At 39.5% G+C, this 72,089-nt stretch overlaps 1 pseudogene; it reads left to right on the top strand.

The window, feature by feature from the left end:
* Positions 1–38,594: 38,594 nt before the first annotated feature.
* LOC110147461 (centrosomal protein 20 pseudogene) lies at positions 38,595–53,868 on the top strand (annotated as a pseudogene).
* The last annotated feature ends 18,221 nt before the right edge of the window (positions 53,869–72,089 follow it).

Below are 72,089 nucleotides of genomic sequence, written 5' to 3'. Positions count from 1 at the left end.
AAAAAAGAAAAAAGATCAGCAATTCAATAAACATAGAGACGAATACATTTCACAGAAGAAATACAAATAACCAATAAATACATGCAGCTCTTTAGTTAACTAATATATGCAAATTACAAACCCAAAGCTATATTATTTAGAGCCATCAGATTGTCCAAAATTAAAGTCAGTATCTTGAGGGCAAGGATATAGAACAAATTTGTTTGTGATGTCAGCTACAAACTGGCACCTACCAAGAACATTGCCAACAACAAAGGCATTTGCCATCTGCCTCTAGGGAGATTGAAGCCCACGCTGCCTTAGCGGCTGATTTTCAGCACCCCCTTTCAGGGTGCAGTGAGGCACTGTGTGCTCCAGGGAATCTGGTGGGACAGGTCTTTAGGTAGTTGGGTGTTTTTAAGAACAGATTTTATGATCTCAATCCTTGCATCTCCTCTAGAGAAGCACTAAATCCCTTCATGGTGACATCAGATCCTCATGTCTGATGAGTAAAATTTGTGCTTTTGTCAAATGAGTGCTTGATGGTATTGAACTCCCCCTTCACCAAAACCTTATATATTGACTTTCCCCCACTGCCACTTTGGAGCAGTCTCTCAGAGCTGGCTGAGACGCTGCCTCCCGGGCCGCAGTCCTCATTTTGCCCCAAACAAAACTTAACTCACAACTCTCAAGTTGTACATCTTTTTTTAGTCTTCAGTGATTAGTACTTATTTCCTTAATTTCAATAGAAACTACTGAAACATTGAAAGGTTACATAGACTTACATAGACTCTTTGTGACTCCATGGACTGTAGCCTGCCAGGTTCCTCTGTCCATGGGATTTCCCAGGCAGTAATAATGAAGTGGTTGCCATTTCCTTCTCCAGGGGATCTTCCCAGCCCAGGGATTGAACCCAGATCTCCCACATTGCAGGCAGACTCTTTACCATCCGAGCTACCAAGGAATCCCTTACATAGACTTATACTTGAAATTAAAAGACACTTACTCCTTGGAAGGAAAGTCATGACCAACATTGACAGCATATTAAAAAGCAGAGACATTACTTTGCCAACAAAGGTCCATCTAGTCAAGGCTATGGTTTTTTCCAGTGGTCATGTATGGATGTGAGAGTTAGGCTATAAAGAAAGCTGAGCACCAAAGAATTGATGCTTTTGAACTATGGTGTTGGAGAAGACTCTTGAGAGTCCCTTGGACTGCAAGGAGATCCAACCAGCCCATCCTAAAGAAGATCACTCCTGAGTGCTCATTGGAAGGACTGATTTGAAGCTGAAACTCCAATACTTTGGCCACCTGATGTGAAGAGCTGACACATTGGAAAAGACCCTGATGCTGGGAGGGATTGGGGGCAGGAGGAGAAGGGGACGACAGAGGATGAGATGGTTGGATGGCATCACCAACTCAATGGACATGGGTTTGGGTAAATTCTGGGAGTTGGTGATGGACTTGGAGGCCTGGCTTGCTGCGGTTCATGGGGTCGCAAAGAGCTGGACACGACTGAGCGACTGAACTGACTGAAAGATACTTGAAATAAATAGCTTTGTAATCATACTGTTTCTGAGATACATTAATCACAAGACTGTTTTTGTCACAAGAACAAGACGCAGGTCTATTTTATGTTTGTTTTTACTATTTTTTCCTTAGCGTCTGATACAATCTCTACCCACAGTGAGTGCTCAATAAATCTTTGTTGAATTATAATGAACAAAAATTAACTTCACATGAAGGAGGCCCAACTTCATATATTTTGAGTGAGAATGTATCATTTCTGTGAAGGCATTTTTAATGAATTTGTGTTTTTCCATTCTTCTTTGAACATGGTAAGAACTTAAAAAGTGGAAAATTCCAAATCTTCAGAGACAGCATTTTAAAAAACTACTTACTTAATAAAATTGTGTGCTTTTAACAGTCTCAAAGATTTATTACTACTGACATGCTCTAGTAGTTCTTACTTTATAAGTAATGAAGGAAAATTTAAAGCTCAGCATAACATAGTGATTGTGGAAAGAAAATGATATCAATGAAGCTCTACATAATCTTTCCTTCTTGCAATATTTTGATTTTTTCAGTTTGGCATGGTCGATCATAAATATCATGGTAGATCATATCACTGAATCATATCTCTTTTGCCCCTGCCACCAACTCCTGCGTAACTGTTTACTTAACTTCTCTGGGTCTTTGTTTTTCGGGTTTTTTTTGTAACCTTTCAAATCTCTGCAAATGCAAGAATTAGTTTATCTACAAGGTTGTGTGGGTGGAAGAAAACTTGTTTATTATATTAACTGAATTGGATTGGGATTTTTCTTTTTGAGGTCTTTAAGATACCATCGCAATAATCAAAGATGTCCCAAATCATAATTTAAATAGGAAAAATTTTTGTTAATTTTATCATTAATTTTATTGTTAGTATATCCCATTCCTTCTCTTAATTGCTTCTCTGAGTTTCTATTTTGTTTCAGATCATTTGGGGCCATTGGAGAGGCATTTGAGAGATTTTTCTTTCCTAACTCTTCTTGGAGGTTAAAAAAAATATCTGTAATAAAAATCTTCCTAGGGACCTCCCTGGCTCTCCAGTGGGTAAGAAAGACTCTGTGCAGACAGGAGGCGTGGGTTAGATCCCTGGCCAGGGACTTAGGATCCCACATGCAATGTGGCCAAAAATATTAAAAAAAAAATTCTTACTAGAGTTACAGTGTAAATTTCCAGTTTATTTATTGGGCTACGATACTTCAATGATACATTTACCTGACATTACCCAGTAAACTTTCTCCCTACTACCAACTATTCCAAATCTATTCATTCTTTAAAATTCAACTAAATGTCACATTATTCTAAAACGCTGTCTCCTTTTGCTTTCTTATTTCCACTCTGCCGTTCTTCCACATGGTGTCTTTCTTGTCATCTGAGTGTCAGCGTTGGCTGGACTGTTAATCTCAAGTGGGCAGATGCAGTAACTTGTTCACTATTCAATCCTCATATCAAATGACATTCAATAAAAGCAATAAAAATATTGACTGTATGAATAAATTAATGAATTAAACAGTCAACTTTAATCTTTATTGTTTGAAGATGCTTTTCTTTGGTACCCCTGCCCCCCTTTCGAGATACTTACCTAATGTTCCCTTTATTCCTACTAGTCTCTATACCTACTGGGAAGACAATTCTGCTAAAATTGAAAGGTAATATTTATGCTCCAGCCCAGGCATTTATTGAATGAATGAATGAGAGAATGATGAAACAATCAATCAAGTCTTCCCCTAGATATTTAGAGGAAGACTTTTAAATTTCTTCTGTACTCTACTTGTATTTCTTTTATTCAATTACATATACAAGCAAATGATGCTGAGATTAATATGGTCTGCTCTAAGTACAATGAGAGTTATGAATTTGTAGTTTAAATGCTCTGAACTTAAGGGGGAGCTCAGGGAAACATGAACCTCTAAGTCTGAAGTTTTGAAGGGTAGGTAGTAAGGGAATTAGAAAGAGAAGTGAGTTGAGGGTCTTTTGTCCAAGTCTTTCATTGCACTTCTGTCTCATGAAATTCTCATGGAATTGCAGGCAGTCAGGGAGTAGGTTCCTATTAAAAGAGTCATGATTCTTGTTTGTTTTTGAAAAACTAGGAAGGAAGAGAGGAGAGGCCAAGAGAAATACTGTGTAGACGTGAGATAGTCTAGGTTAAATGGGACTAGACTACATTAGGGTAGCTTGAAATTGGGGCTTGGATCCAGGACTAGAGCTAAAAACACAGTAGAGAACTTGGCTGGCGGTCCAGTGGTTGAGGATCCGCCTGCCGGTGCAGAGGACATGGGTTTGAGTCTTCCTCTGGGAAGATTCCACCTGCTGCTGGGCAACTAAGTCCCTGCGCCACAACTGCCGAGCCCACGCGCTGCAGCTACCGAAGCCCGCATGCCCTAGAGCGTGTGCTCTACAACAAGAGAAGCCAAGCCCCAGTACAACCAAAGATAAATAACAGAGTGGAATACATTTTGTTGGTCTGTATTCTGTATTTCTCAGGTATTTAGCAAATGCCTAGTCCAGAATTAGTGGCTTGATTCTTAATTACCTCTCCCAGGAGATAAAACTAATAATAGGGGGCCTTAGGAATTCCCTGGTGGGCCAGTGGTTAGGACTGTGCATCCTCACTGCCAAGAGTCTGGTTCAGTCCCTGGTCAGGAAACTGAAATCCCACAAGCTGTGTGATGCCTCCAAAAAACAAAACAGGAGGCCTTGATATTTGTTTTGGATTAAAGAATGATGTGATTAAAACAGTATGCTCTAAGATTAGTCTTGGAAGCAGTGTTCAGTTCATGGACAATTGAAAGAGGATAATACTAGAACTGGAAAATCAACCAAGAAGTTGTTCTGTTCATGCAGAATGTGCTCATGAGGAATCAAACCAGTGAGTTCATGGGAATAAAGTTGAGAGAAATTAAAGAGGGCACTGTGATTGTGAGAACACACGGAAGATGAAGATTACTTGATGTAATTTACTAGTTTCGCAACAAACTAAATTCCAGGCAAAAAATTCACTTTCAGCTTAAGAAAAAGTCTGAAGGAATTTCAAAACATATGCTATTTCTAAATCAATGGCACAACACACATTTTCTTAGTTTACTCTGTTTCTTAATTTTAGTTCTTCTAAAATTTAGTTCTTTATTTCTTAATTCTCTTACTAAATTTTAAAGTAAAAATTCATGTCAATTTCATAAGAATTTTCAATCAGCCATTAGTGTAGCTTTGTAATTGACAAATGTTATTTCACCTCATGCTTCGTGCCTTTTTTTTTAAAGGGTCACAACCTTTTTTATATATAAATCTTTTTTTTTTTGAAGATCTATCTAGTTATTTTTATTTTTTGGCTGTGCTGGATCTTGGTGGCTGCACGTGGGGTTTCTCTGGGTGTGGTGAGCTGGGCTGTGCTTTGCTTCTGTGCAGGGGCTTCTCTTTCTCTTATAGCAGAGCATGGACTCTGGGTGTGAGGGTTCACTAGTTGTTGTCCTTAGGCTCTAGAGTGCTGGCTCAGTAGTTGTAGCGCGCAGTCTTTGGTACTCCAGGCATGTGGGATCTTCCAAGAGCAGGGATTGAACCTGTGTGCCCTGCACTGGTAGATGGATTCTTAACCACTGCACCACCAGGGAAGCCCCTATAAAAATCTTTTTAAAAATGAATTGATTTTGGACTGCCCTGCTCTTCATCACTGTACGAGGGCTTTCTCTCCAATTGCGGTGCGTGGACTTCTCCATGCCGAAGAGTACAGGCTTCAGTAGCTGTGGTGCATGGGTTTAGTTGCCCCATGGCATATGAAATCTTCCTTGCTTAGGGATCAAACACATGTCTTCTGCATTGGCAGGCAGATTCTTAACCACTGGGCCCTGCTTTGTGCCTTTTAAAGGCATTATTAAATTGGGACTTGTATGCCTCCACTTGGACTAAGATTTCAAGCAATAGGGACCAGTTAATCCCTAATTCCTCCTTGAGGAATATTTGAAAAATATTTCTAAAGTGACTCTTTGGGTGAAGAACAGCCGTGCATTATTAGCTGAAGAGTGAAATCTGAATCAAAGGCAGGTGCAACATTATAAGTCTACTAGAGTGCTCAAGAGGAAAAAAGACCATTTGTAACTCTGGAATCAGACAGAAGAAACTAATAGTAGATTATATTGGTGTCAGTTGAGTAAGATTTTTCCTATCTCTTCCTTCTGGTTTACATCCATCCTTTCTTCAACTTTGGAGGAATCAGGGGCAGTCTACTGAATAAAAAAGGAACAACAAACATTTTGGGAGGAATTTGCACTTTTAGGAATAATGGAGTAGGAAATTGAACCAACTCACTCATCAAGAACAACAAAAAATCATGGCCAAAACACTTTTAAATGACAAATGGCATGAGAAAGCTAACAAAACATTAAAAATATGTAGGGCAAGCATTTGGGACAAGAAATCACAGAAAAATGATTCCAGCATTTGAGGCTTCTCTTAGGTCTACCAAGAAGAGGTGACTCAGAGAAAATAAGATGAAAAATAAATTTGGACAATCTATCAGGAAGATCTAGATCTAGTTACAAATAATGTCATTAAGTGGATAGTAGTTAAAAGGTTTGAATCTATAAGGGCAGACTGCCTGTGTTCTAATCCCAGTTCTGCCATTTACTCTGGGTGTGATCTTCGGCAAATTTCTTAAACTCACTGTGATTCCAAATTTAAAATGAGATAATAACAACAGGATTTGGTTAAAGATTTTAAATAAGATAATATACAGAAAATGCTGCTGTATACTAAGCACTCAGCAATTAGTTATTATTAGTATTTGCTACTTACCTTGAGGAAATCCCTCTAAACCAATTTGTATAGTTCTCAATCATTATTTTCCATGGCTACATAATAGACCATTGTATAGATATACCATTTTGTGGAATACCCTCAACTGATGAAAATTTTCTATTATTTTCAATGAAAAACACACTGATCATGAAATGAGTTGCTGTGACTCATATACTGAATCATAGAGATGTGTTCTGTCATGTAGTTATTGCAATGATTTAGAATAATTTTAGTATGAATGTATTCCATGCAAGAAAAAGGAGATTTATGATAGCCCCTCCCAACCACACCTTCAGCAGCATCCTTTGGGTGATTAGTGATGGCCACCATGTAGTTGTCTACTGCTTTGTAGGATAAAAAGGCAAGGGGAGGGTGGGTGATAAGAGAAATTGTGTATCTTTAATGTCTATTTGCAAAGTGGAAAAATGAAGTGTTTTTGGCATTAAACCCTACTTGTTTTATTTGATTGAATTTCGAGGGATTTTTGTTCTTCTTCCCTTGTAATTTATTTTCTATTGTCTAGACTCAAAATTCTATTACTTAGTATTCAGATAATCAATTCTTTGTCTCATGCCTCTCTTCCAAATCTTCTATCATATATTATGCTCTTGTCATCCTGGAATATTTCATCTTTTCCCACCATGCTCTTTTCTCAGGTTGGGATATCCTTTCATCTGCCTCCATTCAACATCAAGTTCACAGGCATCTTCTTCAAAGCCTTCTCTCTTTCTTGCTCCATTTCAGTACAGATCTCCTCTCCTCTCAATTCATATCATACACTAAATTTCTGTCATGACTTCTAGCATTTTCTATTTGATTTTGTGGCAATGTGGTTGCATGACTTGTGGCCTCCGTTAAAATACAAGCTTGTTGAATATAAAGCATATCTTATTTCCAATGTTAGCATACTGTCTTGCATATATTTTATGCTTAGTAATATTTTTAAAACAAATGAATGAGGATTATAAGCTAAAAAAGTTGTAAGTCACTTGTACTTTTAGGTAAATAATTAACAGGAATAGGAGGAACATTATCACCTTACCTAACTAATTGTTAATGCGTAGCTAATTAGCTTTGGTTACCAGTAAGCACAGAAAATGTGAATGGCTATTTGAATTTCAGAAGCACAAAAAAACACTCAATAATGAGTTCACATAGAATATAAGACATAAAACTAAATGTATTTTGTTTAGATGAACAAATTCATTGAAATACTCCTTTATATTTAACGTATTTTAGAAAACATTTCAATTAATAGACTAGAGTGTTAAGACCGTGTGCAGTTGCTTTTTAGCTTGAGGTCTGCCAAGACCAGTCATCTAATATTTTCTTTGCTTGCATATTTAAACTGTTCATTAGGCATCTTATATGTAAGTGATTTGTTTTGTGTCTAAAATAATTCATGTGTATCATCCCCAGTGTATTCCTTTTCAGAAATGGAATGCAAATGTCTTTCAATAACTGAAAGACATTGAAAGAACAACACACCCTTTTTTAAGATCCACATTCCACTTTTGCTTTTTCTTCTTTTATCTTCATTTTAGTAATGAAAAGAACAGAAGTTTCTGAGAATTTTGCTAATTAAGTTCAGAGCAATAGATCATTTAAGAAGAAATTATTAATTAAATGGCTACTGTCCAGTTAAAATCATTCGTAACTGGACTGTGAGGTGCTGGACTGACTTGTGAATTGCTTGAAGACAAAGTTTATGGCCACAATTGTCTGAATTCCTGGTTCCTGATGAAAAATTGGTGTTCTAATTTGAACACCAATTCAAATTGGTGTTGAATCAAAACATGAATGAATAAGTGAATGAATGAATGCTGTGCTTCCTGCAGTTTTAGAGTTGAAAGTGGCATACTTGGCAGCAGAACAGACCGATAAGTGTCTTCTCCAATTGTTAGACTAAAATTAAATTCAAAAACGAAAGGGCTGACATCAGTGAACTTCCCAATGACATTTAATGAAGTATTAGTTTTATACACAGGGAGGAATTTTACTTGTGTGTTTCATCCATCCTTCACTCCCACTTATCCAACTTGTTTAAAGGTTTTAGTTTATATTTGGTCATAATTTGACTTTTGGTCATTGATGATTCAGATGGGCATCCTTAAGTGACTCAGAGATGTGCTGCACCCAGGTGACCTATCACTTTTGGAATACCTTTTCCAGTTCTGACACTGCACAATTTTATCTAGAATGCAAATCTCATTCAGTCACAGGAGTTATGGCTACTGGCCAGCAGAAAGTTATTTACTGCACATGTAAAATTGATTTGTAAAATACTAACCCTTTATGTGGGCAATCCCGTGAAAGTGAAAGTCACTCAGTGAGTGTCCGACTCTTTGCGACCCCGTGGACTATGCAGTCCATGGATTTCTCCAGGCCAGGATACTGGAGTGGGCAGCCTTTCCCTTCTCCAGGGGATCTTCCCAACCCAGGGATCCAACCCAGGTCTCCCGCATTTCAGGCTGATGCTTTACCAGCTAAGCCACCAGGGCAGTCCAGAATGGTTGTTAAAAAATATGAAGGTCAGGATATTCCCTGGCAGTCCCATGGTTAGGACTTGGCGCTTCCACTGCAGAGGGCACGGGTTCACATATATGAATAATGCATTCGTTCCTGCATTATAAAGAAGGGTTATAAAATTTGCCATATTTTTGCTCTAAGACCATTATTATTACCATCACTCATCAGTGATCCTTACTGGCCATTCACTAGTTACATAGTCCAGTATTAGGAACTGAAAAAAAGAAATCCTACATTTGAGGGGATTAAAATCTAATCAGGAACACACAACACAATACAAAAAACTGAAAATGACAAAGCATTTATCTTTAATATTAAGTTCTAAATGAACATGTCTAAAGACATCTCTCATGGGAAATAGATGGGGAGACAGTGGAAACAGTGTCAGACTTTATTTTTTTGGGCTCCAAGATCACTGAGGATGGTGACTGCAGCCATGAAATTAAAAGACACTTACTCCTTGGAAGGAAAGTTATGACCAACCTAGACAGCATATTAAAAAGCAGTGACATTACTTTGCCAACAAAGGTCTGTCTGGTCAAGGTTATGGTTTTTCCAGTGGTTATGTATGGATTTGAGAGTTGGACTGTGAAGAAAGCTGAGCACCCCAAAATTAATGCTTTTGAACTGTGGTGTTGGAGAAGACTCTTGAGAGTCCCTTGGACTGCAAGGAGATCCAACCAGTCCATCCTAAAGGAGATCAGTCCTGGGTGTTCATTGGATGGACTAATGCTGAAGCTGAAACTCCAATACTTTGGCCACCTGATGTGAAGAGCTGACACATTGGAAAAGACCCTGATGCTGGGAGGGATTAGGGGCAGGAGGAGAAGGGGACGACAGAGGATGAGATGGCTGGATGGCATCACCGACTCGATGGGCATGAGTTTGAATAAACTCTGGGAGTTGGTGATGGACAGGGAGGCCTGGGGTGCTGCGATTCATGGGGTTGCAAAGAGTCGGACAGGACTGAGCTGAATTGAATTGAATTGAATTGAAAGACTTATCTGTGATAAGGCAAGTGAAATTTGAGATGTTACATTCTACTGGAATCAGTCTTTTATCAGTGCTGTGGGCATTTTTTTTGTTTTGTTTTGTTTTCTGGCTGAGTGGCTTTCCAGCTCTTAGTTCCTTGATTAGAGATGCAACCTGGACCCTCCAGGAACAGAGTCCTAAATACTGGCCTGCCATGGAATTTGCCTGTGGGTGTTTTCCATGAGCAGTCTTAATAGGCTTCCACAGCATTTATTTACTTACTTCTGCACTAAGTCTCCGAAAACTCTTGCCACCTTAAAAACTACCACTTGGATGCAAGCATAGTCATTAAATAGGAGCCACTCCAAAGTCCTAATGTTATATTTACAAATTTTCTTTGTTTTTAAAAAAGTATTTATTCATTTGGCTGTGCTGTATCTTAGTTTCAGGATCTTTGATCTTCATTGCAGCATTTGGGACCTTTAGTTGTGGCATGTGAAATCTAGTTCCCTGACTAGGGATTGAACCTGGGCCCCTGCATTAGGAGCTCAGTCTTAATCACTGGAGCACCAGGGAGTGGTGGTCCCTACAAATTTTCTTAAGCCTACATATTTATTCCTTTTTTCCTTCATGTCAATGGCAGAGTAACTACTTGACATTTAACTTCCGCCGCCTATACTTTAGATCCCAGTCTCCTTTGCAAGAAGCTCATTTCTCCTGCTTCCTTCTCTGTTCCTTCCTATCACCTTTTAGGTATACTCAAGTCAATTTCTCACCCATCAAAATAAGAAAATTCCTCTGAACTTCTTAGCCGAAATATCTACTGCCCCTTTCCCTTTTAGGCTCCACTTCAAAGAACAGTTTTATCTTCTTTATAGTCTCATCATTCATAAACTCCAATCTGGTCTACACCCAAATTCTTTTGCAAAGGTCACCAATGAAAGGTCCTTCTCATTTAATCCAATTAACACTTTTAAAGTCTTACCTAACCTCATCATAACATTTCATCATAACATAATTTTTGAATATTCCAGACTTCCCTGATGTGTGGTGGATAAGACTCTGCCTGCCAATGCAGGGGACACAGCTTCGATCCCTGATCCCAGAAGATTCCACGTGCCTTGGAGCAACTAAGTTAAACCTGGGCTCTAGAGCCTGTGGTCTGAAATGAGTGATAAGATGACAGTGAGAAGCCCACACACCACAACAAAGAGTAGTCCCTGACTGTGGCAACTGGAGAAAGTCCACAGCAATGCAGACTCAGGGCAACCAAAAAAATAAAATAAAAAATGTTTGAATATTCCCTTCTTTTTAAAGCACAGTCTTCCCTAGTTTTCCATAATGATAGTGTCTCCTCAACACCTACCTCTTCTTTTTCGACAGGACCTGAATTTTTTCTCAAATATCTGCTGATGCTGTATTTAAGCAGTCTTCCCATTTTCTACTACCAGTGATTGATTTAGGAGAGTACAGATGACTTAATTATAGCTCACAAGGTATAAGAACTCTGGTAGAGGGCTATTGGTAAGCCCTCTCAGCCCTTGAAGGAGTTGAAGTGAGGTCTAAAGTTGTGACAGTCATCTTAGGTAAAAAGGAGAGGCAGTATAACAGTGATTGAGAGCATGAACTCTGGAGTCTGCCATTCAAATTCCAGCTCCCCAAGATGCTATTTTATAAACTGGGTAAGATACTTAATCTCTCTGTGCTGATCTTTTCCCATCTGTAAATTGGGAATGGAACTGCCTAAGAGAAATAAAGTGAGGCTTAAGTAAGTTATTTTTTATGAAACAATGGGACTGGTACTGAAACTGTGTAACTCGAATTGGGACCTGAACTCAGCCTAAAAACAGATTGGAACTTGACAGTCTTTTAACTGAGATCAGACATCTGATCTCAGGACTTAATTAAGCTCAGGTTCTTGATGTCTCATCACAGAAAGAATTCAATGAGAGACAAAGTGATAGGTAAGAAGTGAATTTATTTAGAGAGAAACACATTCCACAGAGAAACACACTCCATGGAGAAACACACTCCACGGAATGTGGGCCATCTCAGAAGGCAAAAGGCCTCAGGGTATGGGAAGTTGTCAATTTTTAGAGGGGTGGATAATTTCATAGGCTAGTGAGTGAGAGGAGTATTCCAGCTGTTTTGGGGAAGGGGTGGAGATTTCCAGGAACTGAACCATTACCCACTTTTTCACCATTTACGGTCAGTCTTGGACCAGTTATGGCACCTGTGGGTATGCCGTTTAGCTAATGCATTAATATGAGCATATGCTGATGCTTGAGGTCTACTAGAAGTGGAATCTTCTGCCATCTTGGATCTAGTTGGGCTTAACCTGTTTATGGCGTGTCCAATGGCTATGTCATTCTTTTGAAGGTTGTGTCCTGCCTCCTTCCCTCCAGTTTCAGTACAGAGTATTTGTTTAAAGAAAAATAAAAAAGACCTGAGGACAAAAGCCAATAGAGTGGAGAGTAGGCAGAGTGAGTATGGATTCTGGAGGCTTCACGAGCCACTGAATTGCCCACTTCCAGATAAGTTGTCTTGGTAAATAAATCCCTACCTTTAAAGCTATGTTTGGTAGGATATTCTGTATCCTAAATGACACCTCTCACTCTCCTAGTTTTCTTTTATTGTATATTTAGTTTCTCCCCTTTGTTGTATTTGAAAGTGCCTCAAGCATTGCCTATCCCTCGGCTTATAGCGGATTCGTAACCATTCCATTGCTAGGCCTGCTCCCTAGTTATCTCAGCAGGTTTCATGGCCCCAATTACTATATAGTAATGACCTCAAAATAGAAATGTATGACACAGATCTCTCTTCTGAGCTCAACTCTTATGCAAAATTATTATTGTATCATTATTGTATCTCCATAGGTATCTCCAAAATCCATAGGTGTCTCCAAAATCACTGTAGATGGTGACTGCAGCCATGAAATTAAAAGATTCTTGCTCCTTGGAAGGAAAGTTATGACCAAACTAAGCAGCATATTAAAAAGCAGTGACATTACTTTGCCAACAAAAGTCTGTCTAGTCAAAGCTATGGTTTTTCTAGTAGTCATGTATGGATGTGAGAGTTGGACTATAAAGAAAGTTGAGTGCCAAAGAATTGATGCTTTTGAACTGTGGTGTTGGAGAAGACTCTTGAGAGTCCCTTGGACTGCCAGGAGATCCAACCAGTCCATCCTAAAGGAAATCAGTCCTGAATATTCATTGGAAGGACTGATGCTGAAGCTGAAACTCCAATACTTTGGCCACCTGATGCAAAGAGCTGACTCATTGGAAAAGACCCTGATGCTGGGAAAGATTGAGGACCAGAGGAGAAGGGGGTGACAGAGGATGAGATGGTTGGATGGCATCACTGACTCAATGGACATGAGTTTGGGTAAGCTCTGGGAGTTGGTGATGGACAGGGAGGCCTGGTGTGCTGCAGTTCATTGTGTTGCAAAGAGTAGGACACAACTGAGCAACTGAACTGAACTGAACTGATAGGTATCTCAGGGCAACTAAAATTCAGCATTTTCAAAAAGGGCTCATTCTCTCTCTTCCCATCAACTCAAAAGCCAGCCTTCCATCCATGTTCCTTCCCTTCCTTACTGAATGCAACACTATATCCTTAGAGACCCAACCCACAAATTCAAGTCTTATCCTTAATTCCTTCTCTCCTTCAACCATCCAACATCCAAATCAACCATTAGGTCTTATCAAGAAATTCCATAGCTGGACCAGAGTGGGAGAGAGCAAAAGGGAGAGCTGAGGTGGAAATAAATTCAGAGATAAGGACCATACGGCAAAGGCCCCTTGATTAAATGGGAGACCACAGGAAAGGCAGCAGGTCTTAAACGAAGGCATAAAATGTGATCTGCTTTCTTTTAAAATAATAGGCTGAAGGGGGCCAAGGACAAAAGCAGGCAAATTAAGAAGTTATTAAAATAGTGCAGATGAGCAATAGAGGTAGCTTTGCCTAGGATTGCTGTAATGATGTTGGTAATAAATGACTCCATTGTGGATGTATGTTTAAGGAAGAATCCATTTGATTTGTTAACAGATTTAAGTAAGGTTGAAAGAGAAAGGGATTAAAGATTGCATCAAGGTTATGGTCCTGGGTAACTTAAGTAACTTAATCTTTGACCCCTGGATCAGAAAGATCCTCTGGAGAAGGAAATGACAACCCATTCCAGTATTCTTGCCTGGAAAATTCCATAGATAGAGGAGCCTGCCAGATTACAGTCAATGGGGTAGCGTGCGCACACACACACAAGTGTAGTGTTAGCATTAAGTGACACAGGGGAAGATTACATAAAGAACAGCTTTGGGGAGTGCTAGTGAGATGTCTGTTTTTAATATGGTAAGTTCAGGATGTCCTGTTGTTGCTTAGTTGCTAAGTCCTGCCTGACTCTTTGCTACCCCAAGGACTGCAGCACGCCAGGCTCCCCTGTTCCTCCACTATCTCCCAGAGTTTGCTCAAATTCATCTCCACTGAGTCAGTGATGCTGTCTAACTATCTCATCCTCCACTGCCCCTTTCTCCTTTTGCTTTCAATTCTTCCCAGCCACAGGGTCTTTTTCAATGAGTTGCCTCTTCACATCAGGTGGCCAAAATATTGGAGCTTCAGCATCAGTCCTTCCAAAGAAGTATTCAGGGTTGATTTCCTTTAGGATTGCCTGCTTTGATTTCCTTGCTGTCCAAGGGACTCTCAAGAGTCTTCGTGTAGCATTTAAGTATACTGTTCAAGATACAAGTCTGGATTCAGATGAAACTGGATATATAATCAAGAAATTTAGTGATGAGATAAAAGTCTGAGGACTGAGCCTTGGAGCACCAATGTTCCTCAGAGCGTCTAAGGAACAAAGGAGATGACTCAGTAAGATAAGATAGGAGGAAAGCCAGGAGAACAGGATGTAAAAGTGAAGTGAACAAAGCTTTAGAAAGATAGGGAAGCAAGGTTACTGATAGGCCAAGTAAGATTAAGAATGAAAACTAGTACCTTCAGCTTTAGCACCATGGAGGACAATGGCAGTCAGTTCAGTCTCTCAGTTGTGTCCGACTCTTTGTGACCCCATGGACTGCAGCACGCCAGGCTTCCCTGTCCATCACCAGCTCTTGGAGCTTGCTCAAACTCATGTCTATCAAGTCGGTGATGCCATCCAACCATCTCATCCTCTGTCGTCCCCTTCTCCTCCCACCTTCAACCTTTCCCAGCATCAGGGCCTTTTCCAATGAGTCAGTTCTTTGCATCAGGTGCCCAAAGGATTGGAGTTTCAGCTTCAGCAAAGTATCGGAGCTTCAGGACAATGGCGATCCTGACTAACTTCTACTTACTTTCAGGTTTCAGTTTAGACTTTACCTGGGGGAGTCTTCCATGACCCTGCAAAACTGGATTAAGGATCGCTAATGTATGCTATATCACACCCGTAATTTTACACTTAACGTTTTGAAGTTGCCCTTTTATTTATCGATCTTTGTCTCTAAACCACGTGTGCCTCAAAGGCAAAATCTTGTGATCACTGCTGTGCCTTGCACAATAACTGGCAAGGAGTAGGGACAACACTTGCCAAATGAAATTTTAAAAAAATGTTTATTTACTTATTTTTGGCTCTGCTGGGACTTCGCTGCTGTGTGTGGGCTTCCTCTAGTTGGGACAAGTGGGGGCTACAGTTGGTTGCCGTACTTGGGCTGCTAATTTTGGTGGCTTCTCTTATTGGGGAGCAGGGCTCTTGGGTACTCCTGCTTCAGTAGCTGGAGCGCGGGCTTAGCTGCCCTGCGGCACATGGAATCTTCCCAGCCTGGTGATTGAACCCATGTCTCCTGCACTGGCAGGTGTATTCTTTACCACTGTACCACCAGGGAATCCTGGACCACCAGGGAAGCCCTGCCCAGTGAAATTTAATTGAATTGCCAGAAGGCCAGGTGAGGAAAAAAAAAAAAAGGGGGAGGCTATAATAGGGAGTAGCCAGATATAGCATGCACGAGTGACACATCCCTGGATGACAAAGATCCTCATTTAGTTTACTTCCGATTCAGAGAAGCTTGTTAGGACAATACAAAATGAGCTTCTAGTAGAATATTTAGGTGTGTCGGTTACCTGAAGGCAGAAGAACAGCCCAAAGCCAGCTAAGCAAATTAGTGAGTAGCTGTCATTAGTCAGCCATGCCCACTTCAACAATACCTTATCAATGGATAGCTTGTAATTCTCCTAAAGTTTTCATGAACAAGGCAATGAGATGTGTACAGTTCAATTCTACACATCTACTAACTGAAAAGTTGGCCAAGGCTTCACTGAAACCAAATTTTTTTTTTTTTTTTTTTTGGAATCAAGAAGTATGAATCAGTCTCCTTACCCTTTTTAAAAATACAATTTGTTCCCATATTTCCTTTTAGGGTGGTAATATTTCTAAAACTAAGTTGTAGGACTACAGTAAATTAATTAAATTAACAATAACATAGTGTGTGTGTGTACACGCACACGCAAGTGTGCCCTCAGTTGCTCAGTTGTGTCCGACTCTGTGACCCCACTGACTGCAGCCCACCAGGCTCCTCTGTCCATGGAATTTTCTAGGTGAGAATACTGGGGCAGGTAGCCATTTCCTAATCCAGGCAATCTTCCTGACCCAGGGATCAAATCCACATCTCTTGTGTCTCCTGCATTAGCAGGTAGATTCTTTACCGCTGCACCACTTGGGAAACCCAATTACAAAGTAATATGATTCATAATTACAAGCTTAAATGGTCATTATAGTAGGTCACTTCAATTTTAAGAGAACAAATGGTATATAGTAATAATGAAAATGATTCTAACCCTACATGTCTTGTTTATAGGATTTATGTAAAATTGGTTAAGTTAAATTTATTTCTATAGGCAAAAACAGACCTTTAATTTTGAATTTTATATACAAAGTCAATTTTTAACAGACTGTCTTTACTAAATTACCAAGTCACTCTCTTAAGAAGCATCTTCAACATATTAAAGTTTAATTACATATCTGTGCAATTATATCAATATCTCTCAGATTATCTATCTATCTATCTATCTATCTATATATATATATATCCTATGTATTTGACAAGACAACCTATATAATTCTCTTTGGAGTAGAAATGGCAAATTTAATATATATAAATTTTGTATCTATAAAATAATTTTGTATATATAAATTAAAGGCATAAGAACTCTTTCTAGATTGAACAAAACCATTTAGTATGACATAAATAAAATACAAAAGCAAAGGTCTCCAATTTTTTCTTGCCTCAGGATCTTAGTTCCCTGACCAGGGATTGAATACTGGTCTCAGCAGTGAAAACATCAAGTCCTAACCACTGGGCAGCCAGGGAATTCCCCCAAATTTCCTAGCAGTGGTTATAAAAGAATATTATGAAGAGTGACTACAAAGTAAGATGACTCATTTTAAAATATCAAATTATCAGACATCATTCACCTGAATGCATATCAGTCCCTTCAAAGAAGTAAATTTGGTGGTTATCAGCACTGAGCTCTGAATTGATTTATCCAACGCTTGTTCACATTTTTCTGTCCTCTTTGGGAATTTTGAGTAGTACAGTATAATTTCAGTAAATGTTTTATATGCTGAGGGGATCAAAGTACCAGAAAATATTCATTTGGATGCATTGGTACTAGTGTTAAAAATCCTTTTACCTCTATACGGTTATGTAGACTTCTTTAAATATCTGTAGTGGTGTCCTGGTTTGAGAACATAATCTGATCATTTCATTTGAGAAACCTTGTAACAAAAGTCGTTTTCAGATCCATCCTGCTTGCATTGCTTTTTTCTACTTCTCTCCCCTCTTTTCTAGAACTTGTGCCACAGCATAGTGAAGTGGAAAAGACTGACAATATCTGAAAATCAAAACACCAGCACAAACGATACAGGCTGTGATCATATTATCAGAATCTAAATCGCTCAACATAAAGTAGCCTCTCCCTGCACCATTTCTGCTTTATCATCTCTGGAGTTCTTTTTCAGACTTATCTCCATCACATTAGCTCATTTATTTGCTTGCTTGTTTATTGTCTCTCTCTGTGGTCCTCCTACTTTTCTTTTGCGAAGCATTGTTGCTTCTTGAAAGCGACAACTTTTTATAAAGATGTGACTCCTTGTTTACGCGTGTATGCTCTGTGCCCAGAAGAATGCGTAATATACATTGAGTGTTCAGTAAATATGAGTTGAATGGATAAGAATGAATACTCAAATGTTACATAAAATAAAATGCTGCATACATCATTGTTTCTTTCAAAATGCTATTGGCTTCTGAAACAGTACTAGAGAGCAATCAGGTTTATAGTTATGTAGTAATCTGAAGAATTTTTTTACTTTTCCCTATCTTCTTTCCCAAACGCATCTCCAATTCCATTTGAAACACACTCCCTAATAAAAGCATCTTCAGGATACTGAGGCGTGCATGGCATAGCTGTAAATTAGGCCAATATTTCAGTTTTCTTTCCCTCTTTCTCTTTGCTTTCTCCCTTCCTTCCGTGTTTACCTCTTTTCGAATCAATCCATCTCTCTTCAAAATCAGGTAGCAAATAAATGTTTTATCAGAATAGAGGAAGAGAATTCAAACTTCTTAATTAGAGATAAAGATTAGTAACTTAGTTTCTATTGCCTGTGCTTGCTACAGAAAAATTAGACAAATATATCTGGATAAGTTTTTCAAAAAAGTGCTGAATCCACCCACCCCTACCTTTCTCCTTGAGTGTGAGCTGCACTTAGAGACTTACTTCTGAAGAATAGAATAGGGGAATGGGGAGAAGTAACTTTAGAGTGTAAAAAATTCACAGACACTATCTTTTGTACCACACTGCTTGCATGGGTTCCCTGACTGTGTTCAAACCTGGGTCCAGGTAGTCAAAGCACAGAATCCTAACCACTGGACCACTAGGGAATTCCCTATGAACTTGTGTTCTTAAAGGAATATTTTTTAATGTTGATTTTTAAATTGATTAACTAATTAATTGACTGAATCAAGTGTTAGTTGCAGCACCCGGGATCTTCTATCTTCCTTATGGCACGTGGGTCCTTAGTTATGGCATGCAGGATCTTTAGTTGTGGCATGTGGGATAGAATTCCCTGATCAGGGATTGAATCTGAGCCCCCTATGTTGGAAGCATGGAGTCTTAGCCAATGAACCACTAGGGAAGTCCTGGAATATTTTTAATTCAGAAAAATAATAAATAAATAATAAACAATAAAAAATTATTATAGAAATATCAATCCAGACAAAATTTGTCGATCATCAATGAACACAATCTTATTGATGAACATTTTACTATAGTCTATTTTTTAGGAAATTGTATAAGGAATAAATATTGTATGTGGAAAAGAACCATTTAAAAGTTGCATTTATAAAGCTCTATCTGTGAATTAATTGAAGAGCTTTATAGTGTCCTGGGATGGTACAAGCTAGAAAGATTTGAAACTTCAGTTTTGACCTTAAGTTAATAAGTAATATTTTTGCCATGTTATTTTTTATTTAAATTTTTTCCATTAGAAGGAGCTTTCAGAGTAACAATTATTTATGGTTTTGAAAATTGCTGGTTTGCTACTATCTGTATTCATTAACTACTAAACACTCAAGGAATATGCGCCTCAGGGAATTGGGGTAATTGTCCATGCTAACCAAGTACAGTGATAAAATGTTTAACAAATAAAATTTTCCACTTCTACTTCTCTTGTAGGAAGTTTATTAGCATTTACAATCACTATGATATTAGGAACCAACACTTATTAAAAACCGCTTTGCGTAGAAAAACTGCCAACTTCATGCTAACTCTTGAAGCTGAAGGGACCCATTGCACTAAGCATGAATGGGCTTTGCTCTCAGCTGGAGTTACCCAGACTTTAATTCAGGAGTGACTATAGCAATTGCTAGTTCTTGAGAGAGCTAAAGGCAGCCAGTATCTTCTAAACATTTCAGGAATGTTTGACATCTTGGTGAAAGGCTTTTCTTGCTGCAAGGTATTTCAGAAAGAAAGTGAGAGGTATTGACTATATAATAAAGCGAACAGGCTTTGACCTGAAGACAGACAGTATTGTGTTTCTTATAACAGAGAAATTAAAATATGGTGCCTTATCTGTTACAAAGCTGTTGTGTAATTATAAATATAAACAATTGTCATTTAGTTTGAAGATCGTGAAAATTTGGGAAAGTCATTGAAGCTTCCTGAATCTCATTTACTTACCTCTAATAAATGGGGAAAAATACAAATAAACAATGTTTATTAAAATGCCTTTGAAAATGTAAAGCACAAGTTGGGTCTTCTTCCTTATTACCTGATAGATACAGAAGGATGAAGAAATTGGCTTTTCATCTTCTGTTTGATTATTGCCACCTAACCCATCTGAGTACAATACCAAAAAAAAGATTGTTGAATTGTATTAATTATGAACAAAACCATCCATGTTAATATCTTTCAAGAAACCCAAAACAAATGACTCAGTAGAAATCTCTATATTTTCAATATTTGGTATTCAATTGCTCTGCTATTTAAAAACTGGAGGTTTGCAAAGACACAGGATTCTAAATATTAACAAGGTATTTAAATTAGTACTTCCATTCAAACACTTCTGTATAACTAGTGCCAAACTGGAATTTTTATTACATATTCACTTCTTCATTTGGATCTCAGAACATAAACCAAAACGTCTCTTTTGGATGTGTTTGTGCATGTCTGTGTTTGTCTGTGTGGGTTTGAGTGTTTTACAAATATTTGGTACTTAGCAGAATTTTTTCCAAGCAGATGTTCATCAACCCCTTCCAAGAATTTGTGCTTATCACGATTAAACTAACTTGAAGAACAACATTTATTAATGGAAAACAGGTATCTTTACTATAAAAAGAAATGTCTCACTGAATTTGTCTTGAAAAGACAAAATTTCTTTGGTTTTGGTGAGAACTTTCAGATACTGTAGAAGTTTATGAAAGTCACCATTTCTTGTGACTTTATTTAACAAGAGTTTCAGGTAAATAAAGTTTTTGAATGCAGAAATTAACTCAGAGTTTGCATCTGCTTTATGCATTTCTAAATGTGATTTTTTTCCCCTCAAGAGTCAGATACTGTTCGTTCATCGTAGACGGACCAAATCCCCATATTAATTTTATCTGCTTTTTGCCTCTCCAATACAGATGAGGCACGTACATTTTTGCTAGTTGAGAAACCACATATTTGTTATATATTTATTTCTAAATTTAAAAATAGACAAAAGAAATTTCAAAACAGGAGAGTCCTACAAAATATAGAGCTGAAATATCTATATAAAATCCTGCACTGAAACGGTTCACAGACATTAATAGATGTATATCCATTAACTGCTAAGTTACCAAATTCATACCACTCAGTCACAGAGTAATGCTGACTAATAAAAAAATCAGCATTTTTAATAAGCGTTATGGTATTCTCTGATTTGGTCATGAACATAATCAGGTGTTCACATGCCCAAGGTGAGTGCTAGAAGGTGCCTCCCAAATTCTTACACCACCTCTACTTCCCCTGGGAAAATATGAGTTAAGAGTTAGAAATACCAAGGACAGCAATGTAACTTGAATTTTGAATCTCTTTGCCTTGCTCCTTCATAAACTGAAATCAATCTATTGATCCTTGTTTGATAACTTGAATGAAGGCCTTTCAAGGAGCTGTCCATCAGTGTGGCGTCAGACTCAAATTATAGTTTAAATCAAAACTGCTTATAAACTAGGGACAAATTGTGAAAATTAATTGGTAAGTACAGCACAATGGAAATGTCAAGCAATTTATTGATCGCCTAAGATCTACTGAGTAGTCTGTGGCAGGCTTGGCTTATGAAGCATGATATTCCCACATAAAATCCCCATATATCTGCCTTTTGTCACCAAGTATTAGAATTCAGGTTTAGCACCTTTCTTATATCTCCCAGGAAAGCAACGCTATACAAAGCGTGAGCGAAGTGAAAGTGAAAGTCACTCAGTCGTGTCTGACTCTTTGCGACCCCCTCACTGTACAGCCCATGGAATTCTCCAGGCCAGAATACTGGAGTGGGTAGCCTTTCCCTTCTCCAGGGGATCTTTCCAACCCAGGGATCAAACCCAGGTTTCCCGCATTGCAGGCAGATTCTTTACCAGCTGAGCCACAAGAGAAGCCCACAAAGCATGAGAAGATGCCCTCAAGTGCTAGCTTCAAAATGCAAATGTCAATATGAATGCATCAAGAAGAATGAAGATGGAAATGTATTTTTCTGTTAAAAACCAGAATTTAAGAGATTGAAAGATACACGTGACAGAGTATCAGATAAAGTTTCCTGAAAAAGTTAGATTTTAAAGAGGGTCCTAAAGAGTGAGTAAATCTTAGTCAGTGATTCTCAACCCTGGCTGTGCATTCAAATTGCCTAAGGATTTTGAAAAAACTCCCTGTGCCCCACCTTCAGAAATCCTGAGTTAATTGGCCTGGGGTGGGGCCCAGGATAGTTTGACAAAGCTCTCAGGTGATTTTAATGTGCAGGTAGGGTTGAGAACAGTTGTAGTAAGACAATGAAGAAGAATAATGGAAGAGAGAAAGTAACAGTTTAAGAGCATGTGCCAATTCATTCACCCATTTACTCATTCCATAAAAACCTTTATTGAGTGTCTACTGGATGCTAGTCATTGAACTAGCTGGTGGGTCAAATTAAAATGATTGAGAAATCATGCTTGGAGTTTTCCATCTAAAGAGACTTATGTGTAAACAAGCTATGACAAAGCAATATGAAACATACATACATGTATAGAGCACATTACAGGACAATGATGATCATTTTCTGTTCACAAACCTGTATGCAAACTGGAATCACTGAGAAGCATTATGAATTATGGCTTTCTGGGTCCCACACCCAGAGATTCCAATATGATTGGTTTTGGAGCCAGAATTTAAAACAAAACAAAAACAAAATTTAAAAAAACCCAAACACCTCTGGAGGTTACTTCAGTTCACAGTGTCAGACTAATGAGAGTGTGGTCTGATGAAGAGGTACATTTAGAAGTCAGGTTGAATTGTCAAGCAAAAGAAGGCTCAGTGAAGCCTTGAGTTCTGGGATTGCAACAATGAAAGGTTCTCTGTCATCCAATGAAAGGGAAAATTTTAGAAGTATTTTTGGCAATGAAATGCAAAATGGAGTATGGGAGAGGATGCTTGAGGGGATTTATCACTAGACACAGTGCTTAGGGTCCCAAGAAAATGTTTCAATTTGCTCTAAAATCAGAAGATAAAAATGAACTTTTAGAAAAAAAAATGTTTTAATGTGTAATATTAATATCTGGATCATTTTACCAGCACTGTTGCAAAATATTATTTTTAGTACTTTTTTAATGGAAGAAGGAATCCACAGAGGCAAGTGCTTAGGACTAACAGAAGTCATAATACAGCCCTGGGTAGGAGCACCCAATCTCAACTGATTTTTCTCTTAGATAAATGGCGTGCAACAAGCAAATATTTATTTGCTTTCCTACTCCCTAGAGTTGTTTCCATCTTGATCTTGCAGAACTGGAATGCAAGGACCAAGTATTTTATCTTATCAGAATACCTAGTTCCAAACTGGGGAGAGCCAGTTGAGTGAATCAAGAAGTTTGATTCCAAAGAACCCTCTGCTTTCATAGGATGCATGGTTTCCCTCCATCTGAAACGTTCTTAGCCCCTTTATCCAACTGGAGAGCTCTGAGTTATCCTTGAAAACTTACCTATTTTATGTGTAACTTTCTCTAGTCTCCCCTGCCTCTGCCTAAAGTAATCACTGTGATATAATGATCCATTTTCTTCATCCCTTGATACTGCACATTCACTGTGCATTGCTTTCTGCAGTTATAGTGTGGCTAGGTCTCTTCCAACATGACCTCTACATCCTGGATTATCCAATCCTGTGTTCTTAGATTCTAGAATCATTCCTAATCATAATAGGTGCTACCAAAGATATGGCCATTAGTGTACTAGATCAATATATTAATAAATACAATCTTTCACAAATTTGGACTATGCTTTGGAAAAGAGTCTAGCCAAAGAGTTAAAGTTCAAGATAACAACACTGTTTTAACAAAATGAAGTTAAATTACTTCTCAAGGAATTCACACTTTGCCTGAGCTAAGACACAAATAGGTGAAGATTGTTAATTAAAACCTTATAGTTCTTGATGGAACCTGAAGAATTTTTCTTAACAGCCATCAGTGCGGGTTCCAAAATAGAAAGGCTTCAGCAAGAAACCATCATTTTTTGAACTTTTATTTTGAACAAAATTTTTCATGTTACAGCACATGCTGCACTTATTTTTCTGCCAGTTAGAGTAACCTAGCATTGGCCACACATCTAAAGAAACTTGAAAAATGTAAACTAATCATTCTAAAATCTTTGATAGCCTTTGTTCATGAATATTTTGTTAACAGAGCCATCTGTTCACATTTAAATATGCTTCCTTTATCTCAAGTATGATCAGACTGAGGATATGTTCATTTGTGTTTTCCAGGAAGCATCAAGTTTTCCAAAGCACTGTTTCAGCTGGGGCTCTTGTGTAAAGACTGATCCTAATAAAGAAAGAGATGTATTTGAGTTATTTTAATCAATGAGTTAGTTATTTTTAGTCTCATCCCTAAAGAGCATTTGCATTCATTGTAAAATGACCCGCCACAGTTGAATCTTATGGTCAGTCATACTAGTTTCACCTCTCCAGAAATTATGCTATTGCTCTCTACAATGTATGAATAGTTATGGGTCAAAGATGACCACCTCAAAAAATCAGTTGCTCCATCGAGACTGAGAAGGAAGGAGCATTTGCTTAGCTGAGTGGAGAGTCTTACAGGTTGCAGTAGAAAGGTTTGGAGGAGGAAATAAGGGAAGAATGGAACAGGTGAAAAGACATTAGAAAAGGAAGAGATCAAGTAAACAGGAAAAATTTGGATATTCCAAAATGACTACATCTGGACACTGACTAAGTATCACAGACATCTGTGTCATCATGGAATGAGTAGACCTTTAAGTTACAGTGGAAATTTGGTATCATGTCAACTCTAGCTCTGAGAATGGTAAGGTTTTTAGGAAGAGTTGAGGTAAGTGCCTAAGGACATTTCCACAGTGAGTTTCGGAGAAGATAAACAGCTCATGACCCCAGAAATTCGCAATTTAGGACACCCCTGGTAGCACAGTGGTTAAGAATCTGCCTGCCAATCCAAGAGGACAGGTTTGATTCCTGGTCTGAGAAGATTCCACATGCAGTAGGACCATAAAGCCTGTGTGAAACCCTCCTAAGCTGTGCTCTAGAAATCATGAGCTGCACCAACTGAAGCCAGCACCCTAGGGCCCATGCTCCACAATAAGAGACGCCACCTCAGTGAGAAGCCTGCACACCACAACTAGAGAGCAGCCCCTGATTACCACAACTGGAGAAAGCCTGTGTGCAACAGCGAAGACCCAGCATGGCCAAAAGAATGAAAGAAGTAAAGAGAGAAACAAAGGGATTCGCCATCTAGTAGTAGTAAGTTCAAGTGCAAATTACCACAATGTGAAGGATGACCTCAACGGAGGTAGGGAAAGAGTGGAGGCCCAAAACACTCATTGGCACTGTATGGTGTGTTGGTGATCTGAGAAGTTAATGTTGATTTTAAAGAGAAATTATCAACCTTCTGTGGAGGGAATGAAACAGATTCAGAGGCACAGAAAATTCAAGCTAAAAGAGACTTTGGAAGATCAGTAACACCAACCATCGCCCTGTTTAGGAGAAAAAAAACAGCCTGGGGCAGTGGTTATGAACACAAACTCTAGTGTCAGATTAGTGAAGTCGCTCAGTTGTGTCCATCTCTTTGCGACCCCGTGGGTCGTAGCCTACCAGGCTCCGCTCTCCATGGGATTCTCCAGGCAAGAATACTGGAGTGGGTTGCCATTTCCTTCTCCAGGGGATCTTCCCGACCCAGGGATCAAACCCGGGTCTCCTGCATTACAGGCAGGTTCTTTACCATTTGAACATGATTATTTACAGTTGTAGAAATTGAATCAGCACTAGCAAATTTCTAATGCTTTCCCAATCTGGCCTTGTTGCATTTGTCCATTACTTTTAGTCATATTTCTGCTTTTTAACTGCTTTGGTTTTGGCTGTTTTCCGGTCACTTGCGTAATTTTACTAACTTATTTAATGATTAAAATTTTGTTCAATATTAACTTTATTCTAAAGAAGATGATAGGAGCTATTATATTTGTATCAGCAGTAAGACTGACCAAAGTGGATCAATGCACTGAATTCCATCGATATTGGAAGGCTTTGACTACTCAGCTTTATTCCTTTGAGTCCTCCTGGCAACTGGCAGCAGTGGGCCTCCCTGCAAGGGAAGCTTGGGATCAAAAACCCTCTTCAGAGGCACAAACTAACAAAGTCCAGCTGACCTGCCAGCTCCCACCTCTTGGGCTCAATTTCTTGTGCTTTAGGAGATGAAGCAGCTGAATAGTGACTTCAGGCCCATGGCTGCCCAAACGCACACACTCTCAAATACATATATACATGCCTGTGAGCTAAACTGTGTGTAGGAATTGTTGTTAAGGACACAAAACTGTAATTTGCCTATCAGGTCGATCACAGTAAGAAAAGATTACCAATAAAAGTAAATGACTGAAGGAGAGTCTAATAAAGGGATCATTTATAAACACATGAGCAATATTCCAGAAAAGCAAAAAGATTAGTGTGGTATTGTGGGGAGTCGTTCCATCTTTAGACCTGAAGGGAGGGGTAAGAGATGGAAGGAATTATTAGGACCCTGAGAGGGTTATGCACAGAAGACCATGCGAGAAGCTTGGCCCTCTTTAAAGATGAAAGCAGACACCTTGAGGCAGCTTAGCATGGAGGAAACCCAAAAGAAAACTATTCTAGGTTCACTTTTCTCACACCCTTTGGATCTCTGCCAGTGCTTCCCAAGGGCTCCACCCAGCCAGTCCTTATGAGTCAGGTTCCTTGACCAAGACGTAAGATACAAGTTGTATCTCAAGAGATCCATTCCAGCCCTTTTTGTTGCTCATAATCAATTCATGTCTGGGTAAAAAGAAAATTGCAATCTTGACATTTAGAATAGAGAAATCTATTATTATTTCACCATGGGAGGATAGCTATTTTGTCATATTCTCATCCCAAACCTAAATATTAGCCATATCAGTGCTATTCAAGCAAAGTAGCTCAAAAAAGTGGAGGGGAATGAAAAAACAACATAAAAGACAGCAGCTACTGTTGCTTTTGTAGCTAACTAAATGATTTGAGTTTATTAATTATTGCTTCTTTCTCCACCATTTATTCCTGCTACCAGGGTCTCAGTTGGTCAGGTATTTCACCTGATGGGGTACCCAATAGGATCTGAGATACTAGTGGTCCCATCTTTGTTGGGGTGCTGCCAATGCAGGAGACGTGGGTTCTATCCCTGGGTTGGGAAGCTCCTCTGAGAAGGAAATGGCAACCCACTCCAGTATTCTTGCCTGAGAAATCTCATGGACAGAAGAGACTGGTGGGCTACAGTCCATGGGGTCACAAAAGAGTCGGACACAACTTAGCAGCTAAACAACATCAAAATAAATAAATAAGTGGAAAGATTTACCATGTTTATGAAATGAAAAGACTCAACATTGTTAAGATGTCAATTCTACCTAAATGATCTAGAGATTTAATGTGGTACCAATTAAATTTCATCAGGCAGCTCCCCTGCATCTCCTCGGGCTGTTGGAGTCTTGTGACCATATAGTCCTGAGCAAGAACCTCTTCACCACTGCCCATTCTAGCCAGAGAGTGCCACATAAATACAGACAGAAAATGTGTTTAGGGTTCTAGAGAGTTGTCTGCTTGCCTTAACATGTTTACTTTTGTGAAACCGTGCCATGTAGACTATTGATGAGATGCTTGAGAAGTTGTCATGAACTGAGCATCAGGGCTAGAGTTTACTACTCCCCTTCCCAAGTCAGTTCCCCCACAGGCAATGCTAATCATGTGCTCAGTGTAGCTCACAGATGGGCGATCAAAAACCCGCTACAAACTGTGATTGGTGTGAATTCTCTTAGCTCCTCCCAGGAATGTCAGCCCTGCCTAGACATTGTGACTCTTCCCAAATGCAGAGTCATTCACTGTAGATCTCCTACAGAAAAGTAAAAATAAAAAGAAGAAAGTTAGAAGAGTGACAGCACTTGGTTTCAGTAATTACGCTAAAGCTACAGTAATCAAGACAATGTGGTCTGAGGGAAAGGAGAGACATCTAAATCAATGCCACAGCCTAGATTCCACCTATGCATATAGAATCATTTCTCTTTAGGCAGAAATGCAAAATATGTTCAATAGGGAAAACAATTTCTTAACAAATGGTGCTGAATCAACTGGATATGTGTATGAAAAAAAATCTACTTTTATCTTATTTCCGTACAAAAAATTTAACTCAAAATAAATTCTAAACCTAAGTGTAAAATCTGTAACTATAAAACAAAAAGCAAACAACACCCCCCTCCAAAACACACACACACACACACACACACACACACACACACACACAACTGAATGACCTGGAAGCAAACAAGGCAGCAGGAGCAAGATCATTTTTTAAAAAAGAGAGATAAATTTGAATTTAGCAAAATTAAAAATGTTGCCTCTTCAAAAAGTACTATTAAAAATAAAAAGAAAGAAAAGAAAGGCCACAGGTTGGGAAGAAGGAAATGGGCCAACCAAAGACAATAAATGTCAAATTTACAAAAAAAAAAAAAAACATTTGCAACTGAAAAACAAAACATCCCGATTATTAATAAGAAATTAGCAAAAGATTAAAGAGATACCTCACCAAAAAAAGATACACCAATAGTCATCAAGCACAAGAAAAGATGTGCTTGATGTTCATCAATCAAATGAGAATTTCTTTTCTTCCTGGCCTCACAGCTCTCTCAACTTAATGGTAGTAATCCATAGGACATCAAATTTGGGGAAAAGGCCAAACTCTTAGATTTTCCTTATTTTGTTTGTTTTTAAGCAAGACTTAATTTTACTATATCTTTGTAGCATGAGAAGTTCCCACTGCTTGGGTCTTGAAACATCTAGTTTTCCAACACTTTGAAACCCCATCAAATTGTATTCTATTCCTCTTTATGGGCTTCCCTTGTGGCTTAGCAGGTAAAGAATCCACCTTTAATGTGGGAGACCTGGGTTCGATTCCTGGGTTAGAAAGATCCCCTGGAGAAGGGAAAGGTTACCCACTTCAGTATGCTGGCCTGGTGAATTCCATGGCCTACAGTCCATGGGGTGGCAAAGAGTCGGACATGACTGAGTGACTTTCACTTTTATTCCTCTTTATGCCCTGCGGGCTAAAGAGCCACTTCTTGCCCAAGTTTGTTTTTCTTTTAGTAACAGGCTCACATGGCCATTAATGATCAACACATTTTTAGCTTTTCATTATCCAACTTCCTCCACTAGAGCTAGAAGACTACTTTACAACTTATCATAGACCACTGTTTTAACAAATGTTTAGATGCCCAACCTCTCACCTATGCCCCTCATGCTAATAAGAATTTCTCTATGGTTTAATGATGCTAAAGGCTATTTAAGATAAACCCTCAGATCCCATAGATTTCATGAGTAGTTTGTTTCTTGTTCATGTTGAGACTGGTCTTTGGAAGGGGAAGGATTCTGCTCCATACTGTCCTCCCTGTCCCAAGTCTATGGTGCTTTGCCTTTTTCAATGTGCAGCAGCTAAAGTCTCTCTGGGCATCAGCATTCTGCTAAATGATGGGGGAAGGATGACTTGCAACATTTCTGCCCCCATTTCATCACCAGAGGAAGTTATATGGCCACATGTAACTTCAAAAGTGTCTAAAAAATATTTTAAGTCTAGTTGGAGTTTAGACAGTCTCTGTCAAGTAATCTAATGGTGTGGTGGGAAATTAAACATTTGTTATTTAGTGATGCTCCACCTAAAACACAGTTACATAGAGCCAGGTTAGATCATGCAAGAGCTAAAGCAAAACCAGAAAAATGTTACCTTCTCATGTTAAAGTCAGTGAGAGGAAAAATGAAAATGAAAGAGCTTACTGGAGGGATGATTTGCAAACGTGTTGGGCATGCAGTTTCTAAATTCAGAGTGAAATACTGTATCTTCAGGAAAGAGTGTAATTTAAATTACGCAAAAAAAAAAAAAAAAAGCCCCTTAATTGGATTGCAGTACTCTTTATGTGGGTTTCCTTGGTGGCTCAGTAGTAGAGAATCTGCCTGCCAATGCAGGTGATGCAGGAGAGGCAGGTTTGATCCCTGGGTCAGGAAGATCCCCTGGAGGAGGGCATGGCAACCCACTCCAGTATTTTTCCTGGAGAATCTTATGGACAGAGCAGCCTGGTGGCAACAGTCCATGGGGTTGCAAAAGAGTCAGTCTTAACTTAGCAACTAAACTACAACACTTTATGTATTGTTTAAAAAAAGGAGATTAAAGAGTAAAAATGTGTCAGTTCTTAAATATTACTAAAAAAAAAAAAAAAAGCCAAAACACATAGAGACAAACCAAGTATTTCTAGTGGACATAAATGTTCCAATCACTCAGAAGGTGGTTTTCTCTAGTTAAAAAAAGGATGAGACTCTATAGTGAGGACAGTATTCTTCAGGTCCATTTGCTGTAACTTTAGTCTTGCTAGAATTATTATTTTTAATAATACGTTATTAGTTTCCTGCTTCTTTAACTTATATGCAGAGTACATCATGAGAAACTCTGGGCTGGAGGAAGCACAAGCTGGAATCAAGATTGCCGGGAGAAATATCAATAACCTCAGATATTCAGATAACACCACCCTTATGGCAGAAAGTGAAGAAGAACTAAAGAGCCTCTTAATGAAAGTGAAAGAAGAGCGTGAAAAAGTTGGCTTAAAGCTCAACATTCAGACAACTAAGATCATGGCATCTGGTCCCATCACTTCATGGCAAATAGATGGGAAAACAGTGGAAACAGAGGCTGACTTTATTTTTCAGGGCTCCAAAATCACTGCAGATGGTGATTGCAGCCATGAAATTAAAAAACACTTACTCCTTGGAAGGAAAGTTATGAACAACCTAGATAGCATATTAAAAAGCAGAGACATTACTTTGCCAACAAAGGTCTGCCTAGTCAAGGCTATGGTTTTTCCAGTAGTCGTGTATGCATGTGAAAGTTGGACTATAAAGAAAGCTGAGCGCCGAAGAATTGATGCTTTTGAACTGTGGTGTTGGAGGAGACTCTTGAGAGTCCCTTGGACTGCCAGGAGATCCAACCAGTCTATCCTAAAGAAGATCAGTCCTGGGTATTCACTGGAAGGACTGATGCTGAAGCTGAAACTCTAATACTTTGGCCACCTGATGCGAAGAGCTGAGTGATTTGAAAAGACCCTGATGCTGGGAAAGACTGAGGGCAGGAGAAGGAGATGACAGAGGATGAGATGGTTAAATGGCATCACCGACTGGATGGACATGGGTTTGAGAGAACTCTGGGAGTTGGTGATGGACAGGGAGGCCTGGCGTGCTGTGATTCATGGGGTCGCAAAGAGTTGGACACGACTGAGTGACTGAACTGACTGATTAGTTTCAATATGTATTTGGAGCATGTATTTGGACTATTTACCATAAGCCAGCCACTATTCTATGCTCTTTGAGCGAGTTAATTTACTTTTCCAACAACTTTGAGTTTTTCCATTTCACCGAAGAAGAAACTGAGTCATAGTCACTTGTACAACAGGCTGCTGGGAAATCAGCTGGCGATTTACAGAGTTGGATTTGAGTGTAGATTTATCAGATGCCAAGTCCCTTGATTGCCCTCTCACTGGAAACAGACACTGCTACTGGAAAGGGGGTGCTCTGAGATGGAAAGTCATATCTTCAATGAAACAAATAGTTTTACCTTCTGGTTTATATGTCTTGTGTGAGTCTTGATGGTTTGTGTAGCATACCCTTTGTCTTTTTATTTATTATTTATTTGATTGCACTGAGTCTTAGTTGTGGCAGGCAGTGTGTTTAGATGCAGCATGCAAACCCAAGTTGTAGCATGTGGGATATAGTTCCCAGACCAGGGATCAAACCCTGGCCCCCCTCATTGGGAGCATGGACTCTTAGCTACTGGACCATCAGCAAAGTACCTTCCCCTCTTTTCTTTTCAGATGCAAAAAAAGAAAGAAAATTTGAAAAAAAATGTATTTTGCATATATTGTTGGCATGATTTATGTAGCTATTAATGGGATGTTTAAATGCATTTCCATTAATTACTAGAAGTCACTTTTCTTTTAGTATACTAAACATCCCACAAGCGGTCTCAGTTTTACTTTGTGCATAATCTTTGTGCTTTTACTTTACATAATCGGATATTATGTCTCAGATCATACACTTCCAGTATGCTATGTGCACATCTCTCCACTAGGAATAAATCACTGCCCTGGTCTTCAGTATCTTAAAGGAAAATATTTAGTTCTACATATGTGTCCATTGAGAGATGACAGGATAGAAGATATGGTATGTGTATATATACATACATGTGTATATACACACATGTATACATATACATATGTGTGTGCTTAGTTACTCAATCATATCTGACTCTTTGCAACCCCATAAACTGTAGCCCGCCAGGCTCCTCTGTCCATGTCCACTCCAGGAAAGAATACCAGAGTGGGTTACCATTCCCTTCTCCAGGGGATCTTCCTAATCCAGGGATCAAACCTGGGTCTCCTGCACTGCAGGTAGATTCTTTACCATCTGAGAAACCAGGGAAGCCCCCCCCCACCGACCCACACACACACTTAATGAAATATTGTGTGCATGCGTGCTAAGTTGCTTCAGTTGTGTCTGACTCTTTGCTACCCTATGGACTGTAGCCCACCAGGCTCCTCTGTCCAAGGAATTCTCCAGGCAAGAATACTGGAGTGTGTTGCCACGTACTCCTCCAAGATATCTTCCTAACCCAGGATCAAATCTGTGTTTCCTGCATTACAGGTGGATTCTTTACTGCTGAGCCACCAGGAAAGCCCCAATGGAATATTACTCAGCCATTAAAAAGATGAAAATTTTGCCATTTACAACAACATGGATGGGCCTAGACAATATTAAGCTAAGTGAAATAAACTCAGACAAAATCACGTACTGTGTGATTTCATGTATTTGTGGAATTTAAAAAGAAGAATGAATGAATAATCATAACAAAGCAGAATCCGACTTTTAGGTACAGAAAGCAAATGGGTTGGTAGCCAGAGGCAAGAGGAGTGGGTGGATGGGTGAAATAGGGGAAGGGAATTAGGAGGTACAAGCCTCCATTTACAGAACAAATAAGTCAGAGGGATGTAGTGTACAACATAAAGAATATAGTCACTAATAGTGTAATAATCTTGTATGGTGACAGTTGGTAACAGGACTTATTTTGGTAATCACAATGTGGATAATACATAAAATACAGAAGAATGTATGAAATATAGAATCACTGTGTGGTATGCTTGAAACTAAAATAATATTGTAAGCCAACTATACTGTAATCAAAAAATAATTGTGTCAGGACCACAAAACACTTGGATTTATGTAAATGAAATATGCAACATTTACTCGAGTCTGTTCTTGCTCTGGTCTTAATCATCTCATTTTACTCAAATATGAAAATTCGTATAACCTTAATAACAAACCCTAATAACAAAATGCTCACTTGGTGTTATTCTTGCTGGGTCATGTATCATGTATCAAAATCAGTAGCCAATAATTATGCATAAGCATATTTCATTACTCCAACATTCTCAAATTTAGTGAGCCTTTAATTTTTTTAAACATGACTAATATTTATTCCTGTGCAGTTTTTACAGAACTCTTATGAGATCTTACTCCATTTGGACTTGACAATTTGATCAGCGTGATGTCTTCCTCTTGCCATGAGATTAAAATATCTTGACCATTCTATGAATGTCTGAAAATAGACCCTATATGCCAGAATTTACCTTTTGTCTTGAAACATCCTGTAAAACTTTATGATGTACCAAAAAATATAAGTGGAAGGATGAAGATTGAGAAATCGGTTATTTTGTAAAACAATGTGCAGTAGAAAAACTGCCAAGGACCCCACTGTACAGGACAGGGAACGATACCCAATATTTTGTAATAACCTATATAAGCATCTGAAAAAGAATGTATATATTATTCTTATATATATATATATATATATATATATATATGTATATATATAACTGAATCACTTTACAATACACCTGAAACTGACACAACATCATAAATCAATTATACTTAGAAAATAATAAATTTTAAAAAGATTCAAAGAACATAATAAAAAAAGAAAATTTTCTGCACAGTATTTTTCATTCACATTTAATCATATTGAAAATCAATTTAGACTAGCTTGGATACCAAGGAAATTCATTGATTTGTTGTTCTATAGCAACCCAATGTTAGAGAAAATATTGAACTGAGAAGCTTGGGCCCACGAATAACCTTGCCTCCTCAGTTGGGAATCCTACAAAATTCCAGAAACATGAGCTGATATTTTAGTAACTATAACAATGTTATCAAATACAAACATACAAGGCGTTCTTTTCCAAAGTGAGTCTACAAACATTGAGGTTTCCTCCTAAGACTGTTTTCATTGGAGAGAGCTTCAACAGGGTGAAAAGTTTAAACAGTAAGAAGCAACACAGAATAGGATTCTGAAGTCTTAGTATCACAGTCTCAATATCACAAAGTTTTTCTTTCCTTACTGATTTATGTAGTAACTGACTTATTTTATGATGTAGTGACTCATTTGGCCTCGTCATGCCTCAGAAGGCAATACTTTTGTTGATTTTGAGTTCTATCTTTGTTTATTTTTGAGGTTCACTACCAGAGGCAAAGTACTAAAAAAAGCCATATTGAATAAGATATGAATTTGTTGTTGTTGTTCTATTTATGGGAAACCTTTGAGTGAGTGAGTGAGTGAGAATTGCTCAGTCATGTCCAACTCTTTGTGACCCCATGGGTAGTAGCCTGCCAAGCTCCTCTGTCCATGGGATTCTCCAGGCAAGAATACTGGAGTGGGTTGTCATTTCCTTCTCCAGGGGATCTTTCCAACCCAGGGATTGAACCCAGGTCTCCTGCATTTTATAAGAAACCTTTAGAAAAGCCAAACTGTGGAGACAGAAAGCACTTTAGTAACTCCTGGGGCTGGGGGTAGACCAAGAGTTACTGAAAAAGGGAAGCAGGGACCTTTCTTCAGGGATGGAAGTATTCCCAGGATAGTGATGAGTGTATTGCACAGCTGCATAAATGCACTGAAGTCCACTGAACCCTATCTTAAGAATTCTATCTAAATTATGCCTTGATGAAGAAAGAAGCAATCCTCCTGTGTTCCCCTTCCCTCATTGTCAAGGCAAAGTCTTCACCATGGCCCCCAAGTCCTGGCATGATCTGGTCCCCTCCCTGGTCTCTGAGCTCTCCCCTTTCCTCACTCACCCACTCCCTAACCCACAGACCTCCTCACTGTTCCTTCATCATCTCAGTCACCTCCCTGCTCCAAGCCTTTGCACTGGTTGTCCCTTTCACCTGGAACAGTCTTCCCCACATATCTGCATGACTCCTTCTCTGACAACCTTCAGGTCTTTGTTAAGATGTCACTCCCTCAGAGAAGCCCTTCCAAACCACCTTACATTGTTATAAAATTTTATTTATATTATTTATAAAATAATTTTTAAAAAATTATTTGGCCTTGCCATTCACATATGGGGGGGGGCCTCTTCCCTGCTGGCTCAGAGGTTAAGGAAACTACCTGCAATGTAGGAGACTTGGGTTCAATCCCTGGGTTGGGATCGATCCCCTAGAGAAGGGAATGGCAACCCACTCCAGTATTCTTACCTGGGAAATCCCATGGACAGAGGAGCCTGGTGGGCTGCAGTCCATGGGGTCGCAAAGAGTCAGACACAACTGTGTGACTGACAGTTTCAGACTTGGCCTTTGTTCACTGTGTGTGCTCGTCCCTCCTTCCCCTGCCTCACCCCGCCTTCAACTAGAGCAGAACTCCTGGAGGGTAGGGCCTCTGTTTTGTCATAGCTGTATCCTCAGCATTAGCATTAATGGCAGTGTCCAGACACATTAGCTGCAGGAATGAACGGCAGGCCTCTGGGCCCTGTGTCTGGGCCTCTGGCTACAGGAAGAGAGGGTGGTGCTGGCTGTGGACAGAGCGGTGACGAAAACACCATCCTTGCATTTGGATCTGGTATGTCCAGCATCAAATAATCCCCTGCTCAGGGATCCACGAGGGCTAAGAAGCAGTTGAGAAACCTGAGGGCTAGGCAGGTGGCCAGAAGACGGCCTGACTTTCCAGCACGTCCTCACAGTGCCAGACAGGGGCCCGGAGGCAGGCAGGCTTTCCAGCAGGTCCCAGCTAGCTTCCAGCATCCACACTCAATTAGCATCAGGGAATTCTACCTCAGCCCAGCCTCTTGCTTTCCATGAACACTGAGCTCTTGCTTTGCACTCAGCCCTGAGCGGGGCAGCGCTGGGGACTCAGTGCTGACAAAGACGGCCTTCCTGGGGCGCCTAGTCCAGTGGGGAAGGCAAACTGGTACCCGCCAGTGGTAATGCCAGGTGAGCTGGGCTGGGTCAGGGGAGCTGGGCAGGCTGTGGGGGCCCAGAGGTGACACTTGACCGTCTGAGGGGGTCAGCTAGGGCTTCCGGGGGAGAGGAGGTCTAACATCTGTAGTGAGTTATCAGCCAGGTAGAGGGGAGATGCTGGGAAAGACTGAAGGCAGGAGGAGAAGGGGATGACAAAAGACAAGATGGCTGGATGGCATCACTGACACGATGGACATGAGTTTGAGCAAATTCTGGGAGAAGGTAAAGGACAGGGAGGCATGGTGTGCTGCAGTTCATGGGGTTGCAGAGTCAGACATTACTGGGTGACTGAACAACAAGAGGGGAGAAACGTGAAAGGGTATTCTGAGGAAAGAGATAGAAGCCACGTTCCTGGAAATAAAAAATGTCCAGAGTGGCTGATCCTCCTCTAGTCTAGTGATTCTCAAACAGGAGTGATTTTGACCCACAGAGAACATTTGGCAATGTCCGGAGACATTTTCGGTTATCACAAGGCGGGAGAGTGTGCTAGACATCAGTGCTACTGATGTCTAGTAAGCAGAGGCCAATGATGCACCGCCCCCCCCCAGCATCATGCACCTCACAGGACAGCCCCCCATTCCCTAAACAAAGAACCCAGGTCTCCCTCATTGCAGGCAGGTTCTTTACCAGCTGAGCCACAAGGGAAGCCCAAACAAAGAACTATCCAACCCCAAATAGCAATAGTACCAACGTTAAGAAAGCCTAGTGTAATCTCAAGAGGAATCCGATTGTGCAAGGCACGCGTTTTTGGGCTGAAGAATTTGTACTTTATCCTGGAGGCAGATAGGCTTGAGAGGTTTTAAGCAAAGATAGGGCAAGAAAAGATCCAGGTGTGTGTGGACACTCAGAGCTATCAGGGCAGCCTGAGCCCTAGGCTCTCCGACCCTACCAGTCCCCACCCCCCTCCAAGCTCCCACAGTAAACAACAGAAATTCAGAGAAAGAAAGACATTCCTTGCATGACCAGGAAGCCCGTGAAGACTGGATGAGCACCAAGGGAATAACACATTTCTTGGGCTGCTTTCAGGCCAGGCCCAGGAACCAGGTGTGCTAGGCTCTTTCATACCACTCTCATCCCACGTGACGCTGCTTTTCCTTCCTCTGAGCGTTCACAGGCTTCTGTCTCCACCCTAGTCATCTGGGACTGGGAGTCTGTTCATACCTGTGTCTTCTATTGCACCGAAGGGAGGGACAAGGCCAGAGCCAGCTTTGTGGCCCATCATAGGGCTAGACTTCCTATTCAGCCCCTCCACTTAGCACTAGAGATGCAAAGTCCCAAAGAGGGAAGACGTGCCCAAAGTCACATACAGTTGGCTTCCTCCTCATCCCCTGGGCTGCCTCCCCTGTGGCAATGACACCCCGGAGGACGGTCCTGTCATTCCACTGATTCTAGGTGCCTGGAAGGAGGCTGCCCGAACTGGCTCGTGTGCCCTGCAGCCTCAGTTTGGTTGGGGAGGTGATGCTCAGAAGTCATCAACCCCTGGACCAACGTCCCCATGAGACTGCTGCTGCTGCTGCTAAGTCACTTCAGTCGTGTCCGACTCTGTGCAGCCCCATAGACGACAGCCCACCAGGCTCCTCCGTCCCTGGGATTCTCCAGGCAAGAACACTGGAGTGGGTTGCCATTTCCTTCTCCAATGCATGAAAGTGAAAAGTGAAAGTGAAGTTGCTCGGTCATGTCCGACTCTTAGCGACCCCGTGGACTGCAGCCTACCAGGCTCCTCCGTCCATGGGATTTTCCAGGCAAGAGTACTGGAGTGGGTTGCCATTTCCTTCTCCACCCCAAAAGACTAGTTTATGCTAAAAGCATACACAGCCCTGAGCACCATGGGTGGGGGATGTCTGGTAACTTGCACAAGGGATGGATCCCACTCCTAAGCTGGCTGGCTTTCTGTAAGTGCCTCCCCGTGGTCTCACTGTTTCTTGGCTTCCTCTCTATAACACAGCACTACTGGCCTTCACCACCTGTGCCCTGCCCCATGATAATTACCTGACACCTCCAGAACTAGAAAAATCTCGCTTAATTATTGTCCACACCTCTGGCACTGCAAGCAAGACCCTGGATGCCAGACTGCTTGAAGAATGGTCTTAGAACTTGGAATCTCTGAGTCAAGACCCAGGATGCCTGGGTACAAATCTGGTCCCCTCTGTGCCAGTCTCCTCATTCAACAAAGAGCCGAGTCACGGGCATGAGTGTGCAGGGGGCTTCGGAGCATGCAGGGCCCTGCTCCCTGCCCTGCCAGCCTCCTAGGCCCAGAGCCCTGCCTGGGTTTGGTATGCAAATTCCCTCTGAACAAGATGACCCACTGCCTTGGTATTCTGTGGGAGGCCCCAGGTAGGGAAGAATCCCTCAGGCCCACCTCTGCCTTTGAACTGCCTTCACTCTCCCAGTTAGACAACTTTCCATATTATGTTGTTGTTTAGTAACTAAGTTGTGCTTGACTGTTAGTGACTGCAGCACGCCAGGCTTCCCTGTCCCTCACCACCTCCCAGAGTTTGCTCAAATTCACGTCCACTGAGTTGGTGATGCTATCCAAACATCTCATCTTCTGCTGCCAACCCACCAGCCTCCACTTCTCCATATTATGCACATTGAGTTTTTTTAAAAAAATAATGTACATTGAGAATAAAGCTGTTGAATTGTTTGTTAAATTTCCGAGGTGCCATTCATTAAAAATAAGTCATCCTCTCTAAAGTTTAAAGTAAAGAGATTTTTCCTTGAGCAGAAGTTGATAACAGACAACTCTTCAGAAGCCAGTAACCTATTCTAAATTTTAACTTTTAGTTATCTACTATTAATAAAGCACCTAAGACATAATTCTCATTGGACCTCACATGGTTCCACAAAATGTCAGGAAGGACAATATCATTTTTCTCATTTGAAAAACCAAGGATTGGAAGCACATGAAATTTTGCAGGTTCAAACAACTCATAATGATGGAGTCATGACTACAGTCTAGATTCCTAACCTTTAAGTGCTTGTAAAATAAAATAATAAAGATCTTGAATTCTGCCATCAGAGGAAGTGAGGTAGAAAACTGGCTGTTGTTTTAATTGCTGGCAGACTCTGGACAAGTTATTTAACCTCTTCTCCAGTAATTTGCTTTTATCTCTGAAATAGGGACAATAGGGTCCACTTCATACCATGGACATAAGAATTAAATGAATGCTTACATAATTCTTGGCTTGTAACTAGTACTCAATAAATGCTTGTTAATGTAATAAGCCCTGTCCTACCCTATGGAGGCAGCTTCAGTAAAGTGGTCAAAGCTTGGCTTTGGAATGAGCCAGATGATTTGTGTTTTATCACATGACCTTTATGTGAGTTCCTTCCCTGTAGACTCTTCTAGTCAGTTTTTTTTTTACAGTTTTTTTTACATATGTAAAACTGTATCACATATAAAAAAACTGGCCAGAAGAGTCTACAGGGATACTGTAAGGGATACTCTGAAAATTAAAGTCTTGGTCTGTAGAAGAGAAGGCTTAAAAATTTAGTTTATTCCACCTTGAACCTCTGCCAAAAGTTTACTTACCAAGTATTTATTTCTTTACTCTGCATTTTGCCCCGTGTTTATACTTGTTATTGTTGTTCCATCGCTCAGTTGCATCTGACTCTTTGCAAGCCCATGGAATGCAGCACACCAGGCTTCCCTGTCCCTCACTATCTCCTGGAGTTTGCTCAAACTCAGGTCGATTGAGTTGGTGATGTCATCCAACCATTTCAACTTCTTCCACCCCACTTCTCCTGCATCAGGGTCTTTTCCAATGAGTCGGCTCTGCATCAAATGGCTGAAGTTTTGGAGCTTCAGCTTCAGCATTGGTCCTTCCAATGAATATTCAAGGTTGATTTCCTTTAGGATTGACTGGTTTGATCTCCTTGTAGTCCAAGGGACTCTCAAGAGCCTTCTCTAGCACCACAATTTGAAAATGTTATTGTTTTTATAAGCCATATTATTCAACAAAGTATTACCAGAACCTAGTACAGTGCCTGCATCTTATTAAGTCAAGTCAAGTGAAGTCGCTCAGTCGTGTCTGACTCTTTGCGACCCCATGGACTATAGCCTATCAGGCTCCTCCCTCCATGGGATTCTCCAGGCAAGAATACTGGAGTGGGTTGCCATTTCCAATAAATTCATGTTGAGCCATGTAGCTCATGCTGTAGGGAAGAGAATTCTCTGCATCTCGTGATGACCAGAGAAGACTTCAAGGAGGAGATGGTAGGATTTAAGTGCATGTTGAGTAATGTTTGGAAAAGATAGTCACCCCTGTGTGAATGGAGAATGATATGCAGGAGACCTGCTCATGATGACAAGCAGCCCATAGAACCTAACCTTCAAATATGGGCAAAAACGATGATTCTTGTAGAAGATCTAGAGGCAGTATTCTTCAAACCTGACCCAAGAGATATTGAGCAGTCCAAGACAGAAGTGATACATGGGACTTCCCTGGTGGTATGGTGGATAAGAATCCACCTGCCAATGCAGGTGGACACAGGTTTGATCCTTGATTCTTGAAGATTCCACATGCTGCAGAGCAACTAAGCCCTCATACACAACTTCTGAAAACCTAGAGCTAACGCTCTGCAACAAGAGATGCCACCACAATGAGAAGCTCGACACGCTGCAACAAGTAGCTCCTGCTCTCTGCAAATAGAGAAAGTCCGTGCACAGCAACAAAGACCCAGAGTGACCAAAATAATAGTAATAACAATAAAATAAATTTTAAAAATAAAAGAAATGGTTTCCTTGGTGTGTATGCCCAGAAGTGGGATTGCTGGGTCATATGGCAGTTCTATTTCCAGCTTTTTAAGAAATCTCCACACTGTTTTCCATAGTGGCTGTACTAATTTGCATTCCCACCAACAGTGTAAGAGGGTTCCCTTTTCTCCACACCCTCTCCAGCATTTATTGCTTGTAGACTTTTGGATAGCAGCCATCCTGACTGGCGTATAATGGTACCTCATTGTGGTTTTGATTTGCATTTCTCTGATAATGAGTGATGTTGAGCATCTTTTCATGTGTTTGTTAGCCATCTGTATGTCTTCCTTGGAGAAATGTCTGTTGAGTTCTTTGGCCCATTTTTTGATTGGGTCATTTATTTTTCTGGAGTTGAGCTGGAGGAGTTGCTTGTATATTTTTGAGATTAATCCTTTGTCTGTTGCTTCGTTTGCTATTATTTTCTCCCAATCTGAGGGCTGTCTTTTCACCTTGCTTATAGTTTCCTTTGTTGTGCAAAAGCTTTTAAGTTTCATTAGGTCCCATTTGTTTATTTTTGCTTTTATTTCTAAAATTCTGGGATGTGGGTCATAGAGGATCCTGCTGTGATTTATGTTGGAGAGTGTTTTGCCTATGTTCTCCTCTAGGAGTTTTATAGTTTCTGGTCTTACATTTAGATCTTTAATCCATTTTGAGTTTATTTTTGTGTATGGTGTTAGAAAGTGTTCTAGTTTCATTCTTTTACAGGTGGTTGACCAGTTTTCCCAGCACCACTTGTTAAAGAGGTTGTCTTTTTTCCATTGTATATCCTTGCCTCCTTTGTCGAAGATAAGGTGACCATAGGTTCATGGATTTGTCTCTGGGCTTTCTATTCTGTTCCATTGATCTATATTTCTGTCTTTGTGCCAGTACCATACTGTCTTGATGACTGTGGCTTTGTAGTATAGTCTGAAGTCAGGCAGATAACCAGATCTGAAAGAGACACGTGCACCCCAATGTTCATCGCAGCACTGTTTATAATAGCCAGGACATGGAAGCAACCTAGATGCCCATCAGCAGATGAATGGATGAGGAAGCTGTGGTACATATACACCATGGAATATTACTCAGCCATTAAAAATAATTCATTTGAATCAGTTCTAATGAGATGGATGAAACTGGAGCCCATTATACAGAGCGAAGTAAGCCAGAAAGATAAAGACCATTACAGTATACTAACACATATATATGGAATTTAGAAAGATGGTAACGATAACCCTATATGCAAAACAGAAAAAGAGACTCAGATATATAGAACAGACTTGTGGACTCTGGGAGAAGGCGAGGGTGGGATGTTTCAAGAGAACAGCATTGAAACATGTATATTATCTAGGGTGAAACAGATCACCAGCCCAGGTTGGGTGCATGGGACAAGTGCTCAGGCCTGGTGCACTGGGAAGACCCAGAGGGATCGGGTGGAGAGGGAGGTAGGAGGGGGGACCGGGATGGGGAATACATGTAAATCCATGGCTAATTCATTTCAATGTATGACAAAAACCACTGCAATGATGTAAAGTAATTCGCCTCCAACTAATAAAAATAAATGGAAAAAAAATAAATAAAAGAAATGATATATATCCTGGAAGGAACACAGGGAAAAGCGAGTTTCTAGTGGTGGTTTTAGAAACAGGAAAAAGCAAACAAGTTATCTTTTTCATGTTTTGAAGGTGGTGGAAGAATGGTTTATTAGACTGCTTTCATAATTCTGATTTCTAATATAATAAAATTTGATCAAAGCTATTTTTTCTTCCATATGTTTTCCTTACTTTGATTTTAACTTTTCTGTTTGCATTAGAATCATTCCATTGATGTCAATATTATTCCATATATGTGTAGAAAGAAGCCTTGGAAACATTGCTATCTTGTAACTATAGGCTGTCAGGAGATAGCCTTTTTAACAACAGGAAAAAGTACAAAGGTGTTGGTATTCTCCTAGATGGTTATGTTGTCACTGGGGATGTCAACAGGTGGGGATCTTAGTTGGGGTGATAGACAAACAGCTTCAGATATTTCACTGAGCTTTCCACTCTGCCGGCCTCCTTGTCTACAGGCACAGTCCCTTATTGCTAAGTGAAGGCTGTGTTTGGCCGGAGGAAAGTGCTAAAGACATGGACACTGTGGATGCTGCCAGAGGTTTCTCAAGGGTGTGGGTCCAGGTGTCTTGATTTTGAAATATCCTTCTGAGGCTCCCTCCTACAGAGAGAGAGGACAATGATTGCTTTCTCTGTTTGTTCTCATGCTTGAACTAGAAAGGGATGAGGTTGATCTGAGAGTTTCAGGTGCCATTTTGATGACTTGCTTAAAAAGACTCTCTCTATTCATACACTCTCTTCTTTATTTCTTTTGTAAAAGCAACTCATGTCCAATGATCATCCTCTAGACCTTGTCACCATGAAGAACTTGAAATCTTCAACTCAGTCATCCTACCCTCTGGGGACGATGTCTTTGTCATTTACACTTCCATTTTCCATTCTGGGGTCTTCAGAGAACTTGGAATTCCAGGATACTTTTCCTTTGTCTTCACCTATCAGTTTTTCTCCCAATAACTCAACCTTCCCCTCTATCTGATCACATGATTCACATTCTAACGTTCTCTTTGACTGATAATCTACATCCCAATCTACCCTAACCCCTGCCTGTGAAATTCCAAGCATGGATGAATATCACGTTTCCAGCACTGTACCAGCAAAGTAAACTTCTCCTCAACACCTCCCCAACTTCCCCCTTGTTCTTAGAACATTTTAACGCCTAATTCTGAAGGAAATACATGCCATCAACTAAGAGACCTCTTAACATCATGTTTAAGTCTAACGATCTGCATCCTACCACATTTTCATTCCATCCTTCCTATCAATCTTGCTTCAAGCTCTCCTGTTTTAAGATCAACAAAAGCTTCTACTGTTATCTTTCTCTCCTATTAAGTACATCTCTTTGAATGAGTGATCTACTCTCACCCCTTCCAACAACCCCTTAGTCTTCATACTTTTCTATATGGCTTCTGCCTTTACAAGTCTATTATAATAAATTTGTTATAAGAATTAGTGATTTCTTATAGTTAAATTCAATGGATAATTACTATTCCATATAGTTTTTAACATTCCATATAGCATTTAACATTGCTCCTTTGTTCCTTCCTCTTGGAATCTTTCTTTCCTTGATACTGTGATACTGCATTCTCCTGTTTTCTTTTTTCTTCTATTATTTTCCTTGCTGATTCTTCTTAAGCAGTCGCTTTTGCCAGCTTGCCATCTGTTGCCCATTTCTTTCACGTTGGTGTCTCTAGTGGCTTTATCCTTAGCTTTCTTAACTACAGATACTCTTGCCAGTCAATCTCATTAAGTTCCATGGTTTGATTTTCCATCTGTATACTGATGACTCCCAAATCCACAGGTCTATTCCAGCAGCTCTTCTGAGTAACAGATTAATGCACACAGCTCCCCTTGTATTTCCACAGGGACATATTTGCCTTAGTCTGCTCAGGCTATCATAGCAAAGTACCATTGAATAGCTGCTTTTAAACAATAGACATTTATTTTCTTACAGTAGTGGAGGCTAGAAGTCTGAGATCAGGGTGTCTACATGACTGGGTTCTAGTGGGCTCATCTGCTGACATCTTTTTACTATATTCTGGATGATCTATGATGGTGATCTGGGGAATCTTTTTCTTCCTTTTCTTATAAAGCCACAGTCCTTTAGATTAGGGTCCTACCCTTATATTCTCATTTAATCTTAAACATCTCGACAAAGGAAAGGCCCTATCTCTGGATACAGCCACACTGGAGGTTGAGCTTTAACATGTGAATTTGGGTGTGTGGGGGAGGGGGATAATTCAGTCCAAAACAATGTCCAAGACTGAACTCATCAGTTTGATACTAAAATCTGATCCATTTCCTATGTTCTCAATTTTAGTGAACTGCACCAGAGATGGTATAACATAGAAATAAAGAAGTGGTTGCTAGTGTCAGTCTTCTTGGGCTCAAATCCAGGTTCTTATCTTTTACTAACAAAATTGCCCTTGGGTCTCATGTTTTTTCATCCATGAATGGGATTATTTTATAGTATCTGTCTTATAGGAGTATGATGAGCATTAAGTGAGCTATAATTGCTCACTTATAGCATTAAGTGAGTTGGTATAATCCTTGAAACAGTGCCAGGCACCTGGATATAATTAGCAAAACAGCACTCAGGGCTCCCCAGGTTGCTCAGTGGTGAAGAATCAGCCAGCCAATGCAGGAGATATAGGTTCAATCCCTGGTTTGGGAGGATTCCAAATGTTGCCGAGCATCTAAGCTCGTGTGCCACAAGTATTGATCCTGTTCTCTCGGGCCTGAGAGCTGCAACTACTGAACCCATGTGCCACACAACTACTGAAGGCTGCATGACCTAGAACACTTGCCCTGCAGCTAGAGAAGCCAGGGCACCCCAACTAGACAGTAGCCATGCTGTCTGCAACTAGAGAAGAAGCCCATGCAGCAGTGAAGACCCAGCACAACCAAAAATGAATAAATAAAAGTAAAAAGTGCCTGGTAAACATCCACTATTATTATCATCTACCTAATGGATTAAACCAAATGCCTGCATGTCACCCTTGATCTCCTTTCTCTCTGTTGTTCAGTGGCTAAGTTGTGTCTAACTCTTGGCAACCCCATGGACGGCAGCACACCAGGCTTCCTTGTCCTTCACTGTCTCCTGGCCTTTGCTCAAACTCATGTCCATTGAGTCGATGATGCCATCCAACTTTCTCATTCTCTGTCGCCCCCTTACCCTCCTGCCTTCAATCTTTCCCTTCTCTAGTATTTATTTTCTCTCTAGCGTTTCCTTAATTTCTGAGTTCTATAGTTTCCATCTCCTTAACATCCTGGAACTGATTCACAGTCTTCATCCCCTTACCTTTTTCCCTGTCCAGGAACCACTACCCTTTCCTGAGTTGCTGTGATAGCATATTGACTAGTCTTCCTTGGTTGACCTTCCAATCTAGCCTCTCACAGCATACAGAATGTTTTTTCAAAAATACAAATCTCTTCATGCTAGTTCTTTGCCTACACCTATTAAATGATTCCCCCCAAATCTTTCTAATGATTTACAGACCTTTCACGATATTTCTATGCTTTACCATTGTTATCCTCATTTCTCTCCACTCATTAATTTTTACTCCACATGGCAGCTACACCTTAAACTATTTATTTTAAGGCAAAACTTCCCAAGAAATTTTATAATATGCAGAAAATGATATTGTAGGTATGGCACATTGTGGTGAACCGACACATTCACTTGTGTCTTAGGACAACTGGTCTGGGATCTTATCTAGAACCCTCAAGGGTAAGGGAGTCAGGATTTAAACATATCTGTAACTCTTTCGCAACGTAGCAACTTAACTAGGGTACATTAGCTTGAAAGCTGGGTCTAATTACAGATTGCCACACCAGGGCCATGAATTCCACTGTCCCTTCCTAGAGTCTCGGGTGTCTGTGTGTGTGTGTGCACGTGCGCGCTTAGCTGCCCAGTCATATTTGACTCTTCGTGACCCCATGGACTGTAGCCCTCCAGGCTCCCCTGGCCATGGAATTTTCCAGGCAAGAATACTGGAGTGGGTTGCCATTTCCTCCTCCAGGGGATCTTCCTGACCCAGGGAATGAACCCATGTCTCCTGGATTGGCAGGTGGATTCTTTACCACTGAGCCATCAGGGAAGCCCCTCCTTGAGCCTAGAGCCACCACCCAAACTCCTCTTGAGTGCAGAATCTTCGCATCCCTCTTTAGAGGGCCCTTCCTCCTGGAGCCCTCACTTGCCCTTCGTGTTTGTTTTTTGGTTTGTTTTTCTTTCTGCTGCAAATACCAGCTATGCATTCTCTTCCACACTGTTGTTGTTCAGTCATGAAGCCGTGCTCATCTCTTTTGTAGCGCCATGGACCTGTAGGACCAGGCTCCTCTGTGCATGGAATTTCCCAGGCAAGAATACTGAATTGAGTTGCCGTTTCTTCCTCCAAGGGATCTTCCCAACCGAAGAATCAAACCTGCATCTCTTATGTCCCCTGCATTGGCAAGAGGATTCTTTATCACTGAGCCACCAGGAAAACCCATCCCCTCTCACACCTTGTACAAAAACATGTTTCTGAGGAACTTCCACCATATAATAATAATTCAATAACAGATAAATGCTTAGGATCCAGTGGGAACACAGAAAATATGCAGAGTTTGTAAGAATCTGATAGTAGCATAAAATTAATTCTCAACAGTGCCTAAAAAGTCTGACCAATGCTGTTACTTCTTATACTTAATTAGGTAGATTCTTCACTGACATGATAAAACAAACACTTTTTACATAATAAACCTACTCCCATTTTAGCCAATGCAATTGCCTACCTTAGGTACCAGCATAAACACGCAAGATAATTGATTTCCTAAAATAAGGCAGCTGTAGCTCTGCCTAAGCCTGGTTTTTGGCAGCAGCACCAAAGTGAATCTAATTAAAAGGTAGATATTTACACTGTAGGTTCATTTTGGGGAAAAATCTACATGCTCCCAAGCATCAGAATCTCTATATACAAATGTAAATTCCACGATTATGTTCCAGAAATAAAGGTGTCTTAAATGCAGGATTCTTTTACCGTTTTAGATTCTTGGCTTAAGCCTATTTCAAACTCTGTGAATAATGGAGAATTCGCTTGACATTTTAACATCTCTGTTCTTGGAAATAACAATGTTCCATTAGTCCCAAAGTGCTTTCTAGAGATAACTCAGTTTCTCTAAATTTCATGTCTTGTTACATCTTTGGGACTAATAATATAAAGACACAAACATAAATTAATCCCTGTTCTTCCTTTAAGCTAATTTACCTGATTTTTGAATTATAACCTATTTTTAAATAAAACTTTAACTTAAGAGGAACATTTGTGATAGGAGAAAAGTGGTTATAGGAACTTAAGATTATAAAGATAAACTCTTCAAAATGAGATAATTTGGGCTTTCCACTAATAGATATCAAAATAATTTCTTTAATGGACACAAATCACACAAGTAACAGCACAGGAAAATTTAAGAAAACTTATTAGGTAGGAAATTAAAGCCAACTAACTAGTTAACAAAACAGATTTGAAACCTTCTTTATTTCCCCTATTGGCTGCACCAGACAGTTCTCCAGGGAACTGAACCTGGGACTTGAACCTGGGCCATGACAGTGAAAGTTGAATCCTAACCATTAGGCCACCAGGGAATTCCCCAAACCTATTATTGCTCTAAGAGTCTGATTTGGGAGTTTCCTGGTGGTCCAATGGTTGGGACTTGGAGCTTTCATTTCCATGGACCCTGTTTCAATCCCTGATCTGGGAACTAATAGCATGCAGGCTGTGTGGCACAGCAAACAAAAAATAAATGTCCTTCCCTAGTAGCACAGTCAGTAAAGAATCTGCTTGCAATGTAGGAGACCTGGGTTAGATCCCTGGGTTGGGAAGGTCCCCTGGGGAAGGAAATGGCAACCTACTCCAGTATTCCTGCCTGGAAAATCCCATGGATGGAGGAACCTGGCTGGCTACAGTCCATGGGGTCACAAAGAGTTGGACACAACTGATCGACTAACGCTGACCCTTGAAAAAGGAGAATATCGACCAGATGACACTCTGAGTCTCTCCCAGTGTTTTTCTCTTGGTGTCCATCTCCCTTTGGAAAACTTTTCTCTGCACCTATCCTTCTTGACACCATATTTGCCTCTTTTCTGACTTTCCCCTTAGCTGCTAACATATACAAGTGACCCAATCATCAAATAATGACAAACAAACATTCCTGGTCCCTATTTTCTCTTCTGGTCACCAGCCTATTTCCTTTTTCTCCTGAGCCATGCTTACTAAAATGGCAGCATTTCTCAGTCTTCTATATCTCCTCAACTTTTCTTTAATTTTCTACACACTACAGTCTGCCTTTCACCTATTTTTTCTGCTGAAACTGTGGTCAGTAATTTAAATGGACATCTTTTATTTCTATTAGCTAGGAAATTTATCTGAATCCTCTTCTGCCCTCCACAGCACTTGATACTACGAATAACATCCTTACTTCTTGATTTGGCCCTTAAAATGGTAAAAGGCAATGCCTCTGGATTCAGGCCCATCAGAAATGGTAGGACAAACAGTTGCTGATAAAATACCACACTCAACTGGACGGAGGACTGCAGTGCCATCTGTCCTAGTGTGGCCTTTGCAGCATCCAAGCCACCCCTCTCATTCTCCGATTGATTTCGTGTCCCTAAAGGAGAGAACATGGAAAAGAGAAAAGAGAACCTGGTAGAGGGAAGGGAATCAAGAAACCGTATGTGTGTGATTTGTGAGATTATTTTCTGTTCTATTTATTTATGGGCTTCCCTGGTGGCTCAGATGGTAAAGAATCCACCTGCAATGCAGGAGACATGGTTTCAATCCCTGGGTTGGGAAGACACTCTGGAGAAGGGAATAGCTACCCACTCCGGTATTCTTGCCTGGAGAATTCCATGGACCTCAGAGCCTGGTGGGCTCTGGTCCATGGGCTCACAAAGAGTGGGACGTGACTGAGCGATAAACACTTTCACTTTTCACTTTGTATTCCATTTGTTAGTCTAGAGTGAGCCAGGGTACACCCAGGTGTCAGTATAATGCCCCAGGGCCACAAAGATACTTCTATGGCCCCCACAACAAAATCATGGAAACTATATAAAGTTATACTACCTATGACCAAAGACATTGGATTTATCTTCTTTAGAAAATTTATTGCCACTGCTAAAGACCTCCTTCTGTCCAAGAATCTCATATGATTTATTCAAGCCTGCATCATTTTTGACTTCTCACTTAAATGTTTCTTGTAAATTGAAGGGTTTGACTTTACATTTGAAACTGATGATGATTGCAACCTATTTCTCCCTCTTGAGCCTCCCTCCCCTACCCTCATCCTGCCACTATTCTTTCTAACTTTTCCTTAACGTGTTAATTGCTCACTCATATCTGACTCTTTGCAACCCCATGAACCATAGCCCGGCAGGCTCCTCTGTCCATGGGATTCTCCAGGCAAGAATACTGGTATGGGCAGTCATTCCCTTCTCCAAGGGATCTTCCTGACCTGAGGTTGAACCCTGGTCTCCTGCATTGCAGGTGGATTTTTTATCATCTGAGCCATCTGAGGGGAGCCCAACTTTCCCTTAATCATCTTTTATTTTTAGACTCATTAAATATTTTTTTTTCAAAGTGTTTTTCTCAAAGTTCCCATTATTTTAACAATCTCCTTTTCTTTCTTTGTATCGTCAATCCAGGCAAACTCATTGTTTTTATTCTGATTTTATGGCTCCATCCCAGATCTGTCTTCCTAACTTCAGGCCAAGATAGCCCGCTGAATATTAAACATATCTACTGTATGTCCAATGGAGCCCTCAAGTAAGCATAGACAAAAGAGACTTCCTGTATTTTTGTTTCTGATAACACAGCAGACTGAGTTAGTAGGAAACCCTCCTAGTTAAAAAAAAATGTGATATAGAATATAAAAAAATATATCAACATACTCTATATATGACTGCTCAAAGCAAATAAAAAGAAAATCCAAGAAATGAAAAGAGCATTCACCGTCAGTAATAACAAGCTCATGCCTTTTCCACTATGTCCTTAGAAGATCTTGAATCTGAATATTTGCTTAATGATAACTAGCTGTGATTTTAATGTCTATGCAGAAAGCAGGGAATTCCCTAGCGGTCCAGTGGTTAGAACTCTGTGCTTCCAGTGCAGGGGGCCTGGAATTGATTCCTGGTCTGGTAACTAAGATCCTGCATGCCCGATGGTATAGCCAAAAGAAAAAAGAAAGGAAGAAAGAAAGCAAACAGATAAAGCCTTGAACCTGCATGAGGCAAGCAAGCAGTTGCAAATGAGATGTCTGCCTATAAGCAGGACACTGGAAAGAGTACCGCCTTGATGAGAAACGGAACAGAGCAGGAAAAACACAGACACACATGGGAATTGTAAACTTGCCATGTGGAACACAGATGGTGCAGGAGTACCTCAGCTGAGAAGTAGTAAAAACTGGTTCCAGAACAGTAAAATAAGGAAATTATTGCAACATTTCAAAAACTAGGGGTACCTTGGATTCCTTAGAAAACAATTCCTACTGAAGACAGTTTCACTATAAAACTAACAAACCACAAACTGGTGACTCAGGGATTCAAGATTCGTCTATCCGGAAACACTACCACCATAAGAGTCTTTTCTTTTAACTGGATGGACAAAAGTGGGAGTGGAGAAAGTATTTGTTGTGGTCGTTTAGTTGCTAAGTCATGTCCAACTCTTTTGCAACCCCATGGACTATAGCCTGCCAGGTTCCTCTTCCCGTGAGAATTTCCCAGCCAAGAATAATGGCAGGAGTTGCCATTTCCTTCTCCAGGGGATCTTCCTAACCCAGAGGTCAAACTTGCAACTCCTGTATTAGCATGCGGATTTTTTTACCTCTGAACCACCATCTGCTCTTAATTACCTTGGACTAGACTGACATATAACTTTTACTTATATTCCATGGTAAGAATCCATCATATGACACCACCTCGATACTTGTACCAATGTTTAGCAGTGTGCCCAGAAGAACGTAATGGTTTTGTAAACGTATGGCAATTATCTTTGCCACATTGTCCTATCAAATAGATCAGTAAGAGTTATTGATTCTGCCTTGGATATCAGTAACTGATCCATCTTCTTTTTCTTCTCAATGTCTTCAAGCTTGTTTAGGCTGTCATCCTCTTTCACTTGGAATACTGCAATAACCTCCTGACTTGTCCTATGACCTGTTTCTCCCTACCATTGTTAAAATACTGTGGCTGTAAATAATACTAGCTGTAGATAACTTTGGAAAAATTGGGAACTTATTATACAGGGCTCTTTATTATCTTATGGACCCTGAAACAATAATAAAGCTAGGTCCAGGAAAGTTCTGGGAAAAGAAATTGAAAGGGTGTCAGGATTGCAACCAATAGTCAGGTATTCCCTGTCGGTCTTTGTTTTATTTGGCCTCTCTTTAAGAGAAAATTTTTTCTCCCAATTCACAGTGGGGTTTCCTATCTTTTTGGGGGGCAGCACCGCGAGCCACGTAGGATCACTGTTTCCTGATCAGGGGCCAAAGCCGTACCCTCTGAGTTGGAAGCACACACCCGTAACCACTGGACTAGCAGGGAAGTTTATCTTAGCATTGCAAAAAAATATTCAGTGTCTTTTCCATCCTCCCTTATAGCTCAGCTGGTAAAGAATCCACCTGCAATGCGGGAGACCTGAGTTCCATCCCTGGGTTGGGAAGATCCCCTGGAGAAGGGAAAGGCTCCCCACTCCAGTATTCTGGCCTGGAGAATTCTGTGCAGTGTATAGTCCACGGGGTCACAAAGAGTCAGACACGACTGAGCAACTTTCACTTTCACTTTCCCTTCAATATGCTACCATTCATAGACAGCTTTGGGGTGAAAGTATTTTTGTACGTCTGTCTTCTGTCTACAAGGACTAGGACCAATCGAAGTCATCTACTTCTTTTTATCACCCATGGATCTGACCTTGATGTTTTATACAATCCAGGCAGAGTGATTGTTCAATAAATATTCAACAAACCAGTGAATGACCCACAACTTTATTCTATTTTATTCCATTCAGCATATTGTTAGCCACCTGTAATCAAAGAATTCACGTTCTGTCTGATTTAGTCAAATTTTTCATCCCTCAAGAAAAATTTGTCATGATGACTAAGCCTCTAAAGAAGGACAATTGCTCCTTTATTTTCTTGATTTTATGCTTCAGGACTTGTCTTATCTGGCTGTGGCATCATAAATCGTCTCCATCTCGTCCTGTGTTCAACTTCACAGACAGGTTCTGTATATTTGTCTTCCTTGTAGATCTCTGTTAACTTGGAGCTTACTAAATACTTTTGCTCCATACCCACATATCAATTATTCTGATTTTCAAAATTTTATTGTAAAAAAAAGGTACAATATGAATAAAATTCAGCTTATAGATGATTGTATAGTGTCTTAGGAAATATTTTATTTGCATTAACAGCATGCATTTGTTCTCTGTTTGTTTTGGTTTTACAAAACAGCGCCATAAATAACTAAGGATGGAACTTCTTCCCCAAAGCGTTTTCCCATTAGTGTTATCGCAAAGCTCAAATCTGATTTTGTTACCAAATCCCACATGATTTTGTTATCAGATCCCACATACATGATTGTCTCATGCAGCATTCAGTGAAACAGTTCTCTTGGAAGCAAAAACAAACCTTGTCAAGAAAAAAATGGACTGCAGGCAAACCCCTGGCCATTGAAAACTGGCAACTGCCGCGGAGCTAAAGGACACTTTAAAGGACATCCTGGGAAAAAGAAAAGTATTGCAGCATTTAAGGGCGAGGATTTAAGCTGAAGTTTTCAATGCCCTTGGTGATAAAAGGGAACCCTGACCATCATTGTCTCATGAAAACCTTCGAATTAATGAGTTAATTCAGGAGTATTTGAAATTCAATATGAATATACGAGTCTGCCCCTCAGGAGATTCTGGTCAACCTGTGGTTCAGTTGGACAGTTTCTCATCTGTGAACTAAGAGAGTTTGAGGAATCAAAGGATAATACAATACTTCTTTTTTATCGAATTTTCGCTCATTTCTTGCATGAAACTAAGGATAACGTCCGAAATATGTTTCTAAAAGGGTCTTCAGCTGCCAAACACAAATCTTGGCAGACAGTTTAGTGGAAGAAAGCAAGTGGTCCCCCAACTAGGAACTGAACCCAAACCCTAACAGTGCAGGTGCAAAGTCCTGACCAGTGGACTGCCAGGGAATTCCCAGAATGAATACAAATCTTGACTGTTGTAATAAACTTTTAAGAAGCATAAAAAAATAAAAACAAAAGAAAAATGGATTGTAAGTAAATTGTATGCCAGTTTTTATAAAAAGAAAAAAAAAAGGAGCATGGTTTATAGGCAACATCAGTTGGTGGTAACAATTTTGAGGCTAAAACCAGACTACCCAAGATTAAGTCTAAACCTCCTAATTTTTTGGCTATGGTACTTTAGGCAGGTTAATTTATCTATAAAAATAGATATGATAATAGTACCTACTTCAGAGTATCACAGTTTGTTAAAAGGATTAAATGATGTAATGGATGAACAGTATTTGGTAAACTGTTTAAATTCACAGTAAACACTTATGCCCACTGGAAAGGCAGAATGGGTGTTGGTATAGAACCCAACTCTGGACCCATGACACCAGAGTTCAAATCCCAGCTCTATCTTTTACTGACTATGCCACCTTGGGCAACTTCCCTGAATTCTCTGTGCTTTAGTTTTCTCATCTATTAAAATTGGGACCACAATGGTATCTGTCTCACAGAATTGTTGTATAGAATAAATGAGTTAATGCCTGTAAAATGCTCATGAAAGCTGTTATAACTGAAAATTGCTTCTTCTTTGGGGAGATGCTCAAGGTATTTTCCAGGGTTGAGTACTCATTACAGTTAAGCCTGACCAGTTTTATTACTGTTTTCTTTGCAGTTGGCAAGTTGATATGTGTGTATTTAAATAAACTCCAGTGTTTTCAAATAAATTTATCATTTTTATTGTTGACATTTATTAAACTCCAATTAAAGTTACTGACCTTACTCTAAGCAAGAAGAAGCTACAGAAAGGAATCATCAATGACTAAACTAGCATTCCATATAGAGCTACTCACCTACTCAGTAGGAGTGGCTTTTGTTACTAGAATCCAACATTTTCCTATTCTTGAAACGAATATTTTGGTCTGGGGTATCAGACAGACGCAGGTTGCTGCATCCTAGATTCATTCAAACCACTCCAGATCTGGTGTTTCTGTCCCTTTATCACCTGCAGTGTGCTAAGAAGGTGGACAGATGTGTGTTGCCCTGGGGGATTAAATATAAATAGATAGATGATGGATTTTCAGCTCCGCTATTTTATTTAAGATTTTTGGATGTGCTGGTTCTTCACTGCTGCGTGCAGTCTTTCTCTAGTTGCGGTGAGTGGGGCCCACTCCCTTGTTGTGGTGTGCGAGTTTCTCATTGCAGTGGTTTCTCGTGGTGCAGAGCACCAGTTCCAGGTGAATAAGCCTTCAGTAGTTGCAGCTCACGGGGTCTAGAGCCAGGCTCAGTAGTTGTGGCACATGGACTTAATTGCCACGCAGGATGTGGAACCTTCCTGGACCAAGGATGGAATCCGTGTCTCCTGTATCACCGTGCAGATTCTTATCACTGTACCACCAGAGAAGTCCTCCAGCTCTGTTACTAAACAAAGCTATTTAAGCCAGAAAAATGCATGTCCCCCTTTCCCAAATAGTCCTCCAATTGAAAATATAAATGTAAAATTTTTATTTGAGTCTATGCTACATTTATCTGGAGTACTGAAATACTGTAGTACAGGTCCATTTACGAACAAGTGCTGCTTTGGGGGAAGTAATCCTTCCAGAGATTCATTATGTTTGCAGTTATGTAAATCATTTTTGAGATAAGGTCTTTCCTTCTATTGTTCTTCCTCTCTTTTCCCCTTTCTCTTTCCCTCTTTCCTTCCTTCAATCTCCACTCAAGTCACACTAACCTCTTTCCTCTTCCTGGAGCACATTAGACATGCCCACTTTGTCATCTATTTGGTTAACTCCCTCACAACTAAGACCCGGAACATCCAAAGAAATAAATAAAATAAATAAATGTTTTTCAAAATGTATTATTTTCTTTTCTATCTTTGCATAATCAAAATTAAGGCAGAGACTAGGCAATAAAATTTCCTTTAATGAAAAAGGCGTCCTTGCTAACAAATGCAGTTAGTCCCTGACTTGGAAAGATAGTGGGAAGTTGGTTGTTTCTTGCTGCTTATGTAAGACTTAAACATTCAAAAAACTGAGATTATGGCATCCGGTCTTATCACTTCATGGCAAATAGATGGGGAAAAACTTGAAGCAGTGACAGATTTTATATTCTTGGGCTCCAAAATCACTGTGGAATGTGACTCCAGTCATGAAATTAAAACACACTTGCTTCTTGGAAGGAAAGCTATGACAAACCTAGACAGCATATTAAAAAGCAGAGACATCATTTTGCTGACAAAGGTCCATATGGTTAAAGCTATGGTTTTTCCAATTGTCATGTATGGAAGTGAGGGTTGGACCATAAAGAAGGCTGAACACTGTAGAATTGATACTTTTGAACTGTGGTGCTGGATAAAAGCCTTTTGAGAGTCCCTTGGACTGCAAGAAGATCAAACCAGTCAATCCTAAAGGAAATCAGTCTTGAATATTCATTTGAAGGACTGAAGCTGAAGCTGAAGTTCCAGTACTGTGGCCACCTGATATGAAGAGCTGACTCACTGGGAAAGACCCCAATGCTGGGACTAACTGAAGGCAGGAGGAAGAGTTGGACATGACTTAGCAACTGAACAACAAGAACAAAAGGCTGATTGCAGCCAGACTCTGACCTGAAGGACTGGATATTTTCCTGTCTTGCTCTCTGTAGGCAAGCCATCTATCCTGAGGGATCTTAAAAACCACATAAAATGATGAAAACCAGTCAGGACTTTCAGCACAGACCAAGTACTATGAAATCTTGCACTCTGAAGCTTGAAAGGAATCTTAGAGTAATTTAGTAAAAGTCTCCATTTTACAGATAAGGAGACTGAGATCCAGAGAAGGTAATGAGTTGCCCTCAGCCACATGGAAAGTATGTGGGCTGACATGAGCCTTGAGGCCAGTTTTCTTCTCTGGAAGTTAGTCTTCTCCTCCTTTGCATTTTCATTTACTCATTTTCTGTAAGGATCTATTGGCTGGTTTCATAATTATGGAAGACAGCTCTGAGATCAGCAATCATCCTTGTATCTATTGGAAATTCAGATCTTTAGCCAGGCTGGCATAGTGGAAACTGTGGATTCTAGAGTGAAATTCTAGTGCTGCTGCTTGCTAGCTGTGTGAGTTAGGGTAAATAACTTTATCTCTTTAGGTTCAGTTTCATCATATATAAAATATAAGCATCAGAGTTACTGTTTCCACCAATCTGGAATATTCAGTATGATTTGGTTTCTTCCCTCGCTTTGTTTCCCCTCCACAAAGTTCCATGTCTTTTGTCACAGCTTCTTGAAACAAAACACGTTAATGTTATGAATATACTACTTTAAATGGTTGCCCTTGGGTATAAATCTAAGGGGAACTATACTTCTAAATAATCATTTAATAATTAATGCACATTTTCATTTTAGACAAGGCTGAAAGAAAACATCCCTGCTCTATTTTTCACTTGAGTTTGTAGTATAAGTGACCCTGAGTCTATTTATAAAAGGCAACTGGAATGGTTTAATTATTCAGATATAAATGCAAGAGACAGTCTGCTGCTGAGGCTGCTAAGTCGCTTCAGTCGTGTCCGACTCTGTGCGACCCCATAGACGGCAGCCCACCAGGCTCCTCTGTCCCTGGGATCTTCCAGGCAAGAGTACTGGAGTGGGGTGACATTGCCTTCTCCAAGACATAGTCTAGATTCTCCTAATTCCTTTAATAAGCTCCTATGTTTTAGGAATTTGTGTTGTTTTTCTCAGAAAAAATGCCAACATTAAGCAAGTTGAAACTTTAGGCATACCTTGTTTTATCACACTTCCCTTTATTGTATTTTTTTTTTTAATAAATCAAAGGTTTCCAGCAACCCAGAGTTCAGGATGTCTATCAGTACCATTTTCCCCACAGCGTTTATTCATTTTATATCTCTGTCATATTTTGGTAATTTTCAAACTATTTCAATTATTGCTATATTTGTTATGGTGATCTATGGTTAGTGATATTTGATGTTAATGTCATCAAAGGGACATTGGGTGCTCCACCCAACTGGCTATTCCCCCATCTCTCTCCCTCTCCTCAGGCCTCCCTATTCTCTGAGACACAATATTGAAATTAGGTCAATTAATAACCCTATGATAGTATCCAAGTGTTTAAGTGAAGGCAGGAGTCATATGTCTTCCACTTTAAATCAAAAGCCAGAAATACAATTTAGCTTAGTGAAGAAGCTGTGTCAAAAGCCTAGCTGGCTGAAAGCCAGGCCTCTTCGGCCAAACAGGTAGCCAAGTTTTAAATGCAAAGGAAAAGTTCTGTAAAGGAGATTGGATGTGCTACTCTACTGAACTCATGGATGATAAGAAAATGAAATCGTCTTATTGCTGATATGGAGAAAGTTTCAGTGGTCTGGATGGAAGATCAAACCAGTCACAACATTCCCTTAAGACAAAGCTTAATTCCAAGCAAGGCCCTAAATTTCAACTCTACAAAAACAGAGAGAGGTGAGAAAGCTGCAGAAGGAAAGTTTGCAGGTGGCAGAGACTGGTTTATGAGGTTTTAAGGAAGAAGCCAATTCCATGACATAAAAGTTCGAGGTGAAACAGCAAGTCCTATTGCAAAAGCTGCAACAAGTTATCCAGAAGATCTGACAAAGATCCTTAATGAAGAGGTACACTGAGCAGATTTTTCAATGTAGATAGAACAGCTTTTATTGGAAGAGCAAGTTGTGTAGGACTTTCATCGTTAGAGAGGAGAAGTCAGTGCTTGGCTTCAAACAGTTGCAAAAAAATAGGCTGACTCTTATTTGGGGTGAATGCACCTGGTGACTTGAAGTCAATCCTCATTTACCACTCTGAAAATCCTAGGGCCCTTAAGAATTATGCTAAATCTACTCCACCTGTGCTCTATAAATGTAACAACAAAGCCTGGATGACATACATGTAAACATACACGTTTACAACATGACTTACTGTTTTAAGCCCACTGTTGAGACCTACTACTCAGAAAAAAAGAGGTTCTTATCAAAATACTTCTCATTGACAAGGCACCTGATCACCCAAGAGCTCTGACAGAGATGTACAATGAGATTAACATTGTTTGCATGTCTGCTGACACAAAGTCCATTTTGTAACCCAAGACCAAGGAGTTATTTCAATATTCAGGTCTTTTAATTAAAGAAATACACTTTATTATGCTATCGCTGACATAGATGGTGATTTCTCTGATGGATCTGGGCAAGTTTAGTGGAAAACCTTCTGGAAAGGATCCACCACTTTAGATGCCATGAAGATCATTTGTGATTCATGGGAAAAGGTCACAATATCAACATTGACAGACATTTATAAGAAGGTGATTCCAACTCTCTTGGATTGGGTTCAAGATTGGAAGGGTTTGAGATTTCAGTGGAGGAAGTAACAGCAAATGTGGTAGAAATAACAGGAGACCTGACTTAGAAGTATAGCCTGAAGTTGTGACTGAATTACTGCAATCTCATGATAAAACTTAAATGTGTGAGAAACTGCTTCTTATGGATAAGCAAAGAAAGCAGTTTCTTGATGTGGAATTTACTACTGGCGAAGGTGCTGTGAAGATTTTTGAAATGACAACAGAAGATTTAGAATATTACATACACTTAAAGCAGAAGCAATAGTCTGAGAGGCTTGACTCCTATTTTGAAAGTTCTACTGTGGGTAAAATGATCTCAAACAGCATTGCGTGCTATAGAGGAATTGCTCATGAAAGAAAGAATCAATCAATGTGGCAAACTCCATTGTTGTCTAATTTTAAGAAACTGTAACAGCCACCCCAACCTTTAGCAAACACCACCTTGATCAGTCAGCAGCTGTCAACATTAAGGCAACACCTTCCACCAGCCAAAAGATGATGACTTGCTGAAAGCTCAGATGATGGTGAGCTTTTTAAAAAATTTTATAACAAAATATTTTTTAATTAGGTATGTACCTTGTTTTTTAGATGTAATGCTATTGCATACTTAATAGACTACAATGCAGTTAAACATAAACTATTATGTGCACGGGGAAACGGAGCAGTTCATGTGATTCACTTCTTTGCAATAACCATTTTAGGGCAGTGGTCTGACGCTGAACCCACAATACCCCCAAGGGATGCCTGAAGGTCTTGCGTGCCTCTTTGATTGTAAACATTGGGTGCTGATTTATTGTTTCTTGATTTGAAAGGAATGTGCAGAATGCAATCCTTAGAAGTTTCTACTCAGTTTCTGTTTCTGAAAAGATACTTGTGTCTTAAGGCTTTCTTCTGTCTGGCTCCATCAGCGGGCCTTTATGTCTTCATCTTCTTTCTTCCCTTTTGCCAAGGAACAGGTTAACTTTTCATTTAATCTAAGCAAAAATAAAATTAAGCCTTCCCTTTTCTTTCACACACCATTCATACATCATCTTTTTCATGTCCTTCCCTTGTTTTTCCTACTCTGAAGTCCATTAATACTCTAACCTCAGCCTCAACCCCTCCACTGAACTCTGCTTGTTGGATATTGAAGACACTGCTATTGCCAGTGCGTCTCTCCAGTCCAGTTACAGGTTGCTTTCTCCTTGTGCATTTGACACTCTTCCCTTTCTCTTAATTTTTTTTTTTAATTTTTTCTTGAAAACAAAACCCCAAATCTCATTTTAGAAAATAGAAAGAAGCAAAAAGAAACAAAGATCACCCACATTCCATTACCTAAGACAAACTACCCAAAGCAGTTCACTATGAGCATACACACACAGACACACACACACACACACACACCCCTCGTACATCCTCCTCCTCCCCCCATGAGAATATGCTATTTATTGTATTTGGTATTGTTTTTTCATTAATGTGTTGCAAACTTTGTTCCATGTCCAAAGACCTAATTATAATGGTATCAAAGTTTTAGAAGTTATTTTACATTTTTGTTTAGTTTTGGCTGTGCTGTCTTCACTACTGCTGGAAGGCTTCCTCTAGCCGCGGCAATCAGGGGCTGCTCTGAGTTGTGGTGCTTGGGCTTCCCACTGCGGTGGCTTCCCTTGTTGTGGAGCGCAGGTCCTAGCCGAGCAGACTGCAGTAGGTGTGGTGTGTGGGCTCACTTATTACAGCTCTGGGCTATAGAGCACAGGCTCAGTCGCTGTGACGCACACATGGGCTTAGTTGCCCTGTGGTATGTGGGATCTTTCCAGATTCGTGATTGACCCCACGTCTCCTGCACTGGCAGGTGGATTCTTTACCACTGAGCCATGAGGAAGCCCCTAGAAGTTATTTTAAAATGAACCAAGTAAATCTAATGAGTAGTTTCTTACACATTTTTTAGCTAATTGCACACAACGGTATGCAAACAACAACACAATAAAACACGTATAGCTACATTTATATCAGATGAAATTCTATGATAAAATAATACTAGAGATTAAAGTTCATTTTATAATGATTAGAATTAATTTCTTGATTTAATCCATCAGAAAAATGTATTGATATTTAATTTTCATGCTAAGCTAACTGTAACCTCAACAACAGAAAAAGTAAAAGTCAAAACTATAAAGAAACAGAAAAATCCACAACCACAGGAAGACATTTTAACACATTTCTCACAGTATTTTGTAAAACAAACAGCTACATACAAAAAATCAGTATGGAGATATAAGATTTGAATAATAAAAGTTAAAAGTTACCTACTGAACAAATATGGAACACCACACACAAGTTAAGTACACATAAAGTATTTACAAAAAGTTCACTATATTCTAGGTCATAAAAGAATCTCAAAATTTCATATACTAAAACATATCCTCTGACCTCATATTAAGCTATTGATACAGTTAATAATAGCTATTTTGTAATCCCCACATGTTTGGAAATTAATGTATAAATCAAGCACGAGTCAAAGGCAACTGCAAAATAATCACAATAAGCCCAGCTACCATTTATCACCAGATTTCCCAGGTGGCGCTAGTGGTAATGCAGGAGCCCAAGAGATAGGGGTTCCTTCCCTGGGTCAGGAAGATCCCTGGAGGAGGGCATGGCAACCCACTCCAGTATTCTTGCCTGGACAGAGGAACCTGGTGGGCTACAGTCCATGAAGTCGCAAAGAGTCAGAGAATTGAAGAAACTCGGCATGTGCATAACACTCATCAAGTGAGAGTCAGTGCTAGTCACTCAGTCGTGTCTGACTCTTTGTGACCCTGTGGACTGTAGCCCTCTAGGTTCCTCTGTCCTGGGATTCTCCAGGCAAGGACATGGTTGCAATTTTTCTTTTCTCTTGTGATAAAGACTTTTAAGATTTATTCTCCTAGCAACTTTCAAATATGCTGAACAGTATTATTAACTCTGGTCACCATCCCCCTCACTATAAAAATGGGAAGAGGAAGAGGAGGAGGGAGGGGGGGTGCAGGGAGGAGGTGGGGGAGGAAGGAGCCGGGGAGGAGAAAAGAGGAACTGACAAGATGATTTGATTTCCTAGAGTTTCCCAGGCTGGCTCTTCTACTGGACTTCTCAGCTCTCTAATTCAATAAGTCCCCTTTTAAAATTAAGCCAGTTGAGCTAGGTTTCTGTCACTTGCAAACAAAAAGAGCCTTGACCCACACAAGGGTTAAAGGCACAAAGCAGGAAGTGAATAAGAGCTCTCTGCTTTCCAGCCTCAAGTCTTTTGTCTCTCTTCTGTTTCCTGCATTGGCAGGTGGGTTCTTTTACCACTAGTGCCACCTGGGAAGCTGTATTTTTATAGTGATTATTGCAAAAAATAAACAAAGCCTGGTATACGTAGATATGGCAGTGTACTGCCACAAAAGATCCAGTGTCTCAAAGCAACAAAAAGAGCATAGATTCTCTCTTGTCTTTTCAGTCTGATAGAGGGAGGGAAAATGATTCCACACCCATGACATTTATTTTATAATCACATGATAACTCGATCTTTTTGAAGAACTTGTCTTATGAAAAAAATTCCTTTTAATACCTTTTACCTATAGTTTTATTGAGTGCTTTTCTTTATTATTAAATGAATTCTTTATGTATTCAGTATTAAAGATAGTAATCTTTTATACTACATGTTGTAAAAGTTTTAATTGTCATTGATACTTTAAATGTATAATTTTTTTTGATGTGTAATGTTAATTACTCATTTGTATGGATTCCTGCAGTGTTGTGACAATGCAGCATTTTAGAAGTAGATTAAGAATATTAAGCAAATATGCCAAAGCTTAGATTGAGATTGGGTATTAAAAGGTAGAATACGTAATAAAGTGCTCTGCCAATTGAGTGCTTTAGGTGCTTAATATCAATATATCAAAATATATATATCAATATATCAATAAGGAGATACTACATGTGTAAGAGCATTGAATTTAGAGTCAGAACTGAATCTCAGGTCTGCAATATGCTTGCTATGTAACTTGGCTAGGTCAGTGCCTCTGCCCAGTGCATTGAAAATTGCTACTTAAATACAGTCAGGGATGTCCCTGGTGCTCCAGTGATTAAGAATTTGCCTTCGATTCCTGGTGGGGGAACTAAGATCCCACATGCCTCCTGGCCTAAAACAAACAAAAAAATCAGAAGCAATATTGTTACAAATGGAATAAAAGACTTTAGATATGGTCCACTTTAAAAAAAATTTAAAAAATACAACTAAAGCCTCTAGTTTATGCGGTCTTTTATCTCTTTAGAAAATAATTTCACTTGAGATTCAATCTGTAGAAAACTTAGAAATGTCAATACTACCAGCTGTAATGCAATCTTAATTTCTCACCTGTGTAAACAATAACTGTCTGGAGCATTCCTTTCACTAGACGGCAAATTTTTTCTGCATAACTTAGCTTTCCCTCAGTATCTACACAACTTAGGCAAGATAGCTAAAGCTAAAACAATGGCTATTATACCAGCAGAAGTAAGGCATTTCAAAAATTATGGTCTTAAACAATCTATTAATCTGGTGCACACACACCTGTGCATTGTTGCTTTTATTTTTTTAATAAAATTTACCTTGTTTCTTTCTTTATTTTTGGCAACTAGACAGGAACTTGAACAATGGGCCTTCAAATTAAAAGTCTGATGCACCACCTGCTGAGCTAGCCAGGCTGTGATGTTCATTTTAGATGTGGGGAAGGATTTAGAATTTCACCTAAACGTGAAACACACACACATACACACATATCTGTCAAATGATAGAGGTTTAAAGAGTCTTTTTTAAAAATGTATACACGCAAGGCATGTTTCCTCTTACAACTCAAAGACCTAACTGCCATAAACCAGAGCTAGAGCTAGAGTTCTTAGGCAAAGTTAGAGGGCTTTTTGTAAACTACTAACTAAAAACAGGAAAGGAAAAAAATACAGAAAAAATAAGAAAAATATTATGAATATTACACAAACTCTTTCAGATAATAAAAGATAATAGAGGTAGTATTTCCCCAGCTAATTTTGTGAACTCTGTGTAATTCTGATACCAAAAGTGCTGAAGACATTACAAGAAAAGAAAAATTATATATTAACATTTCTTATACAAACAATTCTCAACAGAATATAAGCAAATCAAATATAGCGACAGAGAAAAGGCATAATACATTGTTGGTTTAACATAAAAGTTCAACAATGTGATTTTAAATATTAAGAAGAAAAGTTATATAATTCAACAGATGAAGAAAAAGCATTTGTCAAATTTCAGCTCTAAATTGTGATAAAAAACTCTCTGCAAAATAGGAATAGATGAAAAAGTTATCAGAAAGGCATATATAAAAATTTCTAATATCATTCTTACTGATGAAATACTGGATGCTCTTCCTCAAGCATAGGGAGAAGGCATGGGTGGCCACATTTTTTTTTTTAAGTAAGGTAGTTTTAGGCTTACAGAAAAATTGAGGAAGCTACAGAGACACATATACCCCTGGTGCTGACTTATGCACAGCCTCCCCTATTAGCAATACCTCCTTCCAGAAAGGTATATCTGTTACAATTCATAGACCTACACAGACACATCATATCACCCAAAGCCCATGCTTCACATCAGAGTTCACTCTGGGTGTTGTACATGCTATAGATTTTGATGAAAGTATAATCACATGTATCTATCACTCTAGCAGTGTACAGAATAATTTCACGGCTAAATATCCTCTGTACTCTGCCTATTCATCCTTCCTCCTTTCCCAAATTCCTGGCAACCACTGGTCCTTTTAATGTTTTGATAGTCTTCCTCTTTCCAGAATGTAATATAGTCTAAAGTATATACTATGTAGCCCTTTCAGATTGTCTTCTTTCATTTACCAATATGCATTTTAGGTTCCTGTATGTCTTTTCATGGTTTGAGCATATTTCTTATTGCACTGAAATTGCACTCAGTCGTATCCGATTCTTTGCAGCCCCATGGACTGTAGCCTACCAGGCTCCTCCGTCCATGGGACTTTCCAAGCAAGAATACTGGAGTGGGTTGCCATTGCCTTCTCCAGGATATCTTCCCAACTCAGGAGTTGAACCCGGGTCTTCCACAGTGTAGGCAGACGCTTTACCGTCTGAGCCTGAATAATATTCAGTTGCCTGGATGTATCACAGTTTATTTATACACATCTACTGAAGGACAAGGGCATCTTGGTTTCTTCCAAGTTTTGGCAATTATGAATAAAACTGCTATAAACATTCTTGTGTAGGTTTTCATGTGGACATACATTCTCAAATCATTTTTGGTGAATGCCTAGGAATGCAATTGCTGGATCATATTAGTTTTGGAAGAAACTGCCAAACTGTCTTCCAAAGTGACTGCACCACTTTGTATTTCCACCAGCAGTGAATGAGAGTTCCCACTGCTGCACATCCTCGGTAGCATTTGGAGTTGTCAGTGTTTAGGGTTATAATCGGTAGAATAGGTTATAGTAGGTATAATATGCCTATAGGTATGTAGTGATATCTAATTGCTTTAATTTGCAATTCCCTAATACTTTGGCCACCTGATGCGAAGAGCTGACTCATTGGAAAAGACCCTGATGCTGGGAAAGACTGAGGGCAGGAGAAGAAGGGGACGACAGAGGATGAGATGGTTGGATGGCATCATTGACTCTATGGACATGGGTTTGGGTGGGCTCCGGGAGTTGGTGATGGACAGGGAGGCCTGGCATGCTGCGGTTCGTGGGGTCGCAAAGAATCGGACACGACTGAGCTGAACTGAATGCCATTTGATGTTAAGTCTCTTTTCATATGCTTATTTTCCATCTGTATATCTTCTTTGGTGAGGTATCAGTTGAGGTTTTCTGTTTATTTTTAAAGTGAGGTTTTCATTTTCTTATTGTTGAGTTCCATGATTTCTTTGTATATTTTGAATAATAGTTCTTTATCAAATACAACTTTTCAAATTTTTCTCCCAGTCTGTAATCTGTCTCTTGCAGGATATCCACTTTTATAACTTTTATTTAAAGTTGTAATTGAGGTCCTATCTAGTGCAATACAGCAAGAAAAAGGAATAAAAAACATACAGATACAAAAAGAAACAATAAACCTGTCTCTCTGGGTGACATGTTTGAACTTGTAGAAATTCCTATGTCTATACAAAATCTACTAGAACTTATAGGTAAATTTAGCAATATTTTAGTATCAAAGCCAATATGCAAAACTAAACTGCATTTTCATGTTTTTAACATTAGAGAGTAAAATTTAAGATAGCATTTATCTCAAAATTATAAATACTTAGGAATAATGAATTGTAAGATTCAACATGACTAAATGTACAGTTGTCCTCAAATTGTTCTATTGATCTTTTTTTTTTGACAAGCACACACTGCATTGTTGATCTGTGGTTGCACTCCGGCCTTTGTTGCTGCAGTGGGATTTCTCTACTTGTGGTGAGAAGGGGTTACTCTCTAGCTGCAGTGCGTGGGCTTCTCATTGTGGTGGCTTCATTCATTGCGGAACATGGGCTCTAGGTGCACAGGCTACGGGAGCTGCAAGAGAGGGGCCCATTAGGTGTGGAGCAAGGGCTCTAGGGCACAGGTTCTGTATTGGCAGCACACCGCTCAGTTGCTCTGTGGCATGGAGAATCTTCCAGACCAGGAACTGAACCCGTGTTCCCTGAATTGGCAGGCAGACTCTTATCCACTGCACCACTATTAAAATCTGGTCTATTGATCTTTGTAATCACATTCTTAGCAGACTTTTTTAAAGTAGCAGTTGAGAAGATAACTGTAAAATTTGTGTAAGTAATTCAAAGAACCTAAAAGAAGCAAAAGTTACTTTTAAAATAAATGGTGCTAAAACCAGTGGGTATCCATGTGGGGAAAATTAAAAAAAAAAAAACACACCAAAAAACAGACTTGACCTTTACTTCAAGTCATACACAAACATTAATTTGAAATGAATGATAGTCCTAAATGCAAAAGCCAAAACTATGAAGCTCCTAGAAGAAAAAAGGGGAGTATATTTGCAAGTTTGTATTGAGTAAGTATTTTCAGAAATGACACAGAAATAAAGGTAAATTTAAAAGAAATAATGATAAATTGAATGTTAATATTCAAAATTTCTGTTCAGCAGGAGACATCACTAAGAAGATAAATATACACACCACAGGCAAGGAGAAAAATACTTGCAACACATATATTTGAGAAAAGGACTGGTATTCAGAATACAGAAAGTTAGCTACATTTCGATAATACAAAAATAACCAGCTAAGTATAAAAATGACTAGCAGACTTGCATACACTTCACAAAAAAGGTATACAAATGGTCAATAGGCACATGAAAATATATTCAGCATCTTTAATCATTAGAAAAATGCCAGTTAAAACTATCATGTGAAATAATTACATGTAACCACTAGAAAGGTTGGGCTTCCCTGGTAGTTTAGACAGTAAAGAATGTCCCTGCAATGTGGGAGACCCAGGTTCGATCCCTGGGTCAGGAAGATCCCCTGGAGAAGGGAATGACCACCCATTCCAGTATTCTTGCCTGGAGAATTCCATGCACAGAGGAGCCTGGTGGACTACAGTCCATGGGGTTGCAAAGAGTCAGACGCAATTGAGTGACGAACACTCACTCACTCACTAGAAATGCTAAAATAAAAAGACATAATCAAATGTTGATGAATGTGTAAAGCAAATAATAGAATATTGTTGGTGGAAGTGTAAAATGGTGCATCTATTTTGGAAAACTGGCAGTTTTTGAAACACTTAAACATACTTCTACCCTATGATCCAGCAAGTCCAGTTTTATTCAAGAGAATGAATAATATGTCTAAGAAAACTTGTACAAAAATATTCACAGTAGTTTTATTTCTAATAGGTCAAACCAGGAAACAGACTAGATTTCCAATAATGGAAGAATGGATAGACAAATATACAATGGGATACCACTCAGCTATAAAAAAGAATAAATTACAGATGCACACAGCAGTATTATATAGAATGAAAGAATCCTGACATAAAGGAATGTATATTTACATAAACTGGTAGTACAAGAAAATATTTTTTGATTGTGATGAAAAATCTGAAAAAAGCTATTCCTGCCGAGAAGTGATTGACTAGAAAGAGGCATAAGCAGAATTTTCTGGACCCATAAAAATGTTTTATATTTTGATAGGGTGTAGATTACATGAGTTAATCCATTTGTCAAAACTGTATCTTTGAAGTCTATCTACTTCACTATAGTAAAATAAATCTCAATAGAAAAGGTTTAATAGCACAAACCAAATACTAATGGCAAACTAGCATTCACAATACAAGATAAGTTTTTCTGTAGATATTCTACTAGGCAGGCAAACTGTCATAAAGAACTTTCCTTGACCTCCCCAGGTGGCCCAGTGGTAAAGAATCTGCCTGCCAATGCAGGAGATGCCAATTTGATCCCTGGTTTGGGAATATCCCCTGGAGGAGGAAATGGCAACCCACTCCAGTATTCTTGTCTGGAGAATCCCATGGACAGAAGAGCCTGGCAAGCTACAGTCCATGGGGTCAAAAAGAGTTGGACACGACTGAGCGACTGAGCACCCCACAAAAATGCTTGACTTTCCCCATTCCAAACCTTTCAGGATTTTGTTTTCCTCTCTTCTTGTCCAGTACGAGACCTATGCAGAAGAGAGTAAAGCTGACATCCCCACTGGAGGTCAAGATATAGTCCACTTTAGTGAGTCAGTGGAAATTCGAGGATTATGTCATTTGTTCATATTGTTTTCTGATTCTACTAGTCTATCATTACAGGCTAACTTCAACTCTGACTCAGCACACCTCTATTATATTACAAAATGTAGTTGCCCAATATTATCCAGGGATTGGTCACTGGGTCTGCTAAGACACATTTCTTCCTGGTCCATAGATTGCTACTCTTTCGTGATCACAGTGGTCTTTTGACATGACATTTCTTTTGCCGGAAATTTTAAGGTCACTAAACATATGTATATTTGTGATGCAGGTTTTAGTTATTAATAGAACAACTTGTTCTTGTTACTTTGATCCAGTGGTGTGCAAGGAGAAATGAATGGCAAGCTTTTCACTTCCTGGATTACAATAAAAATTCGACTTTAGTACACTCTCACATTTTTTTTAATTACGTTTTTCATGTTATTATTTACTCATTGTGTGAGATTGATGGAACAGTACTAACAAGCCAACAGCGCCAATAGCGCCGTAAAAGCTGTGCCCTAGGTTAATGGTATATATGGACTCTGGCTTGGACAGTCTAAACCTTTTTTTATTTCATTTTGCACAGATTTAGTCTATAGAGAGAAGATTGGGAATTTGATTGCTGTAATTTCTGAGCATAGGCATTGATAAAAGAGACTGCATTTCCTACTGGATAAGTTTGACTATGGTACCAAAGTGTTCAGTATTACAACAGTTTCCAGGAGGCATTTCCTGTCTTTAGTGCGCTACTTAATATTGTTTAGGTTTTCAGTATGTGAGCAAACATTTGGAGACCTGAATTGTTTTGGTTACACAGTTAACAACCAGATAAATGAAGTGGGTTTTAAAGACTACTTATTCAACATCCTGTGAGAATAAAATGTTTGAGAGGTTCTTGTCCTCTGGCAATTCTTGTATTTATGAGTCTTTGAACAGAGAAAAAAAATTAAAAATAAAAAATACATCACTGAATAAGCTCAGGTGTAGCTGACCTGCTGTAATGACCTCTGTTAGAGATCTAGCTGGGGAAATTGGATTTGCCCGAAGCTTAAACTCCTGGGAATTATATGCTTGAAAGTTCTGGAACATATTTTCCATTCAACACTAAACACTATGGTTATTATTATTTTTTTAATATTTATGTGTCTGGGCAGGCAAAACCTGATGAAACTGACTCCCAAGGTGTCGACAGATAAGGTTGGGTGAAAGGCAAGTAATTCAGACTTCATTGACATCATCTATCCCATGAACTCTGTTCCATGCCTTTCCTCAGTCCTTGCACCCCTACATTTTGTACATATTATTAGACTTCCACTAGCTAATATGTTGTATTTATTTTTATAACAGTTTTTAGGTATAATTCATATACCATAAAATTCACTCCTTTAGTGTACACACATGGTGGTTTTTCATACATTCTGAGAGATGTGCAACAATTACTAGAACCTAACTTTCAACATTTTAAGCATCCCCCAAAGAAACCCCATTGCCCATTAAGTAGTCACTCTCCATATTCCTCTTTCCCTCCAGCCTCTAGAACTACTAATCTAATTTTGGTTTCTATGTATTTGTCTATTCTGGACATTTCATCTAAATATAATCATATATTATTTGGTCCTTTGTAATTGATTTCTTTCACTTAATATATTTCTAAGACTCATACATGTTGTAGCATGTATCACTTCATTCACATTCATTGCTGGATAATATTTCATTGTATACCACATTCTGTTTATCCATTTATCAGGTTGATGGGTATTTGGGCTGTTTCCATGTTCTGACTCTAATGAATAAAACTAAATACGTATGAATTTTATGAATGAATACATATGGATATTCATGTACAAGTCTTTTGTGAACATCTTGAAAAATTTCTCTTGGTAGATATCTATGAGTGAAATTTCTAGGTAATATGAGAACTCTGAGTTTAACATTTTGAGAAACTACCAAATTGTTCTAAAAAGGGACTGCTTCATTTTACATTTCAGCCAGCATTGTACGAGAGTTCTGATTTCTCCACACCCCTGTCAGCACATGTTGTCATATTCAGAATCAGAAAGAAGCCATAGTTTGAATGAGGTCTGTGAGGAAGAAAAGGGCAGCTAAGAAGGCCAGAGCCGAGGTGATCTGCAGGTAGGTCAGTCAGAACTTCCTAGAACGTGTCAAGGAGTCTTCTCTCTACTTGAAAAGAAATGTATTACTTTTGAAGAGCTTGCCAAAGTGAGATAATGTGATAAGATTTATATTCTAATGAGCCCCCACAGATGGCTGGATCAATGGTGAGAAACAAACAGAAACTATATGGAAAACCAGATTAGGGGGGTACTCTAGGAGACCTTGTTTGTATTACAGGTGGTGACAATGGAAAGCAAGAGGGGTGTACATAGATTTAAGGGATATTTTTAAAGTAATATCAACAGACCTGAAGATGGAGGTATCATGGTGACAACTGTCAAGGATGACAATCAAATGCATATGTCATTCACTGAAAAAGGTGGCACTAATCAGGTGTGAGACAGACGTTGTGGTTTTAAGTGTTGTCACACTGAGTTTGAGGTACCTTTGAGAAATCTAAGAGGTGTCAAGTAAAGTTGGATACATAGGTCCAACTATGTATCTAAAATTCAAATTTTAGATAGCTTGAAAGGTAATCTGGGGGAAAGAATTTTAGTCTATAAAATCTTAGAAAAAAATCACCCTGCTTATTACAAAGAGTATCTTATCAAAATTAAGTACAAGACTATAGTCATTTATAAAGTTATAACAAATTTTCTATGCTTTTATGTGAGGATGTAAGAATAAAAGAAGACTATTACAAATTACTACCTAAGTTCTTCAGAGAGCTTGGTCAAACTTTTTGACCAAGTTTGGCTCAGTCACTTTCTTTCTGTTTTTTTTTTTAAAAAACTTTTTAATCTGTATTGGAGTATAGCTGATTAACTATGTTGTGATAGCTTCAGGTGGGCAACAAAAGGACTCAGCCTCATATATCCGTGTATCTATTCTCCCCCAAACTCCCCTCCATCCAGGTTTCGGCTCTGTCACTTTAATCACCACTGTAGAAACTTCCTTCAACT

Source organism: Odocoileus virginianus, chromosome 11 (genome assembly GCF_023699985.2).
Source record: "Odocoileus virginianus isolate 20LAN1187 ecotype Illinois chromosome 11, Ovbor_1.2, whole genome shotgun sequence".
Classification (NCBI taxonomy): Eukaryota; Metazoa; Chordata; class Mammalia; order Artiodactyla; family Cervidae; genus Odocoileus; species Odocoileus virginianus.
Note: the sequence above shows the minus strand (reverse complement) of the source record. Positions and strands in the feature narration are given on the sequence as shown.